Source organism: Delphinapterus leucas, chromosome 8 (genome assembly GCF_059928025.1).
Source record: "Delphinapterus leucas isolate spDelLeu-1000000601 "Yukka" chromosome 8, BTC_Dleu_Yukka2, whole genome shotgun sequence".
In the NCBI taxonomy this organism is placed as follows: Eukaryota; Metazoa; Chordata; class Mammalia; order Artiodactyla; family Monodontidae; genus Delphinapterus; species Delphinapterus leucas.
In genome coordinates, this window is record NC_143136.1 from 17721429 (window position 1) to 17793517 (window position 72089).

Below are 72089 nucleotides of genomic sequence, written 5' to 3' on the forward strand. Positions count from 1 at the left end.
AGTTGTTAAAATTCGCCTGGGTCGGGACTTCCCTGGTGGTCCAGTGGCTAAGACTCCATGCTCTCAATGCAGGGGGCACAGGTTTGATCCCTGGTCAGGGAACTAGATCCCACGTGCCACAACTAAGACCCGTCATAGCCTAAATAAATAAATAAGACTAAAAAAAGAATTGCCTGGGTCTAGGGGGGTGGAATTTGGAGATTAATTTCATGCATCTGGAAAGCGAACCTGTGCTCCTGAGCTAATGGCTATAAGGCAGGGTCCTGTAGAGGTTACTCAGGGCCTTTGCACTGGCTGCTCCCTGGCCTGAAACATTCTTCCCCTAGATCTGCAGAGCTCAAGCTCCTTCACATCTTCATTCAGATGTCACCTCCTAAATAGTCTCCCACAACTTGCAGCCCTTTCCAAGGGCTCCCATCCATGTACACCTGCTCTAATTTTTGCCTCAGCACTTAGCATTTTCTACAGTATGTCACACTTATTTTGTTTATTATTTATGGTCTGTCTCTCCCCATGAGAAAGTAAGCTCCAAGAAGAAAGGAATTTTTGTCTTTTTTGTTCACTTAAGCATCCCAGAATAGTGTCTGGCACAGAGTAGGTGCCCAATGAATGTTTGTAAATGAACAAAAAAGAATGAATGAATGGATGCATGTCCATGGTTCTCATCGTAGGTGCTTGGCTGCTGCTTTGTGACAAGTGATGTTTCATGTGAGTCAATCCCAGGGGTTTGCAAACTTTTTCTAGAAAGAGCCAGAGAGAACTATTTTCAGCTTTGTGGGCCATATGGTCTCTGTCACACCTATTCAACTTGGCCCTTGAGGACAAAGGCAGCCATAGATAATACATAAATAAATGAGTAGATGTGGTCCAGTTAAACTTTGTTTAAGACAGATTTGGCCCACGGGCCATAGCTTGCTGACGCCTGTTCTACCCATATTTCTGGAAACCTCATTAGGTCAGAATTCTCTAAGGGAACTGCTCATCTGGCTTTGCCAACTCTAGGCACAATGCTCTTGGCTCTAAAGGACAGGGATCTTGGGAAAAGTGTCTCTTTTTACTAACAATGGAAGGGGTTTTTAACATGGTCTTTATGAAGACATCAAAAGTTTTTGTTGATAATGACAAAATCCATGCCCAGTGAGAAATAAACAAAGTTTCACATACTTAAAGAGTACACAGTGGATTTTGACACTAATCTCTGGTTCTTTCTTACTAGTTTTAGTGGTAATCATCCCTAACTAATCTTTTTCTGGTTCTGTCTGCTCTCCAGAGTCCCTGTTTTTGTCTCACGTCCTGGGCTTCTTCTTCCTTCTGGAAGTCTATTACTTTAAGTTCACAGTGTCTCCAAACAATCTTTGAAAAATGATTTTGCCTCAGAGAGTTTCTGCAGAGACTCTTAATTCCTTTCCATATGCCCTGCTCATTACAGGTGTGTGAGGCTGCAGGCCTCTGTCGAATCATCTAAGGGATTTTTATCATTCAGGTCTGGGGGGTTCAGCATACCCTACATAGAGTGGAAAGCTGAGGGGACAGGACACTTGGCAGGGGACAGACTTTAAACTCCAGTAGCGTGAAGAGCCTCTGTCTGAGTCATCTGCTCTTCCCCCATTTGGCGGAAACATCGTGCTGCCTGGCAATTCCTGTATATTCTAAGCAACAGACTCCTTGTAGAAAGTACAGAACACTGCCATTTAATTACATTGCACCAATATCAATGTGACAACCAGATATTTGGATGAAAATGAAAGGATTCAGAAAATCTTGTAGATATTTTCCTTACAGAACCATAGTAATCACTTGTTATAAAAGACCACAGCATTTAATATTGTGTTATCTAAGTTTGGGTGTCAATGAAGACTTCTACTAAAGATCACCATTCCATTTCTAATAATAGGGCCACAATTCTCTGCATTAACCTGTTGGAACAAATAACTGGAGGTAACAGCTGGGCAAGGGCAGGGTACTGGTTCAGCTGCTACAGGTCATGGCCTACAGAAAAAAGAGGTTAACCAGGTCGCAATATTTAGGTCTGTCCTCAAGTCAAATATTACGTCTCATTATCAGAATGAATCTGTTGATTTTGTCACAGAAAATATTGTCCTTCTTGTCTTGGAACCAAAATGGAGCAGAAGAGACAACAGGAGCACATATTCATATTTCCCCCAAAAAGCCAACCTGTCCACTTAGAATTTCCTCCGATCCCTCTTAAAGACTTTGATCTAAAGCCACAGACATTTTTAAATAGACACGTAAATGCCACAGACATTGTTTTTGGATGATATTTTTTAGAAGGTTTAGAAATTTTTTTTGTCTTAATTCTGTGCAAAAAATAAAAATCAACATGTGGTGTTTGCGTTCACAGGTTGATTAGCTTCTTTAAGGCAGGAACCTGTTCTTGAGTATTTCTGTCTCTTCCAGAGAGTTCATCCCTGGAATCTGGGGGGGGGATGGGGAGGACTGCCATCTCTCCTCCACCCCATAGTGGGCACTGGTCTGAGCCGAGGCCCTGTCTCTGGCTCTCCACTCTGCTCTTTCCTCCCCCAGGGAGAAGTAGCTGATCTTACTGGTGTTGTCCTGACCACAGCTGAGACACTCTACTGGCGTTCAAGGTCACTTCTCCACAGGGCCCCTCTCCTCTGCTTTCTGTCCACCTATGATACGCCCAAGGTCCCAGGGCCAGTGTGGTGCTGTGAGATGTGTATTTGACATTGCCCCAGTTCTGGCACAGAGCTCCTGAAACCTTTCAGACTTCCTAAGTGATGACAATCATAAAGGTGTCTTTTGTTATGTGAATGAGGTAACTTTTGGACTCCACCTAAACGTGGGGCTGATTACCAAAGGAACCAAGCTGTGATTAGAGGGTTGGAACTTTCAGTCTCAACCCCTGAGGTCTGGGGAAAGGAAAAGGGGTAGAAATTGAATTATTACCAATAGCCAATAATAATAATCAATAATAATCAATCAGGCCTATGTAATGAGACCTTCATTAAAACCCCAAAAAAGTGGGTTCTGAGAGCTTCCAGGTTGGGGAAACAGAATGTTTCCATGTGCCACTGCATTGGGCCCCAATCTCCACAAGGACAGAAGCTCCTTTTTTTGGGACCTCACCCTAAGTATCTCTTTATCTGGGGGTTGATTGATATCCTTTGTAATAAGTGGGTGACCTAGTGAGCAAACTGGTTTCCTGAGTCTGTGAGCCGCTCTAGCAAATTAATTGAACCCAAGGAGGGGGTCATGGGAACCTCAGATTTATAGCCAGTAGGTCAGAAATACAGATAACAGCTTGGATTTGTGAATGGCATCTGAAGTGGAGGGCAGTCTTGTGAGACTGAGCCTTTAACCTGTGGCATCTGATGGTGTCTCTAGGTAGATAGGTCAGAACTGCGTTGAATTATAGGACACACAGCTGGTATCTGAGAATTCTTTAGTGGTGCAAGGGAAAAACCCACAAGCCAGGACTGGGGTACAGAATCTTTCGCCAGCCCCACAGCTTCTGTGCCGTTTTCTCATCTCTGCTGGTGACTAAGTGGATGAGTGAGGAGAAGGCACCAGTACGGAACCAGTTCCCAAACTACAGGGTGGAAGGTGAACTGGTCCCTTGCCTGCCGTTCTGTGTGTGAAGTTCCTTTTGCTCAGACCCTAAATAAGAAGCAGGCTCCCTAACCTCCAAGACCTAAACAATTTTTACTGAGTAAATGAAAGTTTTACTTGCCTGAATCCCCACCTCTTATCTTGTTTCCTGACAGTCATTCATAACAAAATACTGCACGGATTTCAGGCAGACAGGGTACCATTGCTGGCTATCAAGTCAACACAGTGAAACCTGTCCTCAGCCATACGTTTGTTCCTTTCCTTACTCTTGTAAAGAATCATTAATTAACTAATGTCAGAATACATGTTATTCTATCATTATTCTGAGGGCTATATCCATATGCTTATTTGTCTCCCAAGATTGTTGCATCAAAAGCGTTTAGTTTTGAAAGATACTACCCATATTTCTATGGTGATAAATTAGGATATATTCCTTCAGTCCATTTCTCATCCTGTCTTCTTCAGGTAAGATTGATATCTGAAAACAAATAGCCTTTTATTTCTATTAGATAGCAGCATTTTATATCCATTTACAGATGAACTAAAAATACCCCCAAATAATACTTGTAATTGCAGGCAAATGAACCCTCTTAGTTCATATTTCCAACACACACACTCTAGCAGAACTAGCAGGCACTCGTGATGGAATAGATGTGAATGCTACTGCTGACATTGAAAACTCCAATTACCCCAGGATTTGAGTGCTGACTCATTCCTGATTTGTTTTTGGCAAATTAGGTAGAATAATGAGTAAAACAAATACTTTGAGGATCAGATTTAAATGAACAAATCTAAAGGAATTCAGGTGTGAGTCTGATTTCCACGGTTATTTCCTCAATTGCGGTAAAATCTTGGCAGCTGCAAGCATCAATTAATGATCTGGGATTCCAATGATAACAGAGTCCTGCTCAGAATGGATTTACAGAAAATTTGTCCAATCTGATCCAAAGCTACCAAACTGGCAAATTTACTAAAAGTAGATGGAGTAGATTACACTTCACAAGACAATGATGAGAAAATGATATGGTGTAGATAAAATTATTGTCTTTGAGGTTTTAGGAAAGAAAAATAAATTTCTTGGCCATTACTTGTCCAATGGGATATAATAACCCACATGTCTATGGTGTTTAACAGTTTAAAATATGTGTTCACAAGCATCGTCTCATAAAACTCTCACAACAGCCCTGTGAAGCTGATGTGCTTACTTGAACAGATGAAGGCATGGAAGCTCTAAACCAGCAGTTCCCCCAACCTTTTTGGCACCAGGGACCACTTTCGTGGAAGACAACTGGAGGAGGGGGATGGTTCAGGAGGTAATGTGAGAGACGATTCAAGCAATTATGCAAGCGATGGGGAGCAATGGGGAGTGGCAGATGAAGCTTCGCGCTCTCGCCCGCCGCTCACCTCCTGCTGTGCAGCCCAGTTCTTAACAGGCCGTGGACCTGTAGCAGTCCGCGGCCCGGGGATTGGGGACCCCTGCTCTAAACAATTAAATAACTTCCCTAAAGTGACACAGACAAATAACTGTATGAATGGCTGAAACTATAAAGTAAATAAATTTAAATGACTATTCATTGGAAATGTCCAGATTGTGGCATGGCCTCTTTCTTTGTGACCCAATAGACAACCTCATTCACTAGCAGTGTTTTCCTAACCAGGGATGACCAGTTGGTGGCCTGTGGCATATGGCAAACCACAAGATGATGGAGGGCACAGGACAGGGAAATTTACTCAATACTCTCTAATGACCTTTACGGGAAAAGAATCTAAGAAAAGAGTGGATGTATGTATATGTATAACTGATTCACTTTGCTGTACAGCAGAAACTAAGACAACATTGTAGATCAACTATACCGCAATAAAAATTAATTTTAAAAAAATGCTGACACATACTTCCTCATAGCCGGCTGCTCATGAATTCATCTGGAGCCAGTTCTGAAGCACATATCATATTTTCTTTTCTTCCCCAGGTTTCCAGAGATTCAAGGATGTGCTTTCAATAAAACAAAACAATCTTATGCATAAATTATCGGTATTGTTGAATTCTGTATCTTGCCCCCTTTCTCACCTCTCTCCCTTTCTAGACACATTGGTCTAAGCATAGGGACAAAAATCATTCCAAAAAAGTTTTGAACAGTGTTTTACAATTAAAAAATGAATTTTGAATTTGGATAGAAAGATCCAATGTCTCATTTGTTTTGAGAACACCAAGGCATTTAAAGACCCAAAAGTCAGTTTCCCACTGATCCCAGCACTTCAAAGGTGGACTTTTGGAACCACAGATGTTCAAGCTGAAAGGGGTTATGGTATAGACTGTCTTATCCAAACCTCTCATTTTTCCAAGGAGGAAAGCCTAGTGTCAAGAAATGACTTTTAATAAGTCACGCAATGGATTAACATCTGAGCAAATCTTTAAAACAAAAGTCTCCTGACCTCTGTCTTGGGCTTCTCTGCTATGATTACATAGTAACAAGGTGCCTGATCACCTAAGCAACAATTCTTAGGATCAGTCAGCTGCAAGATCCCTGGATTTTTTCCCCCTCCTATGAACAGGGACCAAGAAATATCTTCTCACTTCCTACTTTCGAACTTTCTCAGAGGAAAATAAACTGGTCAAAGGAAAGGAGAGGAGGAAGCTATGTGCATATTTCTCCAGCTCTGTCTCTGACATTAAAATTGTATTATCTTGAGGCCAAGACACCTTAAGTCTGACCCTACCACTAGAATCTTCAAGAACTTTAGACATAAAGCCTGAACTTCCCAATTAGTCCCTGTAAGATATTGAGGGCCGAATAAAAACGGTGAATGTTAAGGGATTGGTCTGATAAATGGAATACTGCCTGCCATATCAGTAAACAAAGGAAATCACAGTGATCAGTGACTGAAGCCATGCAGCCACCACCTAAGGTGAGCTGGTGGGCTGGAGAGCCCTGAGGGAACCAGGAAGGAAAGAATACCTGCCATCTAGCAGCCACCAGACTGCAGCCACTCCCTAAGGTGAGCCCTGAGGAAATTCAGGATGTGAAAACACAGGATACTGGCCCCAGATAGCTGAGTTGCATATCAAAGGAATGATTTCAGTGAGCTCAGACTCTTGCATCTTCCCATACATAGAAAAGCGCTAAATTCCTTAATTTAGGATTTCTGGTTTTCTTTAATTAACAGTAATCTTTGATTCTGACTACCTGTCCTTTGTTGCAAAACTCCTATACATCCTAGCTCCCCCCTCACCTCCTCAGAGCAGTTCTCTCAGGGTTACTTGAGATGCTGCCTCCCGGGCTTGAAATCCTAAAAATTCCCGCTGAATAAAACATAACTCTCAACTTTAAGTTGTGAAATATCTTTTGGTCAACAGTCTAAGCAAGAAGTGGACCGGGGTGAGGGGAGTCTCATTTAAATGTTTGCATGAAGATACATGTCTTCAACATTCACCATTTATTCCTGGGCATATATCACCCCTCCAAATAGTTTGAAAGATCTTAGAGAGAACAGAATTTATCCATTTCTTCTATGACACATCAAGTGAGACCCAAAATAGGTGCTCAATAAATTCTTCTTGCGTGAAGGTGAAGAAAATAATATATTTTTCTTTTAGTCTTTAGGAAGTAGCCCTCTTTCAATTGGCAAAATAACTCAAGAAACGTGGACTGCCTAAACTCAATGAAAAGATAAACAAAACTTTTCATAGAATAATAGCTAGAGTCAATATCCAGGATTATTGGATCTAATCTTCTTGAATTATATGCAAGGGGATAGAAGTCTGGTGAGGTGCACCTATGGGCTGCATTTGTACACACCCCAAGACAGAGCCAGGATTAAGTTCTAGACCACATGAACCATCAACCTCCAAGAAGTCACAGAGAGTCCTCGTTCTGCGAGCCATTGCATCAGAGGGAAGATTTTGAGACCGTGCTAATTGGTCCAGTTGTCCAGGCACATAGCAGAGACCATCAAGACCAATGTGCTATGCCTCACACTACCATCCTCTTTTTTTCTGGGGGGGGGGGGTACACGGGCCTCTCACTGCTGTGGCCTCTCCCGTTGCGGAGCACAGGCTCCGGACGCACAGGCTCAGCGGCCATGGCTCACGGGCCCAGCCGCTCCGCGGCATGTGGGATCTTCCCGGACCAGGGCAGGAACCCGCGTCCCCTGCATCGGCAGGCGGACTCTCAACCACTGCGCCACCAGGGAAGCCCTACCATCCTCTTGATTGCCATTTAAAATCCACCCTCCCCACCCTGACTCCATCTTTATCCTTGTCTGTGCACTTAGCCTGACCCCCTCCCTCTCCTTTCCCCTCCCTCTCAAACCTCAGTCAACTGAAATTCCTCTCTACCCTCCATCCTTTCTCAGAAGATTCTCCTCACTTCTTAAGTAAAACCCAAGTGTCCTCTAAGTACTGCTTTGAAGACTGCTCACAGGGAGAAGGCTTTTATTTCCTCACTCATGTGTCAGAGCAACGCCACCCCACACTTCCTGCCAACGCCACAGCTCTCTTGAAACTCACACCGAGCAACTATGTCACTCTTGTATTCTTAAGTGGTGTAGTCGTCTGCCAACCTCTTGGTCACTCCCCTCATTCATAGGAACCTTTAGCCCCTAGCTCTGTCTTCCTCTGCACCTCACTTACTATCATTATTTTCATGACTCATCATGAACATGAAGGAACCTTCATACGTCCTGACCTCTCAGATTCTGAATCACCACCTACCCAGGGAAATGTTATCAGACCTCAAAGAATACAAGCTTCAGCACAGGAAACAATAAGCTCTCCTATCTCACTAGTTACTGCATAGTAACAATGCTAGGGGGTTCATTAATTTTGTCTCTGGGAGTTGAGAAAGTGTGTATGGGAGTAGCTAATGTTTGTTGATAAACTTTGAAAGATGAATACCAGTGATAAGATGGACAATGGCAGAGGGGACAGCACAAGCAAAGGCATCAAATGATGTCAAGTTTGGAAACAGCAAATTACCTGATATGGCTGAGAAATCAAGTTTGTGTTGAGAAAACTGAAAAGAGATGGTAAAGGTACAGGACTAGGCCTGATTAAGAAGTGTATTAAATACCAAGCCAAGAAGTACTGAAGGTTTGAAGAAGAATTATATGGGCAGATCTGTGTTTCTAAGCTAATGCATGCAGACTGTAATGAGTAGTTTATAAACTGTAGAAACAAAGTGCACTCGGATTATGGGCAAGGGAGAGGTTAATTCCAATTCAGCATCTAATCCTTGGCAGAAACTGAAGTCCAAAGTGCAATTAAAAAAAAAAAAAGCTGCTCTGATTGCTAGTAATAACATTCTAATTTGGTCAGCTTTCAATGCTGAAAGTAGAAGGCAGGTCACTGAGATTCAGATTGACGAAAACCAAATTTGGGCCTTTTCTAGGGTACTTCCCAGTAGCATTTGGCTGTAGGTTCCCATGGCTCTCATCCACCAGAAGTCACTTGGATATTTGGAAGGTTCAAATCTAGAATGAACTGGGGATTCCCTAAGCACCACAGAAGGCCTTTGAATTTTTAAGACCTGAATCTGAACCAAATGACTTGGTTTAGTTTTCACTGTAGTGGGAGGCCTGTCCCCTCTCTCAAGACCCAAGTAAACCCTCAGAGGTAATGTCAAGACTCCAAATAATCTGGGAACTGAGTGCTTTGGGCACGATGAGTATTTACTGCTCTGAAATCATTGATCTGTGATGAACTTATGAGTTTCCGTTTTGTGACAAAGGGGGATTTGCATGACTCACTGAAACCAAAGTCAAAGACTTGATGTAATTTTGTCCTTACCTTTTTTTACCCAAACTCCTACATATAAAACATAAGCTTAAATAAAGATTGATTATTCTGACTGATTTGGAATTCAGTTCAAACTTTTACACTATTTTTATTCTACAGAAGTGTTCAGTTTGACTAATAAAGAGAATAAACATTTTGACTGAATAGGATCCACCCTTGTCTTTAATGTTTTGAGTGGTCACTCTGGAGTGTAACTTTTTTGCCACTCATTTTTATGATAGGATTGAAATTTCCAGTGTCAGTTTTTCCTTGAAATATAGATGTTCCTGCTCTTATGGCTTAAGATGTTAATACTTATTTCCCTGTTAGGAAGTGTATTATGATGCCCCAAAGGGATCTCTCACATTTTCCTGCAATGACCTCATGAATCATTGGGAACTAATTTGTAACTAGGCAATACAAATACATCTAGTTCAGACTTAAAAACTCATTTTGTCTTATAAATCCAAACATGAACTGGAATTTTATATAGAAATTACAAAATGGCGACTGAAATGATATTTCTACTTTTAGTTAATGACATCACTAATGAGATAATATTAATCTGAGAAATAAATTACTATATACATTTCTACAGATGTCAATAGTACATTTTGTTTGGGGTAAATCAATCCCTACAGTATATATGCCTGTGGATTTATTTAAATCAACTTTCTTTCAATGAAACCTGTAAAGGAATATGCATATTTTCTCATTTTGAAGCGCTCAAAAAATAATCTCTTCTGGGTGAGTTGCAATTATGTATATCTTGAATTACAGTTAATTGCGACTTGGCATTAGATTATAGGGAAAGATACAGCACAGGTGAATTGAAGTTTCCACGGGGACTTCCATGTTTGCTTACAGACTTCAAGTCTGTCGGTTTGAAAATTCAGACAATTCCGATTTGAAGGGCTTTTGGACCCTTACGGTATTTGTCTTTGGACAAAATTGAGCACATCTGCATGCATACTGATCTGTGGGAAATATGAAAGTGTGTTCTCCCGTCAGGCCACGGGGCTGTGCTCCCACTGTCACAATGTGGCACGTCTGACAATCATTGCCTGCCCGAAGTGCCAACTCATGTCTGCTTTATCTCCAATCCATCTCAGTATAAATGGATGTTTGCAAGGCCTTGAGACCATACAAGTCACCTCAGGCGGTATAATAATTGCTCTTGTAGCAGAGCAGCTAGGCTATTTCATGGACATTTTGGGTTGCCAGAAAAGTGAATCAATTTTAAAAAGAGTGTGTAGCATTAGATAAATCCCAAGTCCCCATGGTCTTATCTGATGGTTTAGTTTGTTTTTCAAAAAGTGAGGTGCCCAGAGGTATTGGTGCTCTATTTCAAGCAGACTTAGAGTTTAATAGGAAGGTGCTGACAAGCAGCTGAAAGGTCATCAGTAGACACTCTTGTGCATCTAACTGGATTGAAAGTTTGCACCGGGCAACTGCATCTGTTGTAAATAGGTTTTTTGTTTCAGAGGGTTTCGGAACAGAATGCCAGCCCTGCTTCTCCGGGGTTAAGCATCTATTGTAATCAAGGCACCGACAGTTATTGATGACTTTCTTGTTATGTACTTTCTGTTTTGAGTATAAATAAAGCACTTACCCTTGGAATTGAGCACTCAACCGAGAACACATAGCACAAAGTGGAAGAAACATGGTCAGTGATCCTCTGAAGCAATATTATGGTAGTGGGCAGTAGCTGTGGGAGTCGAGGGTTATAAATAAAACGGAAAACATATGATCTGTTTTGTTTCTGGATATATTTCTGGGAGTCAGGTGAGCCAAACAGACCTAGTCAGATAAAGAAAGATTAAAAGGTCCAAGGAGAGTCTCACCAAGGATTATCAATGGAAGTTGCATGAAAAACTTATTCCCATTACGTAAAAAGAAACTGAACCAGGGGAAATAGAAAAAAAATCTGAATGGTGGATCTTAATCTCTTAATTGATCTCTCCACTCCAATTCCTCCTCCTTAGTATTCCCAAAGTTAGCTTCCTGAAACACAGAGCTGAACGTATTACTATTTTGTTTAAAAATGTTTAATCCATTGTCTATAAAATTCCATAATTTGGGATTCAAAACCCTCTACTATGTGTCTCCAATCTATGATGCCAACCTCATCTCTCACCCTGTGCCCAGTAGAACCAGTCTTTTCAATTCTCCCTTATATGTCTGCAATTCCTGCTCACCTCCTTCCTCCTTCTAAAGCCCCCTCTGCTTCTGCTTCAGATGGCGAGATTCAAGAAAGCAGAGAATGTGTCTTAAATCTGGGCCATGACTATGAACCTTACTGGGTGCACAGTGCTATGCTAAAAGATAGACTTTCATTGTCTTGTTTAATGCTGACAGCAACCTTATGAGGTGGCCCATTTTACACATGGGAAAACTATAGTAGAGAGAGTTTAGTTAACTTGCCCAAGGTCACACAGCTAGTAAATCACACAGCTAGTAAATGATGGAGCTAACCCCATATTATCTTAGTTCAAGAGCCTGTGTTCTGAATCTCTTTAATGAACTTGTATTACATCTATTCTTGTAATCAGCTCTCCTCCATCAGCACAATTTTTAGGCACAGTAAGTAGAATAATGGTCCATTAAATATGGTTAAACCAAAGCCTCACTAGGAAATATAAAGAATAGAATTAAAGAGAGAGAAAATATATATTACCAAGAAACAGCATGAAATATTGACTTCAGAGAAAATATTTGTAATAAAAAGGGAAACACGGTCTTCTCGGCAATCTAGGTTTTTGTACAGTAGATATGTAAGCCACACTTTCGTCCCTTTTCTGTTTGTTCATCTCTGTTTTTCTCAGACCTTAATCATAAAAATGATATCACTAGGTAGCGTTTAACCTAACTCCTGATTTTTGCTATACTAAATGTACACAATGCCTTGCCTAACCTGTTGATTCCTTTCCTGGATTAGAAGGAATAATAATGAAGAATTAAGTCGTTAAAGAACGACTATCTACCCCTAGCTTCCCCTTGGTAAATTTGCAGGTGGACCACACGGGCAGGAGAGCATCCAAAGGAAGATCAGGAGAAGTCAGCAGGTCTCCACACAATGGAAAAATGACAAATATGACCTCCTTAATATTTAACTGAGATTATTTCCCCTTTTTCCCTTTAAAAATCGTCATGGCTGAGCAGAATTTTTGGAGTTGTTCTTGGGACATGAGTCCACCTTCTCCCCAGGTTGCTGGCTTTCTGACTAAAGCAACTTTCCTTTCTTACAACATTTGCTTCTCAATTATTGGCTTTTGAGCAGTGAGCAGCCAAACGTGAGTTTGGTAACAAACACTGTCCTGTGGGTTAGGAAAGACATCAGAAGGAGAGATAACTTACCACAACTGGACTAAAGACTAAGAACACTAGCTCTGGAAGAAGTTGGGGCAGGTGATGAGTGAGGTTTCAGACTTAACTGCAGGGGAAATCAACTTCCAATTCAAGGTTTCAACTGCACTCAATTAGGTCTTGAGCGAACACAGCAGATCTAAGACTGGTCAGTGAAGGGTTGCTAAGCTGAAGACTTGCTACGTAAAATAAAATCAAAGAAGACAAGTTGAGTGTGACAAGAAATCCATCAAAGCAATGGCAATACCAAGACAAAAAGTCCAAGTGACAATACAATGCAAGTGACATGGGCCAACTGAATTGAGAGAAAGGAGCTGAGTGCTGGCCAGGGAGGTGAAAGCTGGCTCTTGGAGACAGGGCAGGAGTTGAGCTGAACAAAATGCAGAGAATTTAAGTAGGTAGAGAGAAGTGAGAGGAATTGCTCCATCAGATGTTAAAGACTATGAGTCAGGATCCCATGGAGATATGTCTGTCACAATATTTCCTAAACGGTATTCCAGAAAACATGAATCCAGCCAGATGTTCTACGGAAAAAGGGTTGGTAGTTTAAGTAAGTCTTGGACAGGCTGAGCTCTACAGGCTTCTTCTGCAAATTCAGGGCATTCATTAGCATATTGGGGGTTCTGAGAAGCCCCACAGTAGCAGCAGTACTAGTACTAGTAGTACTAGTACTAATAGCAGCAACTTGCATTTACTGAGTTCTTACTAAGTTCCAGCCACTGTGCTAAGATTTTACATGGGGTCGCTACGTGTATCATTCCTTATGTGATATGTGTATTACCGCCCTCATTAGATAACTAAGGCTTGGATAATAGACAAATCACCCAGTGTCATGCAGCTAGAAAAGCTGTAGGACTGCGTCTCTAAATCAAGCACTCTGACCCCGAAATATATGCCCTTAAAAGCCACATTATGACTGCATCCCACTAAGCATTCTTATTTAACTTTCTTTATGCAAACCTTTTGAACTATAACATACGCACTTTGTTTCTCGTTCCCTGTAACTTCTCTTTGATCTAATAAACCTCCCATTCAAGCCAGCATTTTGCATGAAAACTGCAGTGAGAGGTGTCTTGTCTGGGTGCTGTGTTTGGTTATAACTTTGGTCTAGTTCTCTTCTTAGATAAAAAAAAACCTGTCATCCTGATTTACTTACTAAGCAACACCCTGCAAATTTGAGACATATCATGCTTGAGAGGGACCTGATTTTCACTGACAGAGCAGATCAGCAGAGTCAAAATGATATCTTCCCCTGGTCCCTTTCCACCAATTTCTGCCTCCACTAACTAAAACAAAATGCAAAATAGCCCTTGGTTGGTACATTGATTATGATTCTATTTCATCTTCCTGCCAGAAAGCTTCCTGAATTAATTAAGAAAAATCTATGGCAATGCCTCACCCATTGTTTAGTGGGTATGTTATATTTCACAACTAAACTGTTTAAAAATATATCAGTAGAACAAAAATAACCCTTGGGGCTGACCAAGGGGGTATTCTTTCAAAATTCCTTCCAGGAAAATGTTGACTCTTAGGCAATGGGACACCAAGCTGGTAATATTGGGGGTTTACAGAACAAATTCCTTGTGAATACCAATGTGGGTGAAAAATGTTTAGAAACAACATCAGAACCATCTTATGGGGTATGCATTTGGCATTTGCACTGCACGTCTGAAATTAATAGTAATTCATGAAAGGTTTTTCCAGGAGAGGCTGGAAGTTCCAGGGGAGGGCAAGGGCATTGAGTAGATTTCTGTAGTAGCTTTGCTTGTGACCCTACCGTGTAACCCCAGGGAGAAAGCTCAATGACAGCCACCAGAAGATGAATGTCTCCAGGGAGGCAGGTGAGGAGGGGACGCTGTTCAGTCTGCAGCCTAGAAGGAGAGAAGCCATGTTTCCCAGGCCTTCTTGCCTGCTCTGAACTCCTTTCCCCTTATCCGTACACGGTGTGCTCCTTTAGCTAAGGCCTTAAGGTATCTGCCGTTCCCTGAATCTCCATCTACTTGGGTAATTTAAAAAACAAACACCTCAATCAGCTTCATAATTGATTCCCAATTGATGGAAGGTGCTGCCTTTCTGCATTTGCCCAACATGTCACTGAAAAATCAAGCAGCGAATTTCCCAGGGCCTACCGAAGGAATGATTAACTTGGTGAACCCTCTGAGCCTGTTGAAAACCCTTTCCTGTTGACAGCGGGTTTTCTTAAACAAGTTAGTACCTGCTGAAGTGGGTTGGATTTGATCTGATCCACCAGAGCTGGTGTCTTTAAAAGCACACAAAACAGCCCCACACTTTATTTGTAAACTACCACCATGTAGTTAAATAGGCGCTCAATGTATAAATACAGGACGATACTGCAGCTCTGTTCAGGGAGCATGAAATACAACTTGCTAAGCTGCAGTCTATTTTTCCCAGGCAAGACACACGGTGTAATTTTTTTCCTTTTGATTACGTGATGTCAGCACATACTCCATCGCCTCCTGTATAAGCTGACACTTGACAGGCCTATTTCAATGTATTCCAAGGCTTCACCAGCACAGTTAGTGTTTCTAAGCTTCTAGGAGCAGTCACCAGAATGGCAGTGAGTCTGGTTTGATTACCAGGCTGGAAAGCTTTGAGAGAGCCCAGAGCTGTTCCCTTTACATAAGACTTCAAATCAAAAGCCTCCACTTAATCGTCTTTAGAAATGCCCCACCTCTGGGGGAAGTAACCACATGGTTCTTAATGGTTTCAAAAAAGAAATACGTATTCAGTCACTGTGGATCCAGAGCATAACAGATCACATTTCTGAATGCGAAATTGGTTGAGATGAATCTGGGGAGAAAGAGAACTGCCTTCTTGCCCAGGGATTTGAGGAGGCTTTTGAGAGACTTAAGCATCCAAATGCTACTGGATCCTAGTGAATTTTTTTATTACTACCTATGAGGAATGTGTGTGTGTGTGTGTGTGTGTGTGTGTGTGTGTGTTTGATAGTAGAAGGGGTTGAGGCACAGCAGAGAAGGAAAAGTCAGTGTCTGTAGAGGAGAATTTCTCTGCAAAAGAGGCCTGATCCGAGATAGAATCTTTTGTCTCTCTTTTTAGAAATCCTTCTCCTCCCCACGCAATTCCCATGTCTGGTGAGACCCAGGACTAATAATAATTCCTCAGAGAATCTGGCCTGTTTGAAAATCCACAAAATGGATTTTCAAAATAAACAGCATCCAAATGAGGGTATACTCTAGAATATATACCAGCAAGAAAGTGATGGTAACCACTTCATGGTTATTTACTACTCCCAGGAATGCAAAGTTATTTCTTCTGAAGTTGTCATCTTTCCAGGTCAGGACTCAGCTAAGCCCAAACCTGGAAATGTTTTTATTCCAGTGACCAGCTGTCACCCCAAAAGGGAGGGCACAACCCTCCTGGTGGAAGTGTGTCTGGGTCATCTTCCCAAGAGGTGGGATGTCGCATCAGGTCAACGCCTACAAAATGAGGTTGGGAATACTCCTTGGGCAGCTGTAAGAATTGAATGATCTAGCCTATGAAGGCCCGAAACATAGGAGTTCAAACACGTAATCGTCCCCACCTAGGAAAATTGTACCTGTGTATAATCATGTTTATAAAACAGAGGTCGCCTTACCAGTGGGGCCTCATGATGGGACACCACCTTAAAATTCCTGGGAACGACCTTCGGTTGTCGGCAAACATCAGTCTCCTGCTCTGCCCTTTCCAGTTCTGGAGAAGATCTTACTGCCTCCCTCAGAAAGGCAGCCCCACCAGCACAAGTGGCAGGTCTTTGATGGATGATGGGGCAACTTCTGAGAGTCCTCATTCCCTCCCTCAGTTTCATCAGCACAACCAGATGTGGATTTACCATGAAGTTAATAGAGCTTAAGCTTCAGGGCCCTTTAATTGTAATGGCCCATTCCAATGCCTTATACCCAACTTAGAACTTATAATATTTATATTCTTTTTCTTAAAGAGGATCTCTCAGAATGTGTAAGTTCTGGACCTTCAAAAATATAGATCTGTCCCTGGACTCACCATAAGGATAGTGTCTTCCTTATTTTACAGCTAAAGAAATGAAATACCTGAGATGATCAGGAATAAGACCTGAGCGTCTTAGTTCCAGCCTCAAGCTTAACCTTCTACATAAAGCTGCCTGCCTCACACAGGCACTGTCTCCACCTTGGGTCACCTCTCCCTCCTCTGGCCATACCCCAGACTGTGCAAGCTAATTAGCAAAGAAAAAAGTGGAGATTCTGTAACCCTACATCTTACCAATAACTACAACTAAGACTCATATTTTATCCTATAAGTAGTAGATAATTTTCATTTTATATAAATATAAAATTTTGTCCCAGACTAAAGCAAACTGTAATAATGACACTGTTGTAAATTATTATATTAACAAAAAAGGTCTAAATTATTTCCTCCCAACATTTAAAGAATACAGTTGCTTAATGAATTTCCCAAATGCACTGCCTTCCCCCATTCCACATTCCCATTGCAGCAGTGGAATCATGCAGCTGTTGGGAAGACCAGTGATTCCCATGTCATCCTTCCAGAATACAATTTATTTGCCAAAAAGAAAGACTGAAAAAAGAGACAGAGAGAGAGAGGCTAAATTGTCTTTGATCAGTGGGAATTAGTTGCAAATGCTCAGTAAAAATAAAAGCTGGATTTGACTTGTAGTATGTTTAGGACTTCAGTGATGCAATCACCCAAATTTAGAATTTATAAGGTTGCTTTGTTCAGTTCCTTCAGCTCAGTTCCCATACAAATGTTTGCTCTCAGGGCAAAAACATAAAGCATCTGGATGGAATCTATTCTGGCTTCAGGAAGACAAAATGCCAACCCCATAGAAAAACTGTCCATCTTTAAATTCAAATCCAAGCAGCTTGCACCCCAACCAAAGTCTGTTTCTCTACATCTTTATAAACGACATGATTTAAATCGTCTGCGTGGTGATTCTCTTTTCCCTATTCTTTGCAATCTTTTGGAGTAAATGTGGTGCTTGTTAACGTAAGGAACTGATAGTTTGTTGTCATTTTCCATGGTCTTGACATTTGGGAACATTTGTAATCAATAAAGGCAGACACGAGGAAACAAATTTGATAACTGTTTTTAAGGAATAAAGATAGAATATTAAAACAGGATTCAAAAGAAGTGCCCTTACCCCAAACCTAATAAATCCACAGCTTGAAATTTTTGATTAACTAGCTGTCATGTCATCCAACCTACTTCTGCATATTTAATAGAGCTTCCTCTCATCCACACTTGCCCTCATCCCACACACAATACCATACTGTTCAGGGACCAGTAACAACTTAGTTCACTAATGTCCATTAATTCCACTGGGCACTTGGAAATGCCAACCAGCCAGTCCTGGGCAAAATTGTAACACAAAGCCTGGGCTACGTGCCACCATCTTCCTTTTCTTTATGGCATTTGTCTTTCACTTATTCACTAGTAAAAGCACCCAATTCTTTCTTTGCCATACGGTTACCCAGGGTGGCCCATCGTAGCTGCAGAATCAGCTGCATTGAGCAGTGTGTGTCCTGTCTAAGCCATTTCCTCATGCCCCTCTCCACATCAGCATCTCTCTGTCCACTGGCTGACTTCACAAGGTCATAACCTAAAACGGGCCTCTAACTTACACTCAGTTTTGCTGGTGGGACTGGATTATCTGAGCTCTGTATCATCATGGAAAAAATCTCCATTCTGCATTTAATGATGGATTCCAGTGGAATATGGTGATACTTTTAAATAAAGTTTTGTTTTGTTTTGTTTTCTAATAGGGACCCATAATAGTAATAGTGTCTTAACCCAAAGAAGTGATTCCAATACAGAAATGCCAAATAGTGATGGAAGAAGGATGACTAGCAGGGTCCCAAAAGGCAGAAAATCACTGACATTTCCCAAGTCACACCTCCCAGGAGGCTCCCGCTGTCTAAATTTTTCACATGGTGGAACTATTAGGACTACAACCATATGATATTATTGTTTAATTAGAGCAGAGTTTTCCAGGGTATCCATGGTTCTGCAGTGCTCAAGAATCTTGAGTAGTAGTGTCAGAAACAACCTGGGAAGGGGAAGAAGATGGGGAGTTGCAGTGGGGAGCTCTGAGCACCCCAACCTAGCATCACTCTAAGAGGTCCACTTCCACTTTATTTATAAGTTGAGATTTAGTCATATTTTATCTATAAAGCAGTATCCTAATAAAATGCCTAGATTACCCTACTTAACTAGGCTAATAAAATTCATGAAGAGTAAGAGGAAAACCTAATTCCTCTCTCTCTCTGATCAGGACAGTCCCACTATCTGTTTGGCACTGGTTCTAGTAGTGATATTATGCTCGAGAGCCAGTTTTCCTTCTCAAAGGTAAAAGGATGGAGCTTTAGAAACCCTTTGTATGTAAGGTATTCCTGTTCCCCTGTGGAAAGCTACAGGGACTGTGGTTCCAGCTAGAGGTGTATATACCTATACTTTCTGGCTTAGGGATAAGAAAAATCAGACACATAGACCAACTAGAGCACCTAATGCCAAAATTTAATCATGAGAGACACAGAGTGATTCTGCTCATCACAGGATATAAGTGAACCTCAAGAAGGCAGAAGTATCATTTTAAAATCAATTTTTAAAAATAGTCTTTGGTCCTGTGAGATCACTGTTGCCCCTATGATACTCAGAAAGGTGAAGCAGCTTCCACACAGTACCTCTGACACTTACATGAAGTGGGATCTATGTGGAATTACCTAGATGGTTATTTACTATATTTATCCCTGGCTTACTTATGATGGATGCTAAATATAAAAACCAAAGAAGGAGGGAAGTCATTTGACAATATTGCTGTCTAAGGTCTCTGGGCCAGATGTCTTCATCGAATTTAAAAATAACCTGGCTCTACACGATCCATGTTAAAAAAAGACTACACAGCCCATTTTCTCAGTTGTGGAACTTAGAAGCACAGAGGTGGAGTGCATCAAGATAAAACCATGCTAGCTGCTTCTGGGGTAGAGAGCGTTTAGTCCCCTCCCGTTTGTGTGGGTGAAACAAACTCTGGAACACGGTTTTTAGCACATTCCGCCTACTCCCCATTCTTGCTTCCTTCTTTAGGAAATAGACTCTTCTACTGGTCCCTAAGGTGATGAAAATGCAGGCTCGGGTATGTGCATTATTTCCTAGTATGAGACAACAAATGAAGAAAAGTGTAGAAAATGTTTTAGAGAAGTTGTAGCATCTCCAAACAGAAAATAAAATACAGTAAATTACCATCTAGCTGGCTTGCAAACAATTACAAAACCAGAAACCAAAAGTATTTTGCACGTTTTGCATTCTTTTTTGAGAAAGAGACGAATGACAAGTAAACAAGCTGTCATCAGGGATGTATTCAATGTCCAGAGATTGCCTAAGGCTCTAGGGCAATTGGGCCTCATTGTCTAAGTCTTCTGGGTTCTTTATTATTCCAGGATGAGTCTGTGTTTAGAGTCCTGGACCTCAGGTTCATATAGACCTCAGATTCAATATATGCAGAACAATTCGAGGGTTTATTTTTCTAAGTCTTTGAAATCTGGAGGTCCACGTAGGTAAGCATGGGAAACTATAACCTTCTGATACGTATATGTTCCTCTCTATCATGGATTACAGCCTCAACAAAATATCTAAGGGCTGTCTTCTCCTCTCCTGCAGAAGGATCTACCCACCTGATGCTGGGATCCCTTGGAGGTAGGTGCTGGGAATCTCCCCTTCCTATAGAACAAACATCCAGTGGAAGGGGGATAATTTCTCATAGAAAAATCTAGGTGTTAGGGGAAAGGGACAGAGCTGACCAAGCTCTGGGTACGTTGGGGACACACATCTACCAGCAGAGCCCCCTGAGTCCCCCTCCTCTAGAGTTCACTCCTAGAGGGTAGGGTTCTTTAATAGTTATTCAACTTTTACTTTTGAAGAAGAGTGCTGGTTTTCCATTCCTAAAAATTATATTCTTTTTTTAATGATCAAATGAAGGTATTTTCCTGAAAGTAACAGATCATTGTAAATGTATTTGGAATTACATTTCATGTCACAGTTTTTCCTTCACTTTATCCAGTTTTTCCTTTAAATGGGTGGGATTCGTCACTCACATTCACTTAGGTTAGCGGTAATTAACATGGGTATACTTCCAAAGACTTCTTCCAAATACATTTAAGAGTTCCTTTTGCTAGCCTTCATAGGCTGTGTTCCCTGGGAAAGAGACTCTGAGATTTGCGTGCAAAAGCTTTATTGGGGAGCACACTCACGAATAGCACTGGTGAGAGGTGAGGGAAGCAGGACCCAGAAGAGGGAAGAGCTGAAATGTGCTCCAGGTGCAGGAGCCACTGCAGCCAGTCGCATGAGGAGCCCCAGAGGTGGACTGGCCCTTTGGAATTGTTCCTTCTATGCAAAGGTCCTCGTTTTGTATCCCCCAAATCAATCAGTCTATGGGTGTGGGCTGCCTCCACAGAGGAAATGTGACCTTGAACAAAGTAACTTCCCTCAAACGGAGGAAAATTCTCCAAAGAGGGACTCAGCTATGGGCCATCAGTGGCCAACCTTCCTGCCAGCTGGACAATGAGTCCTCAGTCCCAGTGGGGAATCCAGGTGGCATAACACAGCATCCACTACTTTCCATCCTTTGTGTGCCATTTGCCTCTGATAAAGAGCTCATCCTATATGAAAATAGCTCTTCCCAGGTTGGACTGATCTCTTTTCCTAGAGAAACTTACAAGATGAAGAATAATGGGCTAAACTACAGCCCCCAGCACTGCAGCTGGCACTCCTCTTTTCCCTCCTTTACCACCCATTTTAGATTCCTCTTATCCTTGATTAGCACCTCTTTTGCTCTTGGTAATTTACTTAGTTGGGTAACCAAGACTCTCATCTTTGAGGGGTCTGGGCTCCTATTAACATGCCCGTCTCACACCTGAGCATTTGTTCAAGTAACGTCCAGAGCGGGAAGGGTATGCCAGGTCATGCCCCAGTGGATCGTCCAGTGCCAAACAAATTCTTCCCTGCCCTCACTGTGTAACAGCAGCTTTACATTTCTGAATGATCAGGGTCAGTTATCCCCACCAGGCTGGTGATTCTGTGCCTTGCCTGCTTGTCTACTGGCACAGGGATAAAAGTGACAGATTGGCAGCCATAGTGTAAAGTTGAATGGGACACTCACTGTCCCATGGTGGAAATGCTCCCCCTCTATGAGTCAGGAATTTTAAAACCTACAGAGCCTAGAGTTACGAGAGCAACAAATTCCCCCAAGGGATCATTGGTTGTGATGACAGCAGAGCCACTCCTACTTCTACCCTTTAGTTCCTGGACCAAATATTCCTCCTGTTTGGGACACAGCACTGTATAATAGTCAATGATTTAGAGCATATACTGCAGCCTAGGGAAGGGCTCCCCATGCCTTCAGAGAATAGTCTCTAATCCAGTACCTTATCTTAACCTTCAAAGAATCATTCCATCACTCTATCAGGCCATCAGTTTTGGGGTGGTATGGTTTATAAAACAGTAGATTCCATGGTGATGTGTTTACTGCCACATCTTCTTTACTACAGAACAGGTCCTTTGGTTTGATACAAGGTTATGTAAGATCTCATGGCCCTAGATCAAATTGTTTGGTCCTCAATGGTGCTGGCTAAAGTCCTGTGGTCAGGAAAAGTAAACTCATACCCAAAATATTCCTATTCCTATCAGGCCATTTTCAGGGTAGAAGAGGTTCAATATAATCAAATTCCTACCAAGTGGCTAGTTGGTTTCCTCAAGGAATGGTCTTCCTACCCAGATCACTTACCCCTAATATTTCCCCTTCCCTCTCTTGATCAACCAGAAAAGCACCACAAGTGCCTTTCCCCACTTCACATACCTCTAATTCTATTAGGTCTGCTGAAATGTATACTTTGATCACAGGCTGAAGCTTCTGCAGAGCCCTGTCCTGACTGCTCTGTGTCACACTCAAAGCTGGTAGCTTTTTATGTCACTTGGTCAGTCAGTACACATGATAAGGAACCAGTGTGGGAGTTCTGCAAACTACCAAGTATATCCATGCCAAGCATCTATTCAGGGACTGAAGATAAATGGTTCCCTGGTCATGGACTCAGAAGGCCTGTGAGCCAGAAGACCTGAGCCAAAATTCTCTTTATTACTTGGTCCTCATATGTCCCCACCTTATCAACCAGATCCTATGTCCAAAAGTCCTTAAAATGTCTTGATATTCTTCTATTCTCATTATACGAGGAGTTGAGTAAGAGAGTATAGTTGCCTTTGAGGAAGGCTTGGCATAATCATTACCGAATATACTTGCCATGGTTTCACAATGTTCTTCCTTGTAAGGATTCATCATCTCCCTGTTTTCAGTGAGTCTTGGCTCTGAACACTGGCCCAGTTTTGGAAACTGGTCAAGAGATGATGACTTTTGATTGGAACAATTGCCTGCTATCTGCTGAGCATCACCCTTGTTTTCTTCTGTTGTACACAACTGAGCAATACCCTCGTTGGCTGACAATTTATCTTACCCCAGGGAACATCATGCTCTCTTCACCACATACCCATAGCTCTTTTTAGGTCAGGTCCCCTAGTTCCACTTGGACCTTGCTCCTCCTTATAATAAATGCACCCACTTTGTTTCTGCCAGTTAAGCACCATCAGCTAGCATCTCTCTTTACAGAATCATATCATCTACATTGCTCTCAGAGAGCCCAACTGCATGATAGCATCTCTCTAAATCAGTGCCGACCTACAAAGGACAGCTCCCTTTGTACTTCTTAAGAATGCTGGCACCTTCTCATAAGCATTTGGTAAAGGAAGTATCGCCAGACCCTCCCACTCAACATAGACAATTAGTAGGTTTTCTGGCCATATGAAGTAAATCCATTATAGCAGGCTCAATTCCTTGAGACTTGATCTTTTCCTCTACACAAAAGTTCTGGCATTTCTACTTCATTTAATGTGATCCAACACTTTTCCATATTTTCAAGGGTCAACCCAGTGTTAGATTAATAACATCCCCTGGGATCTTGCCAATATTAAATCCAGTATCACAGGAGAGTGTTCCCACAGTAATAAACTCTCTTTTATCTAACTTTAATTTATTTCTTTCTTGTTCTATTACCCTCAAGATCCAGTCCTGTATATGCTCTTCCAAGCAGTGTGTTTACACCCTCCCTGGGCATCTTAGCTTGGGCGGCCATAACAAAATTCCATAGACCGGGTGGCTTAAACAATAGAAATTTATTTTCTCACAGTTCTGAAAGCTTAGAAGTTCAAGATCAGGTGCCAGCAAATTCAGTTCCAGGTGAGAGCTCTCTTTCCTGCTTACAGGTGGCCACCTTCTCACTGTATCCTCATGTGGTCAAGATAGAGAGCTCTGGTGTCCTTCCCTTTTATAAGGTCACCACCCCATCAGAGTAGGGCCCCATCCTTATGACCTCACTTAATTTTTATCACCTCTTCATAGGCCCTATCTCTAAGTACAGTCACATTGGGTGTTAGGGCTTCAAAATATGGATTTCATGGAGGCCACAAACATTTAGTCCATAGCACTGGGTTCTTGCCCAAGGATTAAATACTGCGTTTGAGAAAGTGCTACCATATCAGTAACTATCTCCCAAATTTATGTTCTGTTCTGCTGTGGTATAATAAGAAATTTATTTGGTCTCTGTCCTTGCTTCCTGCCACAGGGCTCCAGAAATCCTGGTAATTTCTTGAGCGAGAGAAGTATCTTTTGTTCTTCATAAGAAGAACTTTTTGAACACACCTGAATTTATGTTAATGTGGTGACTTAGGGTGGGGCCCCTAGATAGCCTCAGGATGGGGCTATTCACCAGAAAGACTGAGTGATTAGATTGGTCTTCCAGCCTCACCCACCGGCTTCTGAGAAGAGGAAGGATTGTGGGGTTTAGAGATTAAGCTCTCTAAAAAACTCTTGAACAATGAGCTTCCGAGTTAGTAAACACATCAAGGTGCTGGGAGATTGTGCCCAGAAAGGGCATGAAATATGCAAACACCCCCTTCGACCAATACCTTGCCCTATACACCTGTTCCACCTGGCTGTTCCTGCATTCTAACTTTTTATAATAAATTGGCAAATGTAAGAAAATGTTTCTCTGAGTTCTGTGAGCCATTATAGAAAATTATTGAATGCAAGGAGGAGGTTGTTGTAACCTCTGATACATAGCTGCTAGGTCAGACGTGCAGGAGACGGCTGGGACTTGTGATTGGCATCTGAAACAGGGACGGTCTTGTGGGATTGAGCCCTTGACCTGTGGGGTCTGCATTAACTCCAGACAGTTAGTGTCAGAACTGAGCTTAGCTTGTAGGACACCCAGTCAGTGTCCACTGAGAATTGGAGAACTTCTTGGCATGGGAGAAAAGCCCATACATCTGAAGTCAGAAGTTTTGAGTGTAGAGGAGAAAAATAGTTTCCTTTACACCTGCCTTCTCCTCCAGTCCAGCGCTGTGCCTTCTCTCCTGGTCCTGCCAGTATACGTTGATTAGTTCTTGCAGTTTTTTGGGGTATAGACCCTTTCCTCCTTTGGCAAGCTCAGCACATTCCCAGCTAGCTTATGTGCTTGTCAGAATGATAGACAGAAGAGTAGATGAAAGTAGAATGAGGATTGCTTGCTGTCTTGCAGGCAAAATTCTCTGTAACATATTCAAGCAGGTGGGAAGAACCAGACTTTGCAAAGGACGAGTGACCCACTCCTACAGGCCCACAGTGCTCTACGAAGCCAGGGATTTTTTTTTTAATTAAATTAATTTATTTTTATACAACAGGTTCTTATTAGTTATCTATACATATTAGTGTATATATGTCAATCCCAATCTCCCAACTCATCCCACCACCACCACCCTCCCGCCCTGCATTCCCCACTTAGTGTCCACACGTTCATTCTCTACATCTGTGTCTCTGTTTCTGCCTTGCAAAATGGTTCATATGTACCATTTTTCTAGATTTCACATATATATGCGTTAATATACAATATTTTTCTCTTTCTGACTTACTTCACTCTGTATGACAGTCTCTAGGTCTATCCACGTCTCTACAAATGACCCAATTTCGTTCCTTTTTATGGCTAAGTAATATTCCATTGTATATATGTACCACATCTTTATCCATTTGTCTGTCGATGGGCATTTAGGTTGCTTCCATGACCTGGCTATTGTAAATAGTGCTGCAATGAACATTGGGATGCATGTGTCTTTTTGAATTATGTTTTTTTCTGGGTATATGACCAGTAGTGAGATTGCTGAGTCATATGGTAATTCTATTTTTAGTTTTTTAAGGAACCTCCATACTGTTCTCCATAGTGAAGCCAGGGATTTTTCAGTGCATTGACTTAGGTCCCCACTCTTTCAAATTGGAGCCCTGATACTGACACAAAAGATCAGTCATGATTGAGAACCCAACATTCTTTGGAGCTATTCCCTTGGCTATAGATGAGATAAAAATCTTTTTGTGTTGCCAAGGAGATGATTATGGGCTGAATTATGTCCTCTCAAAATTCATGTGATGAAATCCTAACCCCTAGTACCTCAGAATGTAGCTGTATTTGGAGATAGATTCTTTAAAGAGATAATTAAGTTAAAATGATAATAATTAGAGTGGGCCCTAATCCAATATGACAGCTGCTCTTATAAGAAGAGGAAATGTGGACACAAACATGTATAGAGGGAGAATGTCATGTGAGCATGAAGAAGGCCATCTACATGTCAAGAAGAGAGGCCTGGAACAGATCTTTCCCTTACAGAAGGAATCAACACTGTTGAAGCCTTGAGTTTGAACTTCTACCCTCTAGAACTGTGAGAAAATATATTTCTGTTGTTTAAGCCACCCAGTCTTTAGTACTTTGTTATAGTAGCTCTAGGAGACTAATACAGAGGCCCCCTGGCTTTCACACAACACTTTCTATTTGCTATTAATCATTCTTAAGCTTTTAGCACCCTTCTCTAGTGCATCAGTGGACCCCAGCAACAGTCACCCAATAATGTAGTCCCAATAATTACTATTTCCCTTAAACCTCACAAATGCAATTGCTCCTGCTGGTAGGTGACCAAGCTCTCAAATCCCATTTTACAGCCTTCTTAGGAACACTTCTGTTGTCAACTGCCATAGGTCAGTTCAACAGGAAAAAAAGGTTATGAAACCCTAAGATTTGCATGTGGGATGTTTACTGAGAAGTGCACTTGGCAATCACACCTGTTGAGGAATGAGGAGAAAAATGGAGCAGAGGTGGAAGATGAACCGTGATGTAGTTACAATAGGAGCTTCTGGAACTGAAGAGTTACCCTAATTGAGACACAGGAGTCAGACCTTCATACACCCACGTTGACCACGTATCAGATGCAGGCTGCCCCCCAAAAGAAGTGTAACCTTGAAAGAAGCAGCTTTGCTTAGTCAGGGTAATTCCTGGAGAGTGAATCAATTGTTTTCAGTCAGCGGCCTTGGTCCTGGGGTGGGAATGAGGGCTTCATCACTGTATCTGTCAGTCTACCTCATAGGACAATCCACTTTTCTTACCCCTTTTCCAAAAAACGTGCACATTCCACTGTTCCTTACCATATTAGAGCCTTATGCTTTACAGGAAACATTTGATGGTCCTAGGTAGGCATTAGGATGACAAAGGCCTATGCATTCTTCTAGGAAAGGGAATGTAAATGACTTCTACTCTTCCTTAAGGAGTCAACTGCCAAATCCAGATCCCAAAGATGGTCATGGGAATTTTGCTACAGAAGAAAGAAACAGAGAGAGGAGGTAATTTAAATTTGCTATAGGTCACACCGCTATCTCTGTATAGATTATCATGAGGAACTATGGCACCATATTGCCGAGTTTCTTACAATAATATTGTACTGTGACTTGGAGATCAGTGCCTAGCAGCTGCCTTGCTTACCCACCCCTAACCTGGATATGGATCCTCTCCACACAGTGGTGTTTTTCTGTTTTGAGTTTAGCTTCTGATGCCTTACATTACTCATACCTAGTGCTGCTTACTCTTTTCTTTTCCACAGACCTCAAGAGAGCAACCAGTAAAAGTGAGCACTATCATAACTTGTTTCTGAATTTAGGAATTAAGAAGTATCAGAGTTTCTTTGAAGCATTCAACGTTTTTCCTTCCTTCCCAAGACAGGACACAGCTCCCTTAATACTTCCTAGAATTAGTAGACTCCCTCCAAAACCATTCTCCAAAGTTGTTTCAGGGTAAAGTCACTCATTCCTTCCAAGGTTTGGCAATATCTTAAACTGTCTGCATTCTACAACTTCATTGGACATAAGGGAATATGTAAAGATCAAAATCTAGCCATGGTCCTGGAATCCCAAAGTCTTCTATCTCTTGACTCAGGTCCATTATCTTTTACTCATCCAGTTACACCATAGGAAGCAGAATGTTAAGCCTGTCTCGATATCTCAATTATTCTGAAGAATTATAATTTATTTTGTTGTAGATATTTCATCAGGAAAAAAAGCGCTACAAATACTTGCAGTAAATTGTTAGTCCCTAGAAGCAGGGTCAGTTTTTGTAATTTAGGTAGGAACAGTAAGAAGTACATGATTTTGTGTTAATATGCTTAAAAGATCATCAATTCTAATATCGAATATAATAAAATCATCACTATCTTTTTGTGCTCCTAACAGCATACACTTAATAGAAGAATGCTTCATTCCAGCTATTTTGGAGTCTGTGGCAAAGAACAACATGTTTCTTACAAGTATTTGTGAAACCATTTGATCTACAAATTGTCAGGCAAAATATCTTATGATGCCTATTGGTGTTGGAAGTAGAGATTTTTTTTAGAGTTACTGACGATGTGTTTCTTCGTGAGAAACAGTACAAATATAAATATGAAATACAACTGCACTGAGTGCACAGAATACACCAAATTACTTGTTTCTTCATCAAACATTTCATGACCAACAACACTGTACCAGCCACTGAGTGGACCAAAGACATAAAAAGACTCATTTGCTGACTTCTAGAAGCTCACCATCTGGTGCAGGGAGAAGGTACATTGTATTATAAAAGGGGGATACTGTTTTATTTATGAACCTTTTGACAAGGACCAGAAAAGGTGAAGAGTATTACTATATCTTAGAAATATTCCCATTTAAGTTTCCTCACTACAACACCAAGAAATAGGCACTATTGTTTCTATTAAGTTTACCTGACACCAGGTAGCCAGCGAGTGGCTTAAATCCAACTCTATCTCCAAAATCTTTGCTCTTTGTGCAATTCCACGAGCTGGCAAACTGTCACCCATAGGGCAAATATGGCCTGCTGCCTGGTTTTATAAATAAAGTTTTATTGGAACACAGCCACGCCCATTCGTTTTCATATTATCTGTGGCTGCTTTCACTCTCTAATAGCAGAGTAGGGCAGCCGTGACAGAAACAATATCACCCACAAAGGTGAAGATATTTACTAGCTGACACTTTACGGAAGATGTTTGCCTACTTCTGTACCGTATCATACCATAGTGGTTCTCAACCAGAGGCAATTTTGCCCCCACGGAGACATTTGGCAATGTCTGGAGACATCGCTAAAATTGTTTTGACGTTGGGGTGCTACTGGCATCTTAATACGTCAAGGCCACAGATGCTGCTAAACATCCTACAATGCAGAACAATCCTCCACGACAAAGAACTAATTATTCAGCTCAAAATGTCAGTAGTGCTGGGACTGAGAAACAGTCCCATCGCAAATCCTCTATGTAATGAAATTTGCATGGTCCCGTTACATAACTTCATGAAATGTACAATTTTAATGCCGTTTTAATATATGTTATTATACCAATGAGTTGAACATTGACTAAAATTTTCAAAATATTTGTTTCTTCCAAAAAGTAAATTTGCAGGCTATATGCTTGATATTATTGTGTTATGCAAATATATTCCATAAAATAGACCATCTAAAGACTTCTGTGTAAAGATGGCTGATTGAATACAATCATCTATTTTAAAACACTCTCAAAGGCCAACTAAAATGACAGTAAAAAAGATCTTTACGCAGTTATAACCCTACAAGAATGAGAATGACGTCAGAGATATTGGCAACACTTTGGAAGCTGGGGAGAAAACAGGACGGTGGTAAATGCTAGCAGACCTAGCAAACTGAATCCTAGCAGTAAGAAAACTGAGAACCAACCAGATTTTCACCAAAGAAGTCTCCAAAGCATTGGGAATTGGGAATTGGCAAAACAATCTCCTCTGGAAGGACTGCTGCAGCTAATGCCAAAAGTACAGAGGACTGGTCAAAGTTGGTTAAAGGAACAGTCAGAGGCTCAGATCACCTCTCTCGAATGGTACAAATGGTCACTGTTTCACTCCCACCTTGCAAAAGAAAGCAAATGTTCTCTGGAGTGGGACAAACTAGATCATGATCAGGCAGGAAATTCTGAACTGAGAACTGAGACGTTAAGGGGACAGATGCATATAGGATGCTGAGACCTCACCCACAACTCTATATCTCAATCCCACTCAACTCCCAGAATGCTGGCAGAGATACGAAAAAATATTGCTAACTTTAAACAAGAACAGGAATTTTTTTTTTAATTCAAGAAAAAAAAGAGGTTTTGGAGAAATTTAAAATTTGAGAGCAGAAATGAAAAAGTCAGTAGAAGATTTGAAAGGTAAATTTGAAGAAATCTCCCAGAATGTAGAACAAAGTAAAAAGACACGCAGTAATAAAAAAAATTCAAAGGCAAGTTTAGAATATTCAATAACTGAATGGTAAGATTTCCAGAAAAAGAACACAAAGAAAACAGGGATGAAAAAAAAATTAGCAATAAAATAACCTAAGAGTATTGAATTTCTACCAAAGCATAGAGTCCTACATTTCAGACTGAGATAAAGAGATGATCCAAAAAGCCTCCAGAAAATCTAAACATAAAAATCAAGTTACATAAGAGGTTCCAAAGTGGATTTTAGATTTCTCAATAGCTGGAAGCTAGAAGGTAGAGAACCATACATTCAGGATTCCAAAGCAAAATTGTTTCCAACTTTGAGCTCCATACAAAGGCAAAATTCTCATCAATTGCTGTTAAAATATTTTCAGACATCAAGGTTACAAAAAATTTACCCACCGTGCACCCTGTCTTAGGAAGCACCTTTCCTCCAAAAAAACAGGATAGAAAACCAAGAAAGTAAAAGACACGCTATCTTAGCCCAGTTTGGCCAGAACACCAAGCCTGGGGCAAGTAGTGTTTTATTAGGAAGTTTGATCCTCGGAGCAGGAGTGAGGGGTGTGGGGAGCAAACTAGGGAAAGCACAATCTATTTTTCAGGAGATTCCTCCTGGGAAGAAATGGGGAAGAATTTGTCATTTAGTTCCTGTCCAATGTTGGTCCAAGTTTCTCCTGAGGGTGCCAAGTCTTCAGCTTGTTACTGAACCAAAACTTGGGTCCACTCACCCATGTGCAATAAAGCCAATCTACTGACACCAGCTTGCCATGAAGGAAGTACAGCATTTATTGTAAAGTGCCATACAAGGAGTCCAAGACAGCTAATACTCAAAGAGCTCAAACTCCCTGATGGGTTTCAGCAAAGTATTTTTAAAGGCAAGGTAAGGGAGGGGACTCCCACAGTGTGTGATCAGCTCACACACAATTTTCTAATTGGTTTATGGTGAGGTAACAGGGCAATGTCACAGGGGTTAACATTATCGATCCTCAGGCTCCAGTAGGTCTGGTGGCTATGTGCTCATGGTCATCAGGTAGATAATGTCTTCCATTTGGTGGGGGGGTTAGCATCTGTAACGCAACTCAGGAAATGTGCATCAGATACTATTAACTAGGTACTTCAGAGTGGAGATAAAGAAGAGGATATGGGGGAGGAGTCTGTCCCAAAAGACCCCATAGGGTCCTGCTTGGTTATAAGCTCTTTTAGGGGCACAGGCATGAGCACCAAGTGGTTCCAGTTGTCAGAGAAGCTCAGAACCAGAAGCAAGAAGCATCAGTGCAGGTCCAAGCTGAGCTGCTCTGTGTTGCTCCTTCCTGAAGCAGCTTCCTGAAGCAGCCACAGTGTGGCTGGATTAAGAAAGAGGTGATGATCAGACAGTCAAGAGAATCTGAAGTGTGCAAAACAGATGTGGGAACATTAAGCTACACATTTGTATTTCCAGTTATCCTCTCCTTCTAAACACGCATTTCTCCACACCCTTGCAGTTAGCATGACCATAATGCACAATGAAACTTCCAGATGGGAGCACTTAAGAGCTGGTGCACAGTACTCCATGCTCTTGTTCCCGTCCTCTGACATCATGGACGTGCACATCAATGTGGAGTCACCACAATATCAAAGTCACCTGGGCTGCTGGTCCAACAAAGAGTAGAGCTGTTAGGGAACCGTTGACCAGAACTGCCTGCCTTGACCAGCCACGATGATCACCACTTGCATGAGTTGTCTCACAAGAGGTCCTGATAAGGAACATGGTGCTGCCACCCAAAGCTAACCAGGAGAATTCAGGAGGGGCCAAAAGGGGAGACACCAGTCCATATGTCCTACCAACCTTCCAGAATACTTGTTGCTGGAATCCATCTTGGCTGTGAGATGCCCCCACCACCAGGAAGGACCCTGAGTCAGACCAAATATGGGCCAAGCAAGATGATTGGCCAGAGACAACCGGAAACTAACAAACACCATTACCATAAAACCTGAGAGTGCGAGCCACATGGCAGAGCAGTTCTCCTGGGTTCCCTTACCCTGCTGCTCTCCACCCGGGTGCCCCTTCCCAATAAAGTCTCTTGCTTTGTCAGTACGTGTGTCTCCTCAGACAATTCATTTCCGAGTGTTAGACAAGGGGTCTCCCTTCCTGCAACAGAGCCATCCTGGAAAGTCATCCAGAGTTATCCAGACCTGCAGAGAAATTTATACAAGACCTGCAGAGAAATGTTTACAAGGGGTAAACAACTTTTGTCATGTGAAGCTACTCATAATTTGGTACTAGACTGAAATGACACAAAGGGGGAAATAATTCACCATAGGAAAGAGATGACTTCAACTCCCAGGATAATAGTCAAGGACATCTTGGGACGATAGTTAGGTGACATGCATATAGGGCACCCTGTCCACACGGGAGCAAGTCGGAAGCCTCCAGGAAATACATCTTTAGGAAGAAGAAACTGAGTTTCTGGGTATCTAATGAGTCTGAGTTCTTGAGAAGAGAGTTAGACAATCGGCAAAGATTTTGAGGTTAAATTCCGGATCAACACAGAGAAAACTAGCATATATTAAAGCAAGATGATTCTTAACTATAAGAAAGGAGTTTTACAGTAAAAGAGTTATGATAATTTGCTATGAGGCTCTGCTATAAATAACATTTACTTAGTCATAAATATGTAAACCCCGCATGTTGCTCTAAGCGAGCACACTACTCTAGGAAAATGGTAGAACGAGAAGTCGTGCATGGGTAAGAGGGACAGTGAAAGAATTTCTTTAATTAATTAATTTGCAGAGTGGGGAGTAAATATAAAATGACTGAAATTGAAGTTTAAAAATACCAATTCAATAAAGTTATTTGGAAACATGAAGAAGGTAAATACCAAAATAATCATCGAAAAGAGCTGAACGTAGTTACCTCCAAGGCAGGCAAAATGTGAAGCAATAGATAGGATTGTGCTGTTTTCCAAAATAAATTTTGTAGAGCTATTTGACTGTAAACTATTTGCATATATAACTTAAAATAATACAATGAATAAAAAATCAACACACTTTCTTTTAGCTGTGATTCTATTAGTTTAGCTTTCCCTGCCCTATGCACAGCTGTGCTTAGGGGATGACTATTACGTTTAATGTAATTATATCTATGTTTGTATTACATAGTCTCAAATGAGTCTCTTAATAGTAAGTGACAGGGCATTATTATTCCAAGGTCTCAGAAGTTAGCAAGTTGTCAGGCAGAATTGTGTGTCCCACTTTCTTCCCTCCCCACAACACATTGCCTCTAACATGTCGTGGTTTTATGGAAAGTAGAAGTAGTCAAGGAGCCAGAAATGAAGATTTGAGTTAAAGTCCTGATATCAGGCAAACCTAAATGACTTTGACTAGACTTAAATGTTATGATCTCATAATTAATTAAAGGCTCTTAAAAAAATTAGGGAGATATTAATTTACAATCAGGGTAGTGAACGATCCCTCAAAGAACATGGGTGGGTAGGTACAGGGCAAAGCAAATGGAATTTTCTCTCACTACCTCAAAAGTGTATTCTAATTCATTCCTAAAATATTTTAGGTACCTACTAAGCACCAGGCAACATGCAAGGCACTGGAGTCAATGATCATATGCCAGAGTCTTTAGACTCATTGCTGCTTCTCCCTCTGCAGCTCTTACCATAACTGTAATTTTGCATTTATTATATTGCTCTTTCTTTATTGCCAGGAATGCCCTCTGTTTTTACTCACTGTTATATCCTCTACATCTAGCAAGATACTTGAAATATAGTAGTGGTCAATTCATATTTGTTTAATGAATGAACATGAGTAAATAAATAAACAAGAGGATAAATGACCAGCAATGAACTTGGGTCAGATGGACAATGTGTAGGATTGGGAGAGTGCCAATCAAACTACTTTCCATACTTTCTACCTCCAGCTCTTTCCTGCAATGGTTTTCTACTTGTTCCAAAGTGATTTTATGTTCCCTGTGACTAAATGATTATCTCTGGGGAGTAATGACCACGTGTCAACCTTCTGGACCCCTCAGAGTACACATCATAAGACTGGACATAGAACTGAACACATACTCCATGACGAGCACAGCTAATCCAGCAGTCCTTGCAGACACACCCCCATAGCTCTACATGAAAGTTAATCAATCCAAAAAGCATGGCTGTATATACAAGAGAGATAAGCCTGCTCATGATTCTCTTCTTATCTAAACACTTCTGACCTCACATGAAAACCTTGAAAAGTGGGAGGATCTAAAAATAGTTCTGCAGCACTTACTTAGAATGGATGTAGGATGTGAAGAACTCTCTTAAATTCATTAATTTGTCTCTATTGACTCAATAAATACCGATTGAGTAGCTATGATTATCTCTAATGTACCAAGCGCTATACCATGAGGCAGCCAGAACTAGAGTCATGTGTATTTTCACTACATTATAATAAAGCATATGGTCAACATTGTACTTTGAAGGACATCTGTTGACAATTAAGAGAATTCATCAAGAATGAATCTTCCACCTACTTTTTCCCAAAGAAGATTTTATTGATTGATTGATTGAATCATATAGCTTCATGTCACCAATATAAAGATCTCTAGAGAAAGTCATCATTTGAAGCTTCTTATTTTGCCTTTTAAAGTTATCTTACAATAAACAACAGGTATATCTTGCGTGTAACTTGGCATCAATGTGCAACCTGATTAAATCTGCTGAACAACTGGAGGAAAGAGAAAAACAATCCATCCTCTTTTCTTCAATCATATAGAAGTAGTAAATGATCATTGGAAAGAATTTTGTTTCTGCTATGATTGGCCCTCATGAAATCTTCATGAGCCAATAGACAACCAGATGTTTCTCTAGCAATCGGTAAGGACTGCAAGAGATATATCTACTATCCGTAATATTCCAACACACATTTGTTGAGCAATTACCATGAGTGAAACATCATACTAGATACTGGAGAGACAGAAAATGAAAAAAAATAAAATAACGCCCCCCTCCTTTTAGGAGCTGCCTCTCCAGGAGAAAATATTGACAGGTAAGCAATTACCATCAAAAGTTATCAGAGCTAATAGATATAAGGTTAAATGTCTACTCTGGCCAGAAGTGCTCATTGAAATGGGCCTTGAAGGATAAGTAGGATTTACCAAGGAAAGAAAAATTTTGGGTGGAAAGGGCTTTTCAGGCAGCAAAAACAGTACATGCAAAAGTCCAGAGTTCAACTGAAAACTTTGGGTATTACCAAATATGTGTGAGAAGAGTGAAATTGGAGTGAATAATGCTGGAAAAGCAAGTTAGAGCCAAATAATGAAAATCTTTTTTTGCCATAAAAAGAATTTGGGACTTATGTAAAGGGGTTGCATGGTGAAACTTACAGCAATTTTCTTTAGTTAAAAACAAAAAACAAAACCTAAAGTCCAAACAATTACTAGAGCCTAATGTTACTTATTTCTTTATAACTGTCCTAAAAGAAAAGATTCAAGAGTGAATTACTTAGTTCCCCTCTAATAACTACTTTAAAAGCCAAAGTGATTTAAATCTTGAGAACACAAATGAAATTATCTGTGGTTTTACTTCAGATGATCATATTACAGTTGAATTATTGGAAAAAAAAATTCCCATGAAAGGCCATAAAATTAACTGCTACTTATCTATCTTCCATTTGGGGACTTACATATTTGTCATGCTGAGTTTCAAATGTAAGTTTTTAACAAAACCTTCTGTTCTTCCATGTACTTAAAAATATAATACAGGTTTCTACAGCAGACCAACAGGAGCACGTATGGGTAGCAAATGGGTAGCCAATTTTTTCCCAGAGCCCTCAAGGCCAGGAACTTTATCTAAGGATTATCCCAATCGAATCATGACACTGGAAAACAGATGACATCTAATCAAAATTTAAAAATTTTGGCTCTGCAAAAGACACCATTAAGATAATTAAAATACAAGCCACAGACTGTGAGAATGTATTTGCAAAAGACACATCTGATAAAGGACTATTAGCCAAAATATACAAAGAACAGTTAAAACTCAACAGTAAGAAAATGAACTCACTTTTAAAACGGTGCAAAAGATCTGAAAAGGCACCGCACTTACAGATGACAAGTAAGCATATGAAAAGGTGTTCAGCATTATATGCCATTATTTCTGCAAATTAAAACAACAATGAGATACCACCACATACATATAGAATGGCCAAAATTCAAAAACTGACAATATCAAATCCTGACAAGGATGTGGAGTAACAGGAACTCTCTTTCATTGCCAGTTGGAATGCGAAATGATACAATCGCTTTGGAACAAAGTTAGCAGTTTCTTACAAAGCTAAAATAGTTTTATATGATCAAGCAATCAAATTCCCAGATATTTACCCAACTGAGTTGAAAATCTATGTCCACAGAGAAACTTGCATGTGAATGATTTTAGCAGATTTATTCATAATTGCCCAAATGGAGGAAAACAAGATGTCCTTCAGTAGATAAATGGTTATAGAAACTGTGGTACATCCTTACAATGGAATATTACTCAGAAAAAGAAATAAATGAACTATTAAGCCATTAAGAAACATGAAGGAGAGGGCAGAGAGCAGAAGCAAGAGGAACTACAATCCTGCAGCCTGTGGAACAAAAACCACATTCACAGGAAGATAGACAAGATGAAAAGGCAGAGGGCTATGTACCAGATGAAGGAACAAGATAAAACCACAGAAAAACAACTAAATGAAGTGGAGATAGGCAACCTTCCAGAAAAAGAATTCAGAATAATGATAGTGAAGATGAACCAGGACCTCGGAAAAAGAATGGAGGCGAAGATTAAGAAGATGCAAGAAATGCTTAACAAAGACCTAGAAGATTAAAGAAAGAACAAACAAACAAAGATGAACAATACAATAAGTGAAATGAAAACTACACTAGAAGGAATCAATAGCAGAATAACTGAGGCAGAAGAACGGATAAGTGACGTGGAAGACAGAATGGTGGAATTCACTGCTGTGGAACAGAATAAAGAAAAAAGAATGAAAAGAAATGAAGACAACCTAAGAGACCTCTGCGACATTAAACTCAACAAAATTCACATTATAGGGGTCCCAGAAGGAGAAGAGAGAGGGAAAGGACCCGAGAAAATATTTGAAGAGATTATAGTCAAAAACTTCCCTAACATGGGAAAGGAAATAGCCACCCAAGTCCAGGAAGTACAGAGAGTCCCATACAGGATAAACCTAAGGAGAGACACACCGAGAAACATAGTAATCAAACTGGTAAAAATTAAAGACAAAGAAAAATTATTGAAAGCAGCAAGGGAAAACCGACAAATAACATACAATGGAACTCCCATAAGCTTAACAGCCGATTTCTCAGCAGAAACTCTACAAGCCAGAAGGGAGTGGCATGATATACTTAAAGTGATGAAAGGGAAGGACCTACAACCAAGATTACTCTACCTGGCAAGGATCTCATTCAGATTCGATGGAGAAATCAAAAGCTTTACAGAGAAGCAAAAGCTAAGAGAATTCAGCACCACCAAACCAGCTCTACAACAAATGCTAAAGGAAGTTCTCTAAGTGTGAAACACAAGAGAAGAAAAGGACCTACAAAAACAAACCCAAAACAATTAAGAAAATGGTCACAGGAACATACACATCCATAATTACCTTAAACATGAATAGACTAAATGCTCCAACCAAAAGGCACAGGCTTGCAGAATGGATACAAAAACAAGACCCATATATATGCTCTCTACAAGACACCCACTTCAGACCTAGGGACACATACAGACTGAAAGTGAGGGGATGGAAAAAGATATTCCATGCAAATGGAAATCAAAAGAAAGCTGGAGTAGCAATACTCATATCAGGTAAAATAGACTTTAAAATAAAGAATTTTACAAGAGACAAGGAAGGACACTACATAATGATCAAGGGATCAATCTAAGAAGAAGATATAACAATTATAAATATATATGTACCCAACGTAGGAGCACCTCAATACATATGGCAACTGCTAACACCTATACAAGAGGAAATTGACAGTAATACAATAATATTGGGGGACTTTAACACCTCACTTACACCAATGGACAGATCAACCAAAATGAAAATAAATAAGGAAGCAGAAGCTTTAAATGACACAATAGACCAGATAGATTTAATTGATATTTATAGGACATTCCATCCAAAAATAGCAGATTACACTTTTTTCTCAAGAGTGCACAGAACATTCTCCAGGATAGATCACATCTTGGGTCACAAATTAAGCCACAGTAAATTTAAGAAAATTGAAATCATATCAAGCATCCTTCTGACGACAACGCTATGAGATTAGAAATGCATTGCAGGGAAAAAAACGTAAAAAACACAAACACATGGAGGCTAAACAATAAGTTACTAAATAACCAAGAGATCACTAAAGAAATCAAAGAGGAAATCAAAAAATACCTAGAGACAAATGACAATGAAAACACGACGATCCAAAACCTATAGGATGCAGCAAAAGCAGTTCTAAGAGGGAAGTTTATAGCTGTACAAGCCTACCTCAAGAAACAAGAAAAATCTCAAGTAAACAATCTAATCTTACACCTAAAGGAACTATAGAAAGAAGAACAAACAAAACCCAAAGTTAGCAGAAGGAAAGAAATCATAAAAATCAGAGCAGAAATAAATGAAATAGAAACAAAGAAAACAATAGCAAAGATCAATAAAACTAAAAGCTGGTTCTTTGAGAAGATAAACAAAACTGATAAACCATTAGCCAGAATCATCAAGAAAAAGAGGGAGAGGACTCAAATCAATAAAATTAGAAATGTAAAAGGAGAAGTTACAACAGACATCGCAGAAATACAAAGCATCCTAAGAGACTGCTATAAGCAACTCTATGCCAATAAAATGGACAACCTGGAAGAAATGGAAAAATTCTTAGAAAGGTATAACCTTCCAAGACTGAACCAGGAAGAAACAGAAAATATGAACAGACCAATCACAAGTAATGAAATTGAAAATGTGATTGAAAATCTTCCAACAAACAAAAGTCCAGGTCCAGATGGCTTCACAGTTGAATTCTACCAAACATTTAGAGAAGAGCTAAAACCCATCCTTCTCAAACTCTTCCAAAAAATTGTGGAGGAAGGAATACTCCCAAACTCATTCTATGAGGCCACCATCACCATGATACCAAAACCAGAAAAAGATACTACAAAAAAAGAAAATTACAGACCAAAATCACTAAAGAATATAGATGCAAAAATCCTCAACAAAATACTAGCAAACAGAATCTAACAACACATTAAAAGGATCATACACCAATATCAAGTGGGATTTATTCCAGGGATGCAAGGATTCTTCAATATACGTAAATCAATCAATGTGATAAACCATATTAACAAACTGAAGAATAAAAACCATATGATCATCTCAATAGATGCAAAATAGCTTCTGACAAAATTCAACACCAATTTATCATAAAAACTCTCCAGAAAGTGGGCAAAGAGGGAACCTACCTCAACATAATAAAGGCCGTATACAACAAACCTATAGCAAACATCATTCTCAATGGTGAAAAACTGAAAGCATTTCCTTTAAGATCAGGAACAAGACAAGGACATGCACTCTCACCACTATTATTCAACATAGTTTTGGAAGTCCTAGCCACAGCAATCAGAGAAGAATAAGAAATAAAAGGAATACAAATTGAAAAAGAAGAAGTAAAACTGCCACTGTTTGCAGATGACATGATACTATACACAGAGGATCCTAAAGAAGCCACCGGAAAACTACTAGAGCTAATCAATGAATTTGGTAAAGTTGCAGGAAACAAAATTAATGCACAGAAATCTCTGGCATTCCTATACACTAAGGATGAAAAATCTGAAAGAGAAATTAAGGAAACACTCCCATTTACCATTGCAACAAAAAGAATACAGGGCTTCCCTGGTGGCGCAGTGGTTGAGAGTCCGCCTGCCGATGCAGAGGACACGTGTTTGTGCCCCAGTCCGGGAAGATCCCACATGCCACGGAACGGCTAGGTCCGTGAGCCATGGCCACTGAGCCTGCACATCTGGAGCCTGTGCTCCGCAATGGGAGAGGCCACAACAGTGAGAGGCCCACATACCGCAAAAAAACTAAAAAAATAAATAAAGAATACAATACCTAGGAATAAACCAACCAAGGGAGACAAAAGACCTGTATTCAGAAAACTATAAGACACTGATGAAAGAAATTAAAGGTGATACCAACAGATGGAGAGACATACCATTTTCTTGGATTGGAATAATCAACATTGTGAAAATGACTATACTACCATAGCAATCTACAGATTCAATGCAAACCCTATCAAATTACCAATGGCATTTTTTACAGAACTAGAACAAAAAATTTTAAAGTTTGTATGGGGACACAAAAGACCCCGAATAGCCAAAGCAGTATTGAAGGAAAAAAATGGAGCTGGAGGAATCAGACTCCCTGATTTCAGACTATACTACAAAGCTACAGTCATCAAGATAATATGGTACTGGCACAACAACAGAAACATAGATCAATGGAACAAGATAGAAAGCCCAGAGATAAACTCACACACCTATGGTCAACTAATCTATGACAAAGGAGGCAAGGATATACAATGGAGAAAAGACAGTCTCTTCAATAAGTGGTGCTCGGAAAACTGGACAGCTACATGTAAAAGAATGAAATTAGAACACTCCCTAACACCATACACAAAAATAAACACAAAATGGATTCAAGACCTAAATGTAAGACTGGACACTATAAAACTCTTAGAGGAAAACACAGGAAGAACACTCTTTGACATAAATCACAGCAAGATCTTTTTTGATCCACCTCCTAGAGAAATGGAAATAAAAACATAAGTAAACAAATGGGACCTAATGAAACTTCAAAGCTTTTGCGCAGCAAAGGAAACCTTAAACAAGACGAAAAGACAACCCTCAGAATGGGAGAAAATATTTGCAAACGAATCAATGGACAAAGGATTAATCTCCAAAATATATAAACAGCTCATGCAGCTCAATATTAACAAAACAAACAACCCAATCCAAAAATGGGCAGAAGACCTAAATATACATTTGTCCAAAGGAGACATACAGATGGTCAAGAAGCACATGAAAAGCTGCTCAAGATCACTAATTATTAGAGAAATGCAAATCAAAAGTATAATGAGGTATCACCTCACACCAGTTAGAATGGACATCATCAGAAAATCTACAAACAACAAATGCTGGAGAGGGTGTGGAGAAAAGGGAACCCTCTTGCACTGTTGGTGGGAATGTAAACTGATACAGCCACTATGGAGAACAGTATGGAGGTTCCTTAAAAAAGTAAAAATGGAATTACCATATGATCCAGTAATCCCACTACTGGGCATATACCCAGAGAAAACCATAATTCAAAAAGACACATGCACCCCAATGTTCCTTGTAGCACTATTTACAATAGCCAGGACATGGAAGCAACCTAAATGCCCATCGACAGATGAATTGATAAAGAAGATGTGGCACATATATACAATGGAATATTACTCAGCCATAAAAAGGAACGAAATTGGGTCATTTGTAGAGACGTGGATGGATCTAGAGACTATCATACAGAGTGAAGTAAGTCAGAAAGAGAAAAAGAAATATCGTATATTAACGCATATATGTGGAACCTAGAAAAATGGTACAGATGAACCGGTTTGCGGGGCAGAAATTGAGACACAGAAGTAGAGAACAAACGTATGGACACCAAAGGGGGAAAGCTGCAGGGGGTGGGGGGGTGGTGTGATGAATTGGGAGATTCGGATTGACATGTATACAGTGATGTATATAAAATGGATGACTAATAAGAACATGCTGTATAAAAAAATAAATAAAATTAAATTTTTTAAGAAAACCTATTAAATCATAAAGAAAAGAAACATGGAGGAATCTTAAATGCGTATTGTAAGTGAATGAAACCAGTCCGAAAAGGCTACATATAGTGTTATTCTAATCATATGACATTATGGAAAAAGGTAAAACTATACAGATAATAAAAAGATCAGTGGTCGTCATACATTTTGATGGGGGGGAAGAGGAGGGATGAATAGGTGGAGCACAGGATTTCTATGGTGGTGAAGCTACTCTTTAAGATGCTGTGATGGTAGGGCTTCCCTGGTGGCGCAGTGGTTGAGCGTCCGCCTGCCGATGCAGGGGACGCGGGTTCGTGCCCCGGTCCGGGAGGATCCCACATGCCACGGAGCGGCTACGCCCGTGAGCCATGGCCGCTGAGCCTGCGCGTCCGGAGCCTGTGCTACGCAACGGGAGAGGCCACAGCAGTGAGAGGCCCGCGTACCGCAAAAAAAAAAAAAGATACTGTAATGGTGATTATAAATGTTATGCTTTAGTTAATAAATACTAATATATCAATGTAGACATTAATTATAACATATGTGCCACATTCATGCAAGATGTTAGCAATACAGGAAACTAGGGGAAGGGGTGGTTATGGGATTACTCCAAACTATCTTCTCAATTCTTGTGTAGATCTGAAACAATTCTAAAAAATTAGAAAAAAAACTCTATTAATTTTTTTAAAAAGGAAATAGGAACTGAAAGAATAATCTGATTAAGGAACCATTATTTTTAGCCCCAACACAACTCCAACCTGACTGCTTACTGAAAAGTGGAATTTGGCCTAAAAATAGTTTGAATCAGCTCATGCAAGCCCACCTTAAAGGCTCCCAACCACCACAAAATAACTGCTAGGACACAGCAATGGTCTTAGACTGCTGGACCCATTGCCAAATGTGAGCCCCACTTATGAGCTGGTAGCTGTACTATAGTAGTTTTCTATGACTGTGTAACAAATTACTACAAACTTAGTGACTGAAAACTACCCACATTTATTGGGTTACAGTTTTCATGTGTCAGGAATCCAGGCATGGCTTAGGTGGGTCCTCTGCTCAGGGTCTCACAGGTTACAATCAAGATGTCACTGGGCTATTTTTCATCTGGAGGCTTGACATTGCAGAAGGCTGCCTCGAGTCTTACAGGGAAGCCCACCCCTCCTTGCCATGTGGCTTCCTCAACACGACTGCTTACTCCATCAGCCCAGCCAGGAGAACTCTGCAGTCTGCGAAGAAGGAATCACATAGCACGATGGAATCACAGGTGTGACATTCCATCACCTTTGCGTACTCTATTGGTTAGGAAAAAGTCCCATGTCCCACACACGCTCAGGAAAGGGGAATGACACTAAAGTGTGGACACTAGGAGGTGGGGGCTTACTGGATGTCCCTTAGGGTCTGTCCACCATCTATGCCAACTGGAGGACTGCAAGAACAGGAACCAAAAACAAAACACACTAGAACGCATAGCCTTGTGGAGAAGCTTCAGATCTGTGAAAAATAGTGTTCAGCTCACTGGATAAAGTTTTGACTGAATGGATGGTATCACCTGTCAGTGTGTACCCTCAGGCTTTACCAAAGCACAATGGATATTCAAAATATGCAGGTGTTTGCACTTCTAAGCTGAACCACAGGCTTGTTATGTTTATTCTTTTTACTGAAGGATAATAATAACATCAAACACATTGTGTATCACCTCTTTTGTGTCCAATACTGTTCTATGGTTCAATTAATCATTGTTTTTTTAAAAAAAAATTACAAAAAATGCATGGAAGCACAGAGCGGCTTCAGGGCTAGTAAGCGACAGAGCCAAGATTCAAACCGGGGAGGCCACTTTGTCTCTTCATTATTTATAGACGATGTGAAATAGTGAAGCGAAGGATGGGAGAAATTCTCTGCAAGGTCATAAAATTTGGAAAGAAAAAAAGTTATCAGAAAATTATTGTTTTATCACATCTAAAGCCCACTCTCCCCAGTACAACTCTTTACCATCTGGTTCATTTACAGATTTTAATGAATGCTACTAGATCAAATTTTAGAGTGCTATAGTCCATCTGCTATAACTGGGGCTGTGGAAATAATAACTTCTATGTTCTGCTAGTCAATAACCAAGACTTATCGCTCAATTCCTATCTCTAATCTACAAGTCATAATCATTGATGTCTCCACGACAACAAATCTAATTTTAAAAAGTGAGATATTGGCAATACATACACAGATATGTAAATTTCTGACATGTGAATTTACTAAGCATGTGGTACTATAAGGTTTCATACTAAATGTAGATGTGATGGAGGGAATAAAAATGAATACGGGGCTTCCCTGGTGGCGCAGTGGTTGAGAGTCCGCCTGCCGATGCAGGGGACACGGGTTCGTGCCCCGGTCCGGGAGGATCCCACATGCCGTGGAGCGGCTGGGCCCGTGAGCCATGGCCGCTGAGCCTGCGCGTCCGGAGCCTGTGCTCCGCAACGGGAGAGGCCACAACAGTGAGAGGCCCGCGTACCGCAAAAAAAAAAAAAAAAAAAAACAACAACAACAGCAACAAAATGAATACGGATTCTTTCTGCCCCCAAGGGGTTTATAGTCCAGTTGGAGAGGCAGGCGTATAATGAATATTATAAAAGACAGAAGGAATAAGCAATATGGTGTGGGATCACAGAGCAAGCAGGGATGGGTGTTTCAGAACAAGTCAGATGTCAAATTTACTCCCAGTCTTTACCTCACTGCAACACTCTCTATGATCTGAAAACGTCAGCTTTTAAAAGTTCCATTGTCAATTTACAGAACAAAGGAGAAAACACCAGAGAGGCCAAGAAAACCACTGGCAATTGCTGGAGCCACAGTGAGAAGGATCAGATACAGTACATGCCTTCCATTGGATTCGCTTGTTATTCATCTGTAAGGAAAATTCTTTGAAAGACTGACACCAAGAGACCTCCTTCTTCAAGCTGAAAACTGGGGAGAAAGTAGACCAGAATTTCAAGGGGAAAGAAAATTAGCCAGAGTTTGCAAAGTTTTGAATTTAGTGTAATAAACCATAACAGGCTCAGACCACTGGTATAAATTTTATGCTGTGTTCCAACAGTAAGATCACTGTATTTATCTAAATTCAAAGGAATAATTAATTTCCAAATACTCTTGGTCACCCAAAACTGCAGCAGGCATTTAGAGCAATGCTTAAGGTGTATAAGAAACACATGGATACTGTTATAATGCAGATTCTGATTCGACAGATCTGGGGTTAGAAGATTATGAATTTCGAACAAGCTCCCAGGAGATGCTGCTGATTCATGGACCATACTTTGAGTAGCAAAGATTTAAAGAAAAACCTTCAGTATATTCCAAGTGCACAACCTGTTCACTGTAAACATGCAGTTGTAGTCCAGCTGACTTGCAGACTGAATGGCTTCGGAATGGATTAGGAGGAAGAGAAGAATTTTTAAAGTAGGTCTTAACTGGCAACTTATCCTGAAGAAGACTACATTCTGTCTGCTCCACTGCATGACATAAAATATTCTTACATGGTGTGAAACCTCCTTCAAGAAGTATCTATACATCTCTGCTAAGGTTTTCAGCGTATTTCAAAGAATTATTTAGTTTTAACTGTACCTTTGTTCACAGGAACTTTTACGATGTCTTTAATGTAAAAAACATCCTAGTTTTTAATTTTAATTAAAGCAGATCCAGATTTTGAGGAATGTGAATCTTACAGAAAATTTGGGAAACTCTTTAAGAAAAAGGATATCAAGGTGTAAACACAAAATTCAGTACGAAAGTGAATACATATTTAGAGAAAAAGGCTCAGGGCCACCCCAGACTCACTGGTCACAAGTAGATGCCAGAGTGGACAGAGACAGTGGCCTTAACCAGTTACAGTTAAATATCCTGCATGCACTTAACACTCCCAGGGACTTGGATGAGGCCTCAAAGCTAAAGCTTTAATTGCTTCACAGTACATGTGTCTCTGGCTTTAATTCAACTCTTGATTAGCTGGAGTATGTCCATTAATGTTTTTCTCAAAATAGGCAAATTTGTAGCATAGTCATAAATATTTCATAAATCATAAAAATATCATAAATCATAAAAATCATTTTAAAATAAATATTAAATAAAATATTTAAGTAATTTAAAAAGAAAAATGCTATTTAAATGAAAAAACTGAAATACAAAGAAAATGTATCCAAAAAATAATCATTCGTATTATCTTTTTTAAAGGTATTATTTTGCTTGTCACAGGCAGCCTCTGATTTAGAAATGGTTCTTCTCTGGGAAGCCAGCTGTTTAGAACTCAGGACAGTGCAACTGCTATATATTCAGTTTCTCAGGGAAGCCCTCGAGAAGTCTGTTTATTCCACAATATGTATTCCATAAACATACAGAATGCAAACTCTACGCTAACAACTTGCTATTATCACAACATATGAGAATTCCTCTGCTCTGGGAATGTCCAGAATGTTTCTAACAGAATCCATGGCTTCCAGGTCCCCAAAGACCTCCCAGGGCCTCATGTCCACTGGAAAGAGGGCATTGCAACCCCTCCAGCCCCACGTCAGTGTCAGCAGCAACTCCAGATTAAGGCAGGGAAGAAAACGGGGTAAAGAGTAAGGGGGTGAGTGAGGACTTCCCACACTTGCCTCAGTCCAAGCTCAACTCTCTAGGAGTCCTTCTCTTCCTTAAGAAAGTCCCAGAATGCAGTCTGTCTCTTTCTCCTGGTCATGTGTTACTTCCAGCCTGGTCCCTCTCCCTTCTATGACCAGTGGGAGACATGACATATTATCCCAACCCCTTTCTTTTCCTCACATTCCCAGCATAATAGCAGTCTTTGCAATTTTTAATCATGGCTGTGATGGTACTTGCAAAGGAAAAGGATTGTAATGGAAAGGTTCTTTTTTGTGCACAGAGGTCCTGGGTAGGGTATATTACAAAGAATGAGGTTTTTCTCATTGTATGAAAAAAAAAAAAAAGGCAGTCTCAGTCTTAGCTACTCCAGGTATATAATCATAGAAGTCAAAGCCAGATGCTAGGAGGGGCAGGGATAGGGATCTACAATATGAGCAGAAGGGATGAACTGATGGGTTGAGACTGGGAAAGCTACCAAGGGTACCAAGCATGGAGGCAAGGTAGTGATACCAAAGGAGAGATAGCAGGGCCCCCTTCCTCTCCTTCCTCACCTCCAACCAGTTCTACCAACCAGACACTTCCTTAGATCCTTGTGGACCAGCATGGGGAAGAAGCATAGGGAAGACTGGAGGACAAGAGCAGGGCTGCAGGCAGCCCTGCAGGGTGTCAGCAACAGAGATTAGAAACCCAGAACAGCCAAAGAAGTAGCAATAGAGAAGAAAGTTTCGTACAACTACCTGATTAAGGAGGATCTCACCAAGGGCTGGTCCAACATCAAGAACGGAATTGGCAGTTCTGTAGAAAGTCACCTCAGACAGGGTTGGAGCCAGAAAGTTGGGGGAATTGACTCCTGCTCCTTGAGGTTCAGAATGCCTGCTTAAAGATTTCCTTTTCCCAGTGAAGTGCAATACCTTTGAAATCTTTATCTTCTTTCCTGACTACTATCCCCCTGTGCTTGGAACAAAAACATTCCTGACTTCCACAAACACAGTTACCCAGCTAAATAAAGTTCTTGACTACAGATCAGCTTCAGATCTGAGGAAAACTTTGCCAGGAAGCAGACTGTCCAAACAGCCTTTGTCTACCAAGCAATTTTAAAGAGCCCAAGTAGGAAGCCTAGAGAAAGGGCAATCCTGACAGGCTCTAGAATCCACACCACCACCCCCACAATCCAACACGTTTGTTTAATTTCCTATGTACTCTCTCCTCACTCAGGGGAAAGCAATTTCTCAATTCTTATTAAAAGATAAACTTGATGTATGTCCCAGAACTGTAGTTGTGTCAATTAAATTCTCCTTTATTGCAGGCTACTTGTTTGTGTAACCCATGAGTCACATACTCTAGGACCCATGATAGAGACTCCTAGGAGCCTCAAGGGACCAGAACCAACAGACATTCACAAACTAGCCACAATCTCTTTATGAAGTGCAGCAATGATGTACAGTGTTTTCCTTGTCCACTGTCATCTTCTTTGGCCTCCACCATGTTTCCAGCACACCACACACAGGCATGTAACACAAGAACAAGTTTCCAAGACCCAAGGCTCTTTGGGTTTCATGATGAGGACAAATTTTTTTTTTTTTAATTTTGTGGCCTTTCCACCTCTGCACACTGACCCTACACAACCATGTAAATTGATAGGCTGGCTTGTTATCCCCATCTGTCTATGAACATAATCAAGTATAGTCTTTATATCCTCAGGTGACACCAGCCTGGGTAAAAATGAGGTTAGTATTGGTCTAACTCTGCTTTGACCTATTAAAACAGGCCCTCCAGTCTCTTCATCCCTCAAAACTTTTCTGAGAGTACTTGGAAGATATATTATATGTGATATCGAAGAGAGCCCACTCTACTAGAACTTGGAATCTACACTTTGCCTCCTCCAGTTCCATCCTCCTGCACTAATATCCCCCAACAAACTCTCCAGACCCATAATGTACAATGAAAGTGCCACCTCACTCCAGGAACACTGGAAAGGACCACCGTGCCAAAGCCATGCCTTAGTGTCACGTCACCTACGCCAGTGATGTCTTGACACCATTTTGCGACAACACTGGAATTTAATCTGATAGGCTGGGGACTTTCCTAAGAAGGTGGCATTGTTTCCCTTGCTCCTGGTACCAGCACTGTGGTCCTGAGTTCCTCCAGTGCCAAAGTCACCAGTACCACAGGTACCATAGTAAACGTGGTAATTCAAGAGGCTGGCTGTGCCCTCTAACCCCTTTCCCCACTTTGGTATCACTCATGATTACATCAAAGGACTCCAAGCAGTACTCCCCCTGGCTCCCCAGGTCTCAAGTTCCTTCTGCTTTTCCCACATTTCTCTCTCTTTGCAGGCCTCAGGCACAGATTCATGGCAAGAAGCATCCTGAGGACAATCTGAACTAGAGACACAATGATAAGTTAGGAGTATGCGATTAACAGATACAAACTACTGTACATAAAATAGACAAGCAACAAGGACTTACTGTGTAGCACAGGGAACAGTATTCGATACCTTATAATAACCTATAATGGAAAATAATCTGGAAAAAAGTAAGTATATATATTTATATAACTGAATCACTTTGCTGTACACCTGAAACTAACAGAATATCGTAAGTCAACTATACCTCAATAAAAAATTTTCTTTAAGTCACCATCATTCAGTTGTTCATCCGACACTTATTAAGAACCTGTTGGCTGCCTGGCCCAGTTCCAGGGCTGGACTCACTGTGCACAGTCTAAAGCCCTGAATCCAGAGCTTGTAAAATGGTGGGAACTCAGGTAAACAATGAAAGCAGTGCGACAAGTGTTCGGATGAGGGAGGGCCAGATTCACCGGAGAGCCCAGCACAGTGGCTAAGTGCAGGTTTTGCGGGCAGACCCACTAAGAGTCCATCCTGATCCCATCACTCACTCACTGTGTGGCCCTGGTAATTCATTTACTCTTACTGTATCTCATTGTCCTCATCTGAAAAATTCTATCAAGCAGGGGCTGTTAGAAGTGCTTAATCAGGTAAAATTTCATAGGAATTAATACTTAGCTTTTAACTTTGTTAAGTGACTTCAGCTAATCCGTGTTCATTAGAAATGCGTACCGTTTGAATTGCCATTTTAAACATATTAACAAGTAATTATTATTAGTGTGTCATTTGCAAAATTTGTATGATTATTTTTAGTTCCTGTAAATCATGAAAACAAAGTATTATAAAATAAGCATAAAAATCATGGCCTTATTTGAAAAGTGATTATAAATTCAGAAAAGTTATTGTCTTAAAAAATTGATGCCTGCCATTCAGGAAAGCTTAATGCAAAGAGTACCCAACATCATCCCTCTGTTATTTCTATGACAAAAGTGGACCTGATGGGTCTGAGATGGTGGGTGGAGAATAATTCAACCTGATCTTTTTGTTTTGTGTATATCAACATAACTGTTTGATTGTCTGCTTTTTTTGGCTGTCCAGACAGCTGTGTACTATTCGGGAGACCTAAGAGTTCTATGATGAAAAAGCAATTACAACTCCTATGACTATAGAAATCCATGTTTTACAGCAACTCATTTACTCCACACCAATGATTTATTGCATTTGTACGTGTGCACATATAAGTCTGCCATGACAAGATGATGCTTAGCAATTAATTTGCCAACATAGTTTTATGTAATGTAATCCAGCTGTACTAAATGCACCACATTCAATAAAAGAAGGTACTTAAATAGAACTCCATTCTGAAAGGCCCTTTGGTGTTATGGTGAAACATCAGGAAACCAAAGCAGAAATGCGAAGCAGGAAGCCAAAATCTCAAACAGTGCTACAAATCCCAAAGAGGCAGCCTGTTTGAGCTGTGAAAACTTCCCACCCCAAACTGAAGTGTTCTTGCATTACATAAAACTGAATGGTCTCCTGGGAACCTGAAGAGAAAGAAATGAACGAAATTGCTGATTCTTTCAGATGGCCTGCAAATTCGTACATGAAATATAAGAGGAGGTGGCTTGGGCTGGAGACATTTGAAGTTCTGGGAGTCTTTCTTTTTCGAGCCTCAGTTCTCAGAAATGACATCATTGCTGGTATAACCTACCTTTCTCAGCTCATGAGTGAAATTGTTTTTGTTTAGTTTGTATGGAAAGAAAAACTGATGCACGTTTTGTCTTTCAAAATAATATCAGTGACATGCTCTCTTGAGTGGAACATCGCAGAACAGACCATTTTTCTCCCTTTAATTAATTGCTGCTGAATTTTTTATTACTTAGGTAAGTTCTTTTTTAAATGACATTTAAGATAGAAAATAATCACAGCACTGTCTGTACATGGAACAAACAGCTGCAGTTCTGGCAATCTAAAAAAGTTCTGCCTGAAAATCTTGTGGTGAAAAGACCTCCAGATAAAGATAGACAAATTCTCCCTGCTTTTTCCCATGCCTGAACACCAACCACAGTCCCTACATACCTCATCCCGCCCTCCACACACCTGTCCTCTTTCTACAAGAAAGAGCAGCATGAGCGGAAGGTGAATCTGCTGTCTCTTCCACGATTTAGTTCCTATTTTACAAGGGTCGCCCAGAGGTTAATAACCTATGCAAATTAGTTTAGGGGAAAGCAACAGATTGCACGTCCCTGTTAATGTCACTGCATATCTCCTAGAGAAGTTTTCCGTGATTTATGTCTCTCCTCTGACCTTATTGACTTCTCTTGTCTTCTGCTGATCTGAAAATATCTGTTTTCTCTATTCATTGCCTCCAAATCACTCTGCACACTCTTCAGAAGGCCACCTGCCCAGTACCCTCTCTATAACGCCAACCAAGATACATCAACACTTTCATTACATCATGCTACTGTTGCAGAAATTTAAAATCCGGAAAGTAGGTAGATAGTTACATTCAATCCCTTCAAAAATGCTTTGGTAATCAGAAAACAACAAATACTAGGCAAACATGTTTACTTTGAGACTTACAAATATTAAAAGAGCATCATTTTCAAGATGTTGGTGACTTTCCTTCCAGTCTTTTCTTTCTAAAAGAGGTGGATAGACAAATCACTTTGTCAAGTTCCAACACTAATCAATATAGTCCCACACAATGAACAAGAATTGCAACAATCCTACAATTACATCTGGAAGAATTTTGTATACTTAAAATATTCAGTCTTTCCACTTAGAAATATGTGTCTAGGTTTAAAAAAATTTCTAAGCATTTAAAAAATTTTTTTCTTGTGATTGGAATCTGATCTTTCCATTTTCTAGACTAGTTATGTTTGGTGCATTGGAAAGCTTTTATTTTTTATATACTATGAATTTCTTACTAAACTCTCCAGCCCTAACAGCTTTCAGTCAAGCCCACATTTTTGCAAGATGAGAACAAGAATCTTTCATGGGGACAAAAAAAAAAAAAATGCAAGAGAAGACAGAGGCAAAGGAAATGTAATGTCAGAGATGGTTGGAGAGTTTCCTTGGTCTGTGTGTGCATAGACAGAGAAAAAGAAAAGTTGAATAATATTTTTGACTCTCTGTTTCTGCATGTTTTCCATTGCATATTTACATTTTGAGTGTGTGTCAGATAATAAGTTCTCAATTAATGCTTGTTAAAGGAATAAATACAAAGTAGAATTGGAATAAATGAGAAAAATTATCCATATCATACGCATGAAAGCACTAGTTTTAAATCTACAGAAAAGAGTGATGAAGGAGAAGATATTTCCATAAAAGGCAAAGGAATGCTCAACTGATCAAACTAGGGCATTAATTCATGAATTCTGTCTGGTGCAGTTGACAGAATTGGGATTTTAGGTGGTGACATACTTCAATTCAGGACTCAAAGGCAAGATAAATTCACATTTTGAATCAACTTCAACTCAAACAAATCTGCCAAAAATATGTGTTCTGGACTGGTGGTTACCAGGAAACAGGGTAAAGCTCTTCAACATGGCCACAGCAGCAATGGGGCACGTACTGAGTGTCACTTAGGTCATAGCTCACCCTCTTCCTCTTATGCATAGGACTAATCGAACTGGCCTTTCTTAGATAGTTAAAACTGGTAATTTGCTAACATAAAATGATATTCCTCTATGTGAAGGTTACTACTTAAATGGCAATATGATCATTTTCAAGTGTTTTAAAATAATAAACAAACGTGGAATGAAAAGATGTAATTATTATAATCAATCAGGAATTAATTAAGCCACTCTGTTCTGCTCCTTCTACAGAAGTCTGCAGCCCAATGCAGTAAAGAGAGTTCCTACTAAACCCTCGGCCAGTAATCCTTCTAAATATCTAGGATAACAGAGCCATGAGAAAGTGAAAACCTCTCAAAATTCAACCAAAGCATTTTGTTTCCTTGGGAAAAATTCCTAATTCTTAGGTTCATTAAGACTGTTCAGTTGTGGGCAGCGTGTGTGTGTGTGTGTGTGTGTGTGTGTGTGTATGTTTTACAAGCTTAAAGAAAAATCCCCATGAACAAATTAATTTGTGCATTAATCTGTGTAGGAAGATTTCTTTATCTGATAAAAGAATGGAGGAAAAAAAGACATCATATTGACTTAAAAGTTTTGACTAATTTCTAACTGTGCCTGAGGAGTTTCCACTATGCCTTCCAATCCGCAAAGGATTTGTGATTCTTTTCAGTGTGCCTGAGATTACACAGACAAATTACTTAAGAGCCCAAGGAGATTATCTCTAATTGGCATAAAAAGGATAAGGCATTAAAAACAAAACTCTCTGGAACTCTGACAGTGTTTGGTGCCCAAAGGGTAAGGCAGCTCCCGATGCAGAAACACTGTGGAAATAAACACATCAGCTATGATAGAAGGTGGCCTTCTGAGGTCTTACTTAGATTTGAAGAGATTTACTTATCTTGCACTGTTTCACAGAGCAGTGTCATACTTGCTGAATGAGGGCAAATGACAGACTCACCTTGGCAGCTACTCATCTTGAGGCTTGCCTTTGTTATAGCTAATTAATTCTCATTGTTTATGAAATACAAATACCAACGCTCACTAAAAGTCAATATGAAATATTTGCTATTTGACTAATGCAGAAACCAGAGACTGAGGACATTTTGGGGAGCAGTGGAAGGAGCAGGGAGATTAAGTTCACACTTAGCAGATAGGTAGGAATAAGTAGCAGTAAATTTCACCAGGTATTTAGTTAATGATAACAATCACAAGACAGTGATCAGGTGGGATTAGGTGATGGGCAGGTATCAAATTCCCTACTTTTGATGGATTTTTAATCCTATGGCCAAAATAATACAGATTTATCATAAAACTGAATTAAAATGACATGGAAGGGCTTCCCTGGTGGCGCAGTGGTTGAGAGTCCGCCTGCCAATGCAGGGGACACGGGTTCGTGCCCCGGTCCGGGAAGATCCCACATGCCGTGGAGCGGCTGGGCCCATGAGCCATGGCCACTGAGCCTGCACGTCCAGAGCCTGTGCTCCGCAACAGGAGAGGCCACAACAGTGAGAGGCCCACGTACCGCAAAAAAAAAAAAAAAAAATGACATGGAAAAGGCAATAGAAAAGTCCTAGGACAAAAATCAACAAAGTTGGGTAAGCAATTAAAGATCATTCAAACCAATCCTTTCATTTTGCAGTTGAGGAAACTACGGCCAAAAGAGATTAAGCGTCTTGCCGGTGGCTACAAAGATGGCCAGATAGTCTTGCCCAGAACTGAGATCTTATGTTCTTACCAGTATACCAGACTGCTTTACAGGATATATTGTCAAATAATGAATAAACAGATGAGTTTATGAGTTCAGGAGAGAGAGAAATGATTATGTAACACAGTAGGGTCAAAAAGTTTTGCTGAATTAAGTAAGTTTAAAAAAACAAAAAAGGAAGCAATAAACAAAAATGACAAAATCCAGGCCTTGAAGGAGAGAGACAGTTTCAAAGAGCAGAAATGCAGGGAGTGGGCTGGGGAAGAGCAGAAGCACAGGCTTAGGTGGGGTAACAGAGCCATGCTCTGAACAGAGTGGAGACTAAGGGAGCTGAGCTGAAGAGACCTCATGTGAGGGCAGTGAATTAGATAGATAGAGTATTTTCCCTCTTGAATCCCCCAGTGCAAACTTTGGTTTTGGAATTCTGTCCAGGCCTTAAAACAACAATTTCCAATCAATCCAGTCCCCTTGTTAGCCTCTGAACACCCACGTTCTTTCCTAAGCCCTTGCCTTTACTCATGCTGATCCTTGCAGGACACCTCCTACCTGACTTTCAAGGTGAGATGGAAAGTCTGCTTCCTTTAGAATGTCTTCAATGCTTGGGCTCATGTAAAGCTCTGGTTTCTGAACTCTGTTGAGTACTGGCTGAAATACTCATGTGATTATGTAGATTGTAAGCTTTGAAGAGAGAGGTATCATAACTCACAGAAACAGTAGGCATGTCATGGGCCCTGAATAGTTGTTTATTGACCAAATAATGAATGGAAATCATTCTTCCAATGGATTGTGCACCTGTCACCAAGTCCTGGTCACTTATCCACAGGTCTTCACCTGAGCTGCAAAATGATGATAGTGATGATGATAACGATGGTGATGAGGGTCACGGTGGTGCTGGTGATGGTGATGTGGTGACAACAATGATGGTGGTGGTAGTGGTGATGATGGTGAGGGTCATGGTGGTGAGGGTCACGGTGGTGATGGTGATGGTGATGTGGTGACGACAATGATGGTGTGGTAGTGGTCATGATGGTGAGGGTCATGGTGATGAGGGTCACGGTGGTGATGGTGATGGTGATGTGGTGACGACAATGATGGTGGTGGTAGTGGTGATGATGGTGAGGGTCATGGTGGCGAGGGTCACGGTGGTGATGGTGATGGTGATGTGGTGACGACTATGATGGTGGTGGTAGTGGTCATGATGGTGAGGGTCATGGTGATGAGGGTCACGGTGGTGCTGGTGATGGTGATGTGGTGACGACAATGATGGTGGTGGTAGTGGTGATGATGGTGAGGGTCATGGTGGTGAGGGTCACGGTGGTGCTGGTGATGGTGATGTGGTGACGACAATGATGGTGGTGGTGGTGGTGATGATGGTGAGGGTCATGGTGATGAGGGTCACGGTGGTGATGGTGATGTGGTGACGACAATGATGGTGGTGGTAGTGGTGATGATGGTGAGGGTCATGGTGGTGAGGGTCACGGTGGTGCTGGTGATGGTGATGTGGTGACAATGATGGTGCTGGTGGTGATGATGGTGAGGGTCACGGTGATGAGGGTCACGGTGGTGATGGTGATGGTGATGTGGTGACGACAATGATGGTGGTGGTAGTGGTCATGATGGTGAGGGTCATGGTGATGAGGGTCACGGTGGTGATGGTGATGAGGATGATGGTGATGGTGCTGGTGGTGCTGGTGGTGGTGATGATGGTGAGGGTCGTGGAGACGATGATGATAATGGTGTTGATGAGGATGATGGTGGCAGTGGTTCTGGATGGTGGTGGTGATGATAACATCAGTAACAATAACAGCTAACATTTCTTGAGTTCCATATGCCATACACCCTTCAAAGCACCAATACATGTTACTTATGTAACACTTATGCTCAAATGAGATATGCACTCTTATTATCACCATTTTACAGTAGAAGAAAATTAGGCACCAAACACTGATGATATAAAAAGCCAAAAAAAATTTTATGCAGAAAGTTTCCTTTCATGGATGTAGCACATAGACTGATTTGTAGTTTAAATAGATTTTGATTTTCATTAAGATAATTGTGAGTAAATATTCCTTTCCTTATTTAAACAATTATTCCATACTTACATTGTTCTTTCCACATGAAAGTAGGCAGGATACTTAAAAATTTTAACAGCCTGTAAGATAAGGATATCAGCCTTCTGTCAGCCTACAGATGCTTGACTATCATCTCTGTGTGGCAGGCATTCTATCAGATTAGCACTCGGTCTCATCCCTCACCACCCACCCCTGCTCCCACATAAGAAGAGTGATGTGTCTAATTGGATCTGAGCATGTGTGACTTGGCGCCTTCCTCTTCCTTTTCCCAACCTAGTGCTTGCAAGCTGGACACATTTTGCTCAGCTCCTCCAGCTTTTAACAGAGTGGTCCCAGTTGACGAGCTAGGGGAGAGCCCACAGTGAGAGCGCTGCTTGTGACTGGGTGGGGAAACCTGTCTAATTTTGAAGTTCAGCATGAAGTAGCACACTGTTGCCACATCTACTCCAGCCAAGATTTCAACAGCACTACTGGAGGGGAAACTGACATTTTGGTCGCTATGTGCCTGCCTCCTTGTCTAGCTCTCGATGGTTCTGAAATCATGGAAGACTGGGGCTACTTATTGGGCTCTCAAAACCTGCACTGTAAACCAAAAGATGTTTCTACATAAAAGAGAGTCTGCAATAAGAATGCGAATTTACACTTACGTTCAAAGCTTTAATTCTTTGTTTAACATACACTTCTGTTCGGCAACATTTTATTTAATCTTTGCACCTCTCAAGAATGAGACTATCATTGAATCTATGACATTAAATGCTTTCCTAAAAATTACATCATTGAGGAAATTGTTTGGACTCTCTGGCAACACATCCGCTCCTGTTTGTACTCCTTTCTTTTCTAGGAAGATGCATGTACTGTTAAGAAGATGAAACAAAGTAAACACTTTGCAGCAGCATGAAATGACAAACCTGGCACTAAAAAAAGAAAGACTCTTTCCCCTAAGGAGGAAATAATGCCATTCTTAAATGTTTCTGTATTAAGAATCTATTATATTCTTTGCTTCCTATTAGAATCTATTACAATATTACGTCGTATAATATTATCCTATGTCAACCATACCTATATCTCCACATTTGGGGGAGGGGAATTTATTTTATTTTATTTTTATGAAGAATGATAACCCTATTTCTTTCATTTAAGAGAGACATTAGCAAAATGTAACAATGTTATGTTTGGGGATTCTTTTAACATTTTTAAGCCCCGGACTGGCAAGAACAAAGAATCACTTTGCTAACTAATGTATTAAATATGTTGTCTATTTATATAGTAATTGTTTGATGGAAAATTCATTTCTTTTGTTCCTTCTTATCTTTTCTTTCCTCTTGTCCATGCAGTGTATTTATGAATTATGCATGTGAACATAATTAAAAGTAACAATTGGTGAATTGTACTCCATGGACATTGTTCCAATGTTTCAAGTCTTATTTAGACTGAACCAAATTTATGCAAAGAGAAGAGCTTATAATTAAATTCATAGCCATCCTTCCTGAGAAGGTTTCCTTTATGTAAAACGCATTGGTTGCTAGAGGCTGTTTTTCTGACCAAAAGCATTGCATAACATCTTTTTAAAAAAATCAGTAGACAATTTAGCAGCAGTCCCCATCCCTTCCTACAAATGAAGATTTCCTATAACTGGTTGTCCATCTTCCTTTATCTTTGACAGCTTGGTGAGTCTGCAGACCATGGAGAACTGTTCAGCATCAGCTTCTACAGTGGTTCTGTTATTTGCAAACTAGGAATAGATACAATATGGCAAATGCTGGAATGAAATCAATTCCTAAAATGTTGTCCTTCGATTATTCTCAGGGGCTCTCATAGTAATTTTTCATCTTTTGTTTGCTTGTTTGTTTTTATGTTTTAAGTACAAGAATCCTGGAAAAGGAAAAAGCTGAGACACTTAGAAAGATATTGCTCTATCCACAGGGATATTTATTCTTTAAGGGGAAAAAAAAGGTTAAATATTAGTCCAGCTCCAAACTTCTTTCTTCCCAATTCACACTTCTCAAAGCATTCGTTCTTTAGGAAAATACTTTTTATTAAGTGATTCTATTTTTAAAGCTATGATCCCAACCCCCATCTCAGTGTACACTTACAGAGAACCATCTGCACTCCATCGTCTATTATAGTTTGGAATATTCTGTTCAGGACCTGTTCCCCATATTTTACTAGCATATACCTGTATAGTCTTTCTTTTTCTTGACCTGGGTCATTCCTAGCAATCTCTTTCTCTACACTTATTATTTTCCTGAAACAAAAAGCTCTTCTGTAAAGATACCACTTGATGATTTAGTAGTAAGGAATTGACTATTTCCCTTCACTGTCAACAATCATTTCTGATTCTAAGTCAATTTCTCTGCAATCTGACAATATCAAGGAATGGATAGACCTGAAGAAACTTCGGATTTGCTCTTAGACTCAGGGAAGAATGTGATGCACAATTATTGCAGCCTGGCCTGTATTTTTAAAAATGTAGTTTGATATTCTCTCCTCTTCCTCCCTCGGCTCTGCTTTTCTCCTGTGACTTGAAAAATGTCATGTTTAAAAGCTTTGGCTGGTCCACAGTGTCACCCACTTGATCCATCCTCATCTTCTCAGCTCATCTTTCTCTCTATTAAAAATAAGATATTTATATTTCTAGATGAAATGGGAGAAACCTAGGCCTGATAAATGACTTCCTGTTGTCATTATTGCCGGGCAGTCTATTATTGGATGGAGTTCAGCCATGATCTAGTGTTATTGCCTTCTGTTATGCTGACTGGAAACAATCACTCATAACCACATACTGTAAAGTTTATTTTTAAGAATTAAACTTTTAATTAAAGAGAAGAATAATGAAGACAGGAAGCATGCATGGAAAGGTGGTGACAGATGTCACCAGCTGCAGGTGTTGAAGTCTATTGAGAAGATACATGGATTTCCTTAAATTATCCCATATCTCTGAATAGTTGAGTGAAGTCAATTATTATAGATCTTGGGAAAAGAAACAGTTATTTGAAATCAGCACTGCCCTTATTTACTACAGAACCCCCTTGGCGATAGGGAAGGCAACCCATTCCCAAACCTGCCAAAGAATTTCCCACCAGAACATGGAGTGTGGCCATATTGTGACCCTTTGAGATGCCCCCAACAGTTCAGAAAATGACCTTAGGAGATACCCAGACATGGCATTATACACTTTGAATCACATACAGAGGAAAGCATTATTTTTATTTTCAGTCTTTCGTCCTATATCTAAGGGTAAGTCTCAGCTGGTCTGAGTATTTCTTTAACACTACCCATCATGCACTCATCTTCCTTTTTAACAAAGAGAGAGAACACTCTGAACCTCTACTAGTGTCTGGATAGAATTTAGGAATATCAGTTTACATTTTCTTTGTTATTGTAATTTCCTGCTATTTCTTGGAAGCAAAGCTGGCATTTCATTTATGGTGGTCACATGAAGTTTCTTCTTTAAAGTGAACTTAGCTTAAGCTAAAAAAAAAGTAAGTGAATTTAAGTAGAATATTATGTAAGTACATGATACCCAGATAGGATAAAATAATTAAAGGAGAACAGGCATAGTATGTGTATGTGGAAAAAATTGTTACGGTTTTGCAGAAATGACTGAAGTTTGGAAAATGCTGGTTTAGCAGGGATTTGTGTCAAAAACCACACAAAGGACTGAGGTGAGTCTTCAGCGCAGTAATAAAGATATCAGAAGAAAAAAGAGATACATAAATAAAATCAGTATTAAGCCCTCAAGAAAAAATTGTCTGATGTTTGAAGGACTCTTTTTAGGGTGTCTTTTAATACTTGTTATTAACTAAGCACATCAGTTTCCTTTATCCTAAAAAAAGGAAAAAAAGTGTCCAGCAAAATTAAGTAGAAAAGGACTTAACAATATTTGACTCCCTCCCTTGCATACATTCCATTTAAAATGACTCACTCTGAAACTTACAAAAATAAGTGCATTTTGGCTGGAAATGGAAGGTCAAAAGCCAGAGGTTTATTTTAAGCTCACTGGACACTTGATGGAGAGATGTATGAAACTGTCTGATAGAGAACTACAGCCTGATAGATGTCTGTTCTTTTGCTTTGAAAGACCCTGGTTTGATAACAGGATTTCCTATTTCCTTACAAAGCCATCTCCCTCACTAGGCTCTCCAGCCTCTAAGACCTTGGAGGTCATGTTCACCACCTTATCTCCAGGGACTAATCCAGTGTCTAGCCCATAGCTGGCATGCATAAGTAGTGAATGAGCAAATGAATGAATGAATGAACAAATGAACTTAAGGTCTTCATATAGGAACCCAGCCTGTGAGATCTGATAAGAGGAAAGAAATGAGTACCTCCTCTTCCAGAAAACAGTAACGGAACTACTGAAGTCAACAGTTTGTTTTTTTCCCCCACTGTTAACCTTAAAAGTGAAGGTCACAATCAATGCAGTTCAGCCGTCCGCTTTATAATCCATGCACGAGTTTTGTTCATCTCTCTGCGAAGCTGAAAAGATTATAATGAAAATGCCTAAAGAAAGAAAGGGAGGGACCACTGTAAATAGTTTTCTCTGACAACTAGTATCAGCATTTTCTCGTAGTCTTGAATTTTTTCCCACTAAAATGACAAATGTATTACAATGAATAGATGAGATCTTTCTGTCTGGATATGGCATAAAAATAAAACAATACTGTACTGATTTTTCTGTCTGAGTATTGTCCTCCTCGCATAATTGCTGAACACTGGCAGAGCTGTTAACACCATTGATGGGAAACAAAAGCAAAACTTGCAAGAGATTCTGCAGCCAGGGGCTTGTGAATGTCTGGGATGTACAGCGCAGCTTGATGCCACCATCGGACTCTCCTGGCTTCAGCATCCTGCCAGCTACCACGGGGGCTTTTTTCTCTTCATGAAAGTGCACCTTTTCCTCAAGGTCACACATTTATAGTTTCTTAAAGAGATTCCTACTGGTCATGGGACTCCCTTCAGTTTGAGGAGCCTCCTGGGTGCTTTGAAGCATGGCTTCTTGAAAGCCGACCTGGAGCCCCATGGAATGGAGCTTGAGTAGACAGACATGGACTGTTCAGAATTGAAAGGACCCCCCACCCAGCATCCCACCATGGAGTTTCTTCTACCTTCCTTACAGAACCTATCAATCTACTACTGAAAAGTTGTCACCAGCTTTCAGGAAAACATCAACCCTCATCAAAGTTTTATGCATGTTTAAACACATCCTAAGCAGGCATGAGGTCCCTGAAATCAAATCTCTATCATACAGCAAGCACTCTGGTTAGAGAGCAAGCTTAAAATATGCCCTGATCCGTGCCCTAGATTTGGGTTTTTAATATGAGCACAGTAACTTCTCTCATTCTGGAAGTCATCGGCAAGGTTCCAATCATCCCTTGCTGCTCCACAAACCACGGGCAGGAGGGAGCTTCATTTCCTGATGCATCATTCAAGCCGACCCCGGAGGGCCTACCAGGTCAAATGACCCAAGGCCAAGTTCTCTCAGTACTCCGCATCCATAGTCAGTCACATCACTGGAAGAGGAAAGTACACCCTTGCTCCGTAGATGATTTGAGGACACGCTTCGGTCATCTTTCTCCTGTGTTTCCTTAGTCTCCTGTTTTAAACTCTTTGGCCCATGGCGCAAGGAGATCACAACTGAAGATCTGTGATGCCTTTTTGAAGGAGCCAGAGTAGGAAAGAGGACTCTCACAGGCACCGTGAATTGAACTGAAGGTGAACTTGAATAGGAAGGGAGGAGGGCACAATCTTTAAAAAGAAAGACAGCCATCGAGGGCACAACATAAACTGGTTAGAAACAACTAGGTTCAAGATGGCCGTTGATTGACTTGCACTAGACCTTGAGCCTCAGTATACACTCCTTATAATACATTAGCATCTAAATGACACACCCATGGGCACCATGACAGATCCAAGGCCAACCAAAAAAGGCCAAAGAGTGGGTGGTGGCCCGATTCCTGGAAATCTCCGCCCCTTCCTGAAATAGCTGGAATACTCCTCCCACTCATTAGCCTATGAAATTACCCACCCCTATAAAAATTGACAACCCCATACCCTGGTGCCTCTCTTGCCTTCTGAGATGGCCCACACTCTGTCTGTGGAAGGTGTTTCTCCCTGAAAAAGTTTCACTTTACTATGGCTCGCTCTTGAATTCTGCACAAAGCCCAGAACCCACACTCGGTAGGAGTCCCAAGGACTTGCCTGAGACCTGGTATATGACCATCTTCTTGCACCCCACTTTCTTTCCTGCAACAAACTGGCTGAAACACCCGTGGAACATGACCCAACAAAGCAAGGATCCCAATTCCAGAGGCAGCAAGCACAGTGTCCTGAGAACGCAGACATTGGTGCCAAATAGATTTAGATTTGAGTCCAAGGTTTCCCACCTTAGCTAAACAACATAATTTGACTAAAACTCTCTTTTCTCACTTTCAAGTGGGAGGAAGGGATCTGTTTCAGGAGGAAAGGACATGATGAGCACGAAGTATCGTGTATATAAACACCAACTATGTTCAGGGTACTGAATTAGTCTTTAATCTGTGAGAAAGAGTATTTTCTTAAAGAGGTACATTTTGCCTGACTCTGTTTTCAAAACTTATTCTGCTTGATTCTGCCTTTAGAATTTAAGTTTCTAGCTGTTCAATTAATTCCACTAGAATTAAATTTCATTTTAATTGCTGGGTTGCCAGATACTAGAACATTACTTAACATGTCGGGGTATCTCAATAAATAGCTGTTGGTAGATCCAGCTCATCCTCAACATTTTGAGCCACAGTAAGAACACAAACATTATTCTTTCTTCTAGAATCAGCTCTTTAATTATACTCTCTCAGAATGCCTCAGGCTCACATTTAAGGTCACTTATCCTTTTCAGGTTCTGACCAGTATCCCCAACCGGACTGCAGTCACTTGACAGCAGGAATGTCTCGTTTCCTTAGATATCTCCTAGCTCAGCACATCACACATAGCCAGTATATGTTAACACTGATGCCAGCAAGTGCTTCTTGTGAGAATCTACTGTGGCCTTGGTGGAAACCTCCTCCAAGTCTTATTTCTGCCTAAGCACCTGGTTTTTCTTACCTGCCATTAATCACAGCCCATATGTTTTCATTCTAATCTCTCTATATAGTCGCTACTATAATTTATGAAATTTCCAGCTCAGTCAATAAACACACGCCCCCCATAAAACTAAAATGGACTTTCTCATTAGGATTCCTTTACAAAGGCAAATAAGAAGCTACTTTTTACGCTCTCTTTAGTTTTTTAGAGTAACTAGCAGCGTTTTTATTTTTTGCAAGGTGTGTCAATCATCCTCAACACTCCTGAAGAAACAATAGGTCTTCTGAAAACTTAGCTTTTGATCCTTCTGACTGCATTGGGGGGCCAATGGAATGGCTGTTTAAAGTGTACATTCTCCCATAATTTATCTTTCTCCTAATGTTGCAGAGTAAAGCTGTGATGATCCATCAATTAGAGATGAATCCACCTATTTCCCTCTGACTGAATATGAGGAAATAGCAGTGAGCATGCGTCAAATATTGACTGTAGAGAAGAACTGTGTTCTGTGGAGAAAAATGCTTTTTCAATATTAAGCTCATGACATATTTAGGACATCTATTTTATCTTTATTTGGCTGTACAAATCCCTTTCCAAAACATGCTCAGAATATAAAGAAATCATTTTGTGTATCTATCACATAAGTATATCTGAATAATCCATTCATGCCCATTTTCCCACAGCTTTTGAGACAGTCCCTCATGTGGAGAAGCCAGCATTTCTAACATCTTTCTTCCCACAGAGATGAATATAAAGTCAGATGAATCTTGTCAGAAACTCCTTAGTTTTCTTCCCCACATTTTCCTTCCTACCCTAGCCCCTTTCAACTCTAATTCAGGGGAAAACACTGACATTCCTCAAGGACATGTGGAGGACACACAGTAAGAACATCTCCTTGGATGGAAAACTCTGTTGGATAGAGAAAAGGGGCAATTATTCTCATCTTCCTTAAGAAGTCTTCTGTCTCCTCTCCTGTGGCTAGAATAGAAAAACTTCTGCTGTATTTCACTTCAGTATAGGATATGTTCAACACAAAAGCCAAGTGGGACTGGGACAAAATAAGAAGTGAGAAGGTCCCACTAAATTAGGTCTTTGAAGTCAATATCAGGCAGCTGGCCAACTCCAAGAGACAAAAGCTCAGAGTTAATAGTGATTATATCAAACAAAAGTCTGTAGAGAACTTCTACTTCCAGACAAAATGGAATAACAGGGACTAAATTTACCTTCCCACCCAAAACAACCAAGAAAACTGAAAATATATGAAACAGTGGTTTTCAAGACATTGAGTATTAGTCAAGGAAGGATAGTGATCCCCTAGAAACAAGATGTAAATGAGATGAGCCCTCTGATTGCCCCTGCTTACTGTCTTCAAGAGTTTCCAGGCTGTAGTGTAGAGAAGAATGTGGGTGGAGCCCAGAAGACCTCTGTTTGAGGAAACAGAGCTGAGAGTTTGGGGAGACCAAGGCTGCCAGAATTCACATGTGAAGTACTGGAGAGGAGAGAATCGCAGAGACAAAACTCGAGATCTGCAGAGGACTCCCCGTAAGTATTCAGAAAAGTAATGATCAGTGTATGTGAAAAGCTACCCAAGACTAGAGGAAGAACCACTTGAAATAATTAGAAGTAACAGTGCCTTGTGTGCTCATAAAGTGTGGGAACAGAGTCTGGTCCCACCAGCCAGACTGTAAACCTCATAATTCACAGAACTTTGGGTAGAGTACCCAGAAGTTTTTTGCCTCATTAGTGGGGAATAATTAGCCCTAGGCTAAATAATATACTGGTAGCACCTAACAAGTCTAAAAAGCAAGACTTGAAAGAATCAAACTGTTACCAACTAACTTAATGGTGCCCCATAACAAAGTTCAAAAATAATTATAGGTATAAGAAAACATCTAGCACCCAATAGAGTAAAAGTCACAATATTATCGTCCAATAAAAAAAATACCAGGCATGCAAAGAAGCAGAATATAAGACCCATGATAGAAGAAAAATCATTCAATCAAAACAAACTCAAAATTTATGTGGGCATTAGAATTAGCAGACAAGGCCATTGAAACAGCTGTCATGGACTTCCCTGGTGGTCCAGTGGTTAAGAATCTGCCTGCCAATGCAAGGGACATGGGTTTGATCCCTGGTCCAGGAAAACCCCGCATGCCACGGGGTAACTAAACCCATGCACCACAACTCCTGAGCCCACGCTCTAGAGCCTGTGAGCCGCAACTACTGAGCCATGTGCCACAACTACTGAAGCCCACACACTCTAGAGCCCATGCGCCACAACTATTGAAGCCCGCATGCGCTGGGGCCCGCGTGCTGCGACTACCGAAGCCCGCACTCCTAGAGCCCATGCTCCACAACAAGAGAAGCCACTGCAATGAGAAACCCAGGCACAACAGCAAAGAGTAGCCCCCACTCACCACAATTAGAGAAAGCCCACATGCAGCAAAAAAGACCCAGCGAAGCCAAAAATAAATAAATAAATAAATAAATAATAAATTAAAAAATAAAATAAAAACAGCTGTTATAACAATACGCCTTATCTTCCAGGACATAAGTAGAAAAAGAAATATATTTTTTAAAGACTGAACTTTAACTTCTAGAGGTGAAAATTACAATATCTGAGATGAAAAACATACTGAATGAGATTAATAGCAGATTAGACATTGCAGAAGAGTTTAGTGAATTTGAAGACTTAGCAATAGAAAAGTGTTTAAATAAAACAAAACAATTTTAAAAATGAACAGAGATTCAGAAAGTGTGGGACAATTTCAAGCCATCTAACACTGTAAAACTGGATTCACTGAAGGAGAAAAGAGAGACACAGGAACAGAAAAAATGTTTGAATAAGTAATGGGCCAAACTTTTCCCAAATATGAAAACAGCAAACCCACAGATCCAAGAAGGTGAATGAACTCTAGGTAAGAAAAATATGAAGAAAACTATACCAAGGCACATAATATTTAAATTACTCAAAATGAGTGATAAAGAAATCTTAAAAGCAGCTAAGGAAAAAAGACATTCCATACAAAGGAACAAAGATAAGGATGATAGTTTCTTATCAAGCATAATGTGAGAAGACAATGGAGCAACAACTTTAAAGTTCTGAAGGAAAAAAACCTGTCAATCCATAATTCTATATCCAACAATAACATTTTTCAAAAATGAAGGTGAAATAAAAACATTCCAGACATACAGAAGCTGAAAGAATTCATCTATAGCAGACCCTCAATACAAAAAATAATAAAGGAAGTCTTCCAGGCAGAATGAAAATATACCTCGTGGAAATATTAATCTACACAAAGAAAGAGCAATGGAAATGGTAAACATATGGATAAATACATAAGAAATGTTTTCTTATACTTTAAATCTCTTTAGAAGCTAATAGACTCTTTAAACAAAAATTATAAGAATGTAGTAACATATTTAAATAAAGTATGTGACAACAAAAGCATAAATACCAATAAGAATTAACATATATTAATGTAATGTCATTATACTATATGTGAAATGGTATAATATTACTTGAAGGTAGACTGTGATAAGATGTATATCATAAACGTTATATAAACCACTAAAATAACTAAACAAGGATTACATGTAATAATTATATCTAAGATGAAATAGAATCATAAAAATCTCAATAATTTAAAATAAGGCAGAAAAAGAGGGAAAGAGAAACAAAGAACAGACAATACAAATGAAAAACAAAACAGAGATAATAGACTTAACACTTACCATATCAAAAATTACATTAAGTGTAAATTATCTAAAGGCACCAATTAAAAGGAAGAGACTGTAAGATTGGATAGAAAAGCAAGACCCTATTAAGCACTGTCTGCTAAACAGTCCCCACTAAACATAAGAAACACACATAAGACATAAAGTGATAAACAACTTAAAAGTAAAAGGATGGAAACAGTTATACCATGTTTACATGAATCAAAGGAAAGCTAGAATATCTATGTTAGTACAGACAAAGGAGATTTCAGAATAAAGTACATGATCATGGATAAAGATGATCATTTGATAATGATAAGGAATCAATTCATCAGGAGGACGTAACAACTTCAAAAGTTTACACTGCTAGTAATGAAGCTTCAAAATACATGAAGCAAAAACTGAAATCTGAAATAATATACAGATAAATCCACAGGTATAATAGAAGATTTCTATACCATTCTTTTAATAACAAGTACACAGAAATCAGAAAAGATATAGAAGACTTGAACAAAACTATTAACTTGACCTAACTGATATTTATAGACTACTTCACCCAACAGCAGCATAATGCATTCTTTTTGAGTGTGCATGGGACATGTACCAAGGTAGACCATATTCTGGGTCATAAAACAAGGCTCAATAAGTTTAAGAAGATTCAAGTCATACAAAATATGTTTTCTGACCATGATAAAATTAAACTCAGAAATTAATAACAGAAAGATATCTGGAAAATTTCCCAAACATTTCAAAACAGAATAACACACTTCTAACAACCTATGGGTCAAAGAAGAAATAAAAAGCAAAGTTAGTATCTTGAAGTGAATAAAATGAAAACATAACATTCAACATTTGTGGGATTATGCTGAAGTAGTACATGGAGGAAATTTTACAGCACAAAACACCTATATTAGAAAAAAAGAAAGGTCTCTAATAAATCAAAACTTCAGTTTAACATAAAACACTAGGAAAAAAGAGCAAATTAAAGCCAAAGTAAGCAGAAAAGAAAAAATAATATGGATCAGAAAGGTTATCAATGAAATAGAAAACAAGAAAACACAAGAGAGAAAATCAACAAAACCTAAAACTGGTACTTTTAGAAGGTCAACAAAATTGATAAATTCTAGATAAACTAATCATGAAAAAAATCAGGAATAAGAGAAATGACCATTATTATAGACTCTACTGATATTGAGAGGATTATAAGGGAATATTATGAACAACTCTGTGACAATAAATTTGACACAATAAAATGGACATATTCCTTAAAAGATACAAATTATCAAAGCTCAAACAAGGAGAAATAGCATGAGTAGCCCTATATCTCTTTTTTAAATGAAACATATAGTTAAAAACCTTTCCACATAGAAAACCTCAGGTTCATATGGCTTCACTGGTGAGTTCTACTAAACCTTTAATGAAGAAATAATATCAATTCTATACATTCTTCCATACAACTATAGCAAAGGCAATTCTTCCCAACTCATTCTATGAACAACCTTACCCTGATATTAAAACTAGACAAAGGCATTATAGAAAAGATAACTACAGACTGATATCACTAATAAACATAGACAGAAAAATTCTAAGCAAGATTTTAGCAAATTTACACCAATAATATATAGTGGATAATATATTATGACCAAGTGAAATTTTCCCAGGAATGAAAGGTTGTTTTAACATTTAAAAATCAGTTAATGTAATCCACCAGATTAATAATCTAAAACCAATGAAACAAAAGTATATTATCTCTATAGATACAGAAAGAGCATTTAAAAATTCAGTATTCATACTTAATGGTGAAATATTGAATGTTTTCTCCTAAGATCAGGAATAAGGCAAGGATGTCTGCTTCCATCACTTCTTTTCAACATTGTATGGGAAACTTTAACCAGTCCAACCAGGCAAGGAAAAGAAATGAACGGTATCCAGATAGAAAAGACATAAGTAAAATGATCTTTATTCACAGGTGACATAATCATCTATATAGAAAATCTGATGTAATTCACAAAAAAGCTACTAGAACTAATAATTGAGTATAACAAGATTACAAGTTATTCAATAAATATAGAAAGTTAATAGTATTCCTTTATGTTAACAACAAAAAATCAGAAATTGAAATAAACAAAACATGGCATTTACAATACCTTCAAAAATATTAAATAGTTAGGGACAAATCCGACAAAAGTTGTGCAAGATCTATATACTGCAAACTATAAGACGTTCTTAAGTAAAAGTAAAGAAAAATCTAAATAAATAGAAAAATATTCCATCTCCAGGAGTCAATATAAGATATTGAGTCCCCTCAATTTGATCCATAGATTCAATGCAATCTCAATTAACGTTTTAGCAGGTTTTCTGCAGCTCTTGACATTTTGATTTTAAAATCCAAATGGAAATGCTAAGGACCTATAATAACAAAAGCAAATCTGAAAGAGATGAGAAAAGTTAAAGAGCTGACACTTCCTGATTTCAAGACTTATTTCAATGCTACAGTAATCAAGATAATGTGGCACTGGCATAAAGATAGAGAAGTAACAGAATATAGAGAAGAGAAAGAATAGATGTTCCAAAATTTACAATAGCCAAGACATGGAAGCAACCTAAATGTCCATCGACAGATGAATGGGCTAAGAAGATGTGGTACATATATACAATGGAAGATTACTCAGCCATTAAAAAGAATGAAATAATGCCATTTGCAGCAACATGGATGGACCTCGAGATCATGGTACTAAGTGAAGTAAGACAGAGAAAGACAAATATCATGATATTGCTTATATGCAGAATCTTAAAAAAAAAATGATGCAAATGAACTTACTTACAAAACAGATTCACAGACTTAGAGAATGAACTTATGGTTACCAGGTGGGGAAGGATGGGGGGGCGGGAAATTGGGAGTTTGGGATTGACATGTACAAACTGCTATATTTAAAATAGATAACCAACAAGGACCTACTGTAAAAATAAATAAATAATAAAAATAATATAAAGTAACAAATCCACTTTTATACACAACTAATTTTCAACAAAGGTACAAAGACAATTCAGTGGAGAAAGGATAGTCTTTTCAACAAGTAGAGCTGAAATAATTGGATAAACATATGCAGAAAAAAGAACCTTAGGGACTTCCCTGGCAGTCCAGTGGTTAAGATTTCACCTTCCAGTGCAGGGGGTGCGGGTTCAACCCCTGGTTGGGGAGCTAAGATCCCACATGCCTTGTGGCCAGAAAAACCAAAACATAAAACAGAAGCAATATTGTCACAAATTCAATAAAGATTTTAAGAATGGTCCACATCAAAAAAAAAAAAGTTAAAAGAAAAAGAAAAAAACCTCACACCATAATTAATCAGTACCTCACACCATATATAAAAATATAAAAATTCAGTCTAGAATCAAAATGGATTCTAGACTGAATGTGAAGCCTAAAATGGTAAACCTTCTAGACGAAAACATAGTAGAAAATCTTTATAATCTTGGCAAAGATTATAAAGGCAAAGACTCCTTAGGTTCAACCCCAAAAGCATGACCCATAAAAGAAAAAAAATGATAAACTTCATCAAAATTAAAAAATTATGTACTTCAAAAGACACTATTAGAAAATACATATGTAAGCCACAAAATAAGAAAAACATTTGAAAAGCATACACCTGATAAAGGACTTGTATCCATTAAAAACAAACAAACGCTTCAATATGAAGAAAACAAGCAATTCCCCATACCCCCTCCAAAAAAAAGAAAAGCAGGCCCAAAACCTGGATAGTCACTTTACCAAAGAAAATATACAGATGACAAATAAACACATGAAAAGATATTCTACATCATATGTTATCAAGGAAATGTAAATTGAAACAACAATGAGATACCACTACACACTACTGAAATGGCCAAACTCTGAAACACCGACAACACTAAATGCCGATAAAGATGTGGAGCAATAGTAACTCTCATTCCTTGCTGGTGGGGAAGTGAAACAGTACAGCTACTTTGGAAGACAGCTTGATAGTTTCTTACAAAACTAAACATACTCTTGCCATAAAATCCAAAAATCACACTCTTCGGTATTTACCCAAGGGAGTTGAAAATCTATGTCCACACCAAAACACACACATGAATGTCTTAAGCTTTATTCATAATTCATAATTGCCAAAACTTGGAAGCAATCAAGATGTCCTTCAGTAAGTGAATAGATTAATAAACTGTGGTACATCCAGACAATGGAATGTTATTTAGCACTAAAAAGAAATGAGCTATCAAGCCATGAAAAGACACAGAGGGAACTTAAATGCATATTACTAAAGAAGCCAATCTGAAAGGGAATCATACTGTGTGATTCCAACTATATGACATTCTGGAAAAAACATAACTATGGAGACAATAAAAAGATCAGTAGTTGCCAAGGTTTAGGGATGGGGGAGAAGGATGAAGCTAGAGCACAGAGGATTTTTAAGACAGTGAAACTATTCTGTATGATACGATAATGGTGGATACATTTCATAATACATTTGTCAAAACCCATGGAATGTACAACACCAAGAGTAAACCCTAATATAAAGTATGGACTTTCATAATAGTGACATGCCCATGTAGATTCATTGATTGTAACAAATGTACCACTCTGGTGTGGGATAGTGATAATAGGGGAAGCTGTGCATGTATGGGGGCAAGGGGTATATGAGAACTCTCTGCACTTTCCATTCAATTTTGCTATGAATCTAAAACTGCTCTAAAAATACA